Below are 72089 nucleotides of genomic sequence, written 5' to 3'. Positions count from 1 at the left end.
ACAACACCTGCACGTTCAGCGAATGGAAGTGTTTCCGATTGCGATATACAGGCTCACGTGCCCGGGGTGGAATGAGACCGATATGGGTGCCATCAATGGAACCCACTACGTGTGGTATCTGGCCCAGTGCATAGAAGTCTGCTTTGACTGCTGCCAACTCTGCCGCCCGTGGAAAATGGATGTAATCATCCTTGTAAATCATCATGGCCCTGAGAACATCCCGCAGTACCATGCTGAACATGGACTGTGACATCTCCCCGGCATGCCCAACTGTGTACTGGAAGGTGCCAGTTGCAAAGAAGTGAAGTGCCGCCATCACCTTTGCTGTGGGTGTAATGGAACCAGGATATGCCCTTCGTGGCTGCAGATGAGGAGACAATTGGTCTACAAGCTCCAGCAATCTACGTCGATCAAGCCGGAATTTCCTGATCACCTCCTCGTCAACCATGTCCTCCAGCACAGTGTATGGGCGATGCACATTAGGAGCCCTCCTGTGTGGGAGTAGATGTAGTAGATGTCAATTAACCAACAACGAATAGCTGTGCAACTCTATCACATGTAGGCCAACACAATCCAAATGAGAAAAGTCGACGACAAATATCATATGTGTGACATGTCTGCCTTTACCTACAATAGAGAGTAGCATGCAAACAATGTGCAGCCACTAACAACATTATATGTGCCAACATGTACAATGTAACATACTCACACGTCAAAAGAACTGCCAACAAGACATGCCTAATGACCCTAATGTGGACAAGCGTCATCACAGACACACATGCACGTGCACACACAATACAATAATGCTACACACACTCCATATCATCATGCACCAATTACCACTCCTACAATGGTGAGCATCCTCACATTACATGCATGGTTACACAAGAGGCAACACACATACGCATACACTGAATACATGTGTACCCCCACCATTGTTACTTGCACGCACAAACCACACACGCATAACTGATCCTGAATGTGGCCAGACAGCCTTGATGTAGTGTGTAGATGTGTATGAGTTGAAACATGTGTACGGGCATACAAGAGGTCGACACGTAGACATGCACATGTGTAGTATGTGTTGGCCTGCACCACCCCCACGGAAGGCGTGCCCCGCCATGGTGGCGCCACTGATTGAACATTGTTGCAAAACATCCAACCGTCGCGGAAGTGCGCACTTGCGGTTGCCGATGTGTGTCCGTGACGGCACGTGCACAGGCAGCCAATGGGAAGAGGTACCGCGGGGCGCGCCAACGACAATGGCGGAAACAGTGCACTGCCACACCAGGGTCTGTCATTGGCCCTTTTCGTATGAGGCATCCAGGGGGAACCAATAGCTGGCGACGAGTGCCACTGACATGGGCTCTGGGCCCTATATATGTGTGACTTTCGCAAGCACACATTCACTGCTTTGATCCAGTGCTGCCTGTGACCATCACCTCGACCTGCTGCTGCTGAGCTGACCAACGGCTGCTGCCTGTGACCATCACCTCGACCTGCTGCTGCTGAGCTGACCAATGGCTGCTGCCTGTGACCATCACCTCGACCTGCTGCTGCTGAGCTGACCAACGGCTGCTGCCTGTGACCATCACCTCGACCTGCTGCTGCTGAGCTGACCAACGGCTGCTGCTGCTGTGCTACAGTCCAGGACCTTGCCATGCAGGGAGTGCGAGAGACCCGGTCTCGTCCCTTCACCGCAGCGGAGCTGGATGTCCTTGTGGACGGTGTGCTCAGCAACTACCAACGGCTCTACGGTGCACCCGGACAGGTGGTAAAGACAGTGGTGTACATGTTGTTGGCCATGAGGTGTTCAGTGGCTCCTGTCTTCTGCAAGCCTGGCGGTGTACTGTGGGACCTTCACATGTGTAGTGCTGAGCATGGCTGCATGTAGAAACGTGTTACTACGATGTTTGTGCATGTCATACTGTCCACTTACGTTACCCTCTTTTCTCCCATCATGGTAGGTAAAGCTGCACCTTCGCAAGGCCGTGTGGAGGACCATAGCACGTGATGTACGGGCAGTGGGGGGGTGCAATAGACGACACACACACTGCCACAAGCGCTGGGGCGACATTTCCAGGCTTAGCAAGAATGTGGCGGAGATGACACTGGGGATGATTCCAAGATCTACACGTCTGGCCCGCCGCACCATGACCCCTCTTATGCACCGTATCATTGCTGTGACGCATCCTGACCTGTCCGCCCGGCTGAGTGGGGATCCACAGCAAACTAGCGGTAAGCAGAATGTATGTGTTTGTGACATGGGCCAGCAAAGCATGTATTGGTGCCCAGACACAGTAGTGGCTTCCGTGGTGTGTATGTTTAGCTGGAATACCATGCTGGTGCCATTAGCAGAGTAAGCGTTGGCATCCATGTCCGCCAGGTGGACAGCCCACTTGCTTAGTAGTTGAGGGTTCCAGGACATGCCGTTGAGGTCTGTGGTCCCATGGCATGACATGTGTGCAGATCTACAGGCACTTGCCATGTTCGGGTGATGTACATGTTTGACAGCCAACACCGGTTCTTTGATGTGAGGATGACTGGTAGGGGTGGGACGTGTGCAGGATGTGTGCTACATGTACTATGTATGTAATGGAATCCTAGATCAGTTGTCCTTAAGTACGTGAGTGTGGCACTTACTCACACATCGTTTCTCTCTTTTTCAGCTTCGGCAGAGGGCACTGACCCACAGACGACGGAGATGAGTGGTGGCAATGCTTCAGGATCAGAGGTCACACACACGCAGACTGACACTGAAGAGGGCAGCGCCGGAGAGGGGGACAGGACCGTCCCTGAGGACTCACATGTGGAAACACCATCGCCCTCATCCTCAGAAAGTGTTGGTGAGTCCGCACTGTTGGCACAGACAGGGAGTGGGCAATCGACACCTTCAGTCGGGACACAGCACACAGGGCCCACACTGCCACCCACTGCAACATGTACTGCTCGTGCTCGCCAGAGGAGGGGGAGCAGAGTTGCCTTCGGTGCAGGCACCGCGGAGCCTGCCCCTGTGACACAAAGTGCACTTTGTGCAGAGGCTGTTGATCTGCTGCGACAGCTGTGTGTAGGGCAGACCAACATGATCAATGCATTCCAAGACCACGATAGGAAGTTGGGGCAGGTGGTGGCATTCATGGAGGGGATGCATGGCGATGTTGCTGGTCTACACAGATCAGTTCAGTCATTGGCAAACACTGTGTCTTCTGCCATTGTTCAGTCGCAAAGACAGGGTGCTACTTCTGTTCCCCCATCCACACCACTTGATGTCTCAGGGGGGAGTGACTTCTCAGAGCAGGACTCTTTTACAGGTTATTGCACTAGGAGCAGCAACAGGCAGCAGGGCAGGGCACGGAGAGCACAGACCCCATCCCCTAGGACTGGTAAATCTGGCACCAAAGACGACGTGAGCTACACTGGAGTTGACACACAGGATCCTCAAGGGGTGTGGGTGGAAATGGCTTCACATGCTACACAGGCATACCCCACAGAAGGTAGTCCCAAGAGAAGGGCAACTCCCAAGTCCAGGGACACTACCAAGGACACCACGAAGGAAGGCCACCTCAAAAGAGCAGGGACACTTCCAAGGACAAGGACACTACAAAGGAAGGGGCAACTCCCAAGAGAAGAGACACTCCCAAGGACAAGGACACTACAAAGGAAGGGGCAACTCCCAAGAGAAGAGACACTCACAAGGACAAGGACACTACAAGGGAAGGGGCAACTCCCAAGAGCAGGGACACTCCCAAGGACAAGGACACTACAAGGGAAGGGGCAACTCCCAAGAGCAGGGACACTCCCAAGGACAAGGACACTACAAGGGAAGGGGCAACTCCCAAGAAAAGAGACACTCCCAGGGACAAGGTTGCTTCTAGAGACAGATACAGTACAAGGGAAAGGTCTGCACCCAGGGACAGGGCACTGCCCAGGGAACAGGGAACTTCCAGGGACAGGACACCTCCTACGGCCAAGGCACAACCAAGGGACAGGGCTTCTCCCATAGACACTAGCTCCATCAAGGACAGGCATACATCACCCCTGGCTGCACTGCGGCTGATGTTGTTGAGGGAACGTAGTAAAGATGTGTCCGTGGTGGAGTCCCCCCATACCTCCACTCCCATCCAGGGCCGTCAGAAGCAGAGGAAGGAGTAACCTGTTGTTGCTTCCCCCATTACACATGATGCAGAGGCCAGAAGGCAGGCACACAGCAAATGACAAGCAGGCTCCAGCACGTCCCCAGAGAGCAGACCCCCAGCAGCAGATGCTCCACCTTTGGTGGGTGATATTTCATATGAGTCCGCACCACTTGCCAGTCCTGTCATGTCCTGGGTGCCCTCACATATCCCTAAGAAACGTAGACACACACCATTGACACATGAACAACCCGATGTCGCTCCAGTACAGCTATCCCCAGCTCCCAGAGCCACCCTGCCTCCTGGCCCATTCAGCCCTGTGGCTCATCATTTCAGTGGTACCAGTGGCGCAGATATGTAAATGTAAATGTAAATGTACAGGAATTTATGTAAATGTACAGGAATTTATATAGCGCAAATCACCAAGCGGTTTCTAAGCGCTTGCTTAGGGAACCCGTCCTGGTATTCCCCTGTGAGATAACCCCGGCAGGGTATCCGCAAGGTGAAAGCCAGGCATCCTGCCGGGAGGGGCCGTTGTGGAGATTAAGCAAGCTATTGCCCAGAGTCGCAGAGTGTGAACCCGTGAATCGAGTAGGCACCGGAGCGAGAATTGTCGAGTCCATGGACATTTTAGGACTCAAGACCCCGCCGAGCCGGGAATTGAACCCTGGTCCCAGGCTGACCTCTGCTTCCAGGTCTGCCTCCTCTAACCAGTGAGCCACACTTCTCCACAAGATGCAGTTGACTCTCATGTGTCAGATAGTGGCACTGTGTCTGTTGTTTGCTGTCATGCATCATGTAGTAGCACTGTCTCAGTTGTGCCCTCTCCTGTTTCTGGTGCTGGCTGTGTGTCTGGGTCTGTGGCTCATGTGTCAGTCACTAGAGCTGTGGCTGTGTCTCACATTCCTGTTTCTGGTGCTGGCAGTGTGTCTGGGTCTGTGGCTCATGTGTCAGTCACTCGAGCTGTGGCTGTGTCTCACACTCCTATTTCTGGTGCTGGCAGTGTGTCTGGGTCTGTGGCTCATGTGTCAGTCACTCGAGCTGTGGCTGTGTCTCACACTTCGGTTTCTGGTGCTGGCAGTGTGTCTGGGTCTGTGGCTCATGTGTCAGTCACTCGAGCTGTGGCTGTGTCTCACACTCCTATTTCTGGTGCTGGCAGTGTGTCTGGGTCTGTGGCTCATGTGTCAGTCACTCGAGCTGTGGCTGTGTCTCACACTCCTGTTACTGGTGCTGGCAGTGTGTCCGCGGCAGGTAGTTCAAGCAGTCCACCTGATTCTGTGATGTGAGGTCCTGTTCACTTCACTCACATGTCTTTTCACATGGTGTGTACATTGTCCATTGTAACAAGCCTTGCACTGCTGTTGTCCTTGGGACGGGTGGCTTGAAACACGTACTTGTGTTGCTAGTGATGCACCTGCTCTGTTGTCCACAATGCCCTGTTGCTGTTCTGAAACTGCATTCTGCCCTCTCACGTGCTGCCAATGATGTACCTGCTCTGTTGTAAACACTGCCCTGTTGCTGTTCTGATACTGCATTCTGCCCTCTCACGTGCTGCCAATGATGTACCTGCTCTGTTGTCCACAATGCCCTGTTGCTGTTCTGATACTGCATTGTGCCCTCTCACGTGCTGCCTCTGATGTACCTGCTCTGTTGTAAACACTGCCCTGTTGCTGTTCTGATACTGCATTCTGCCCTTTCACGTGCTGCCAATGATGTACCTGCTCTGTTGTCCACAATGCCCTGTTGCTGTTCTGATACTGCAATGTGCCCTCTCACGTGCTGCCAATGATGTACCTGCTTTGTTGTCCACAATGCCCTGTTGCTGTTCTGATACTACATTCAGCCCTCTCACGTGCTGCCTCTGATGTACCTGTGCCTTGCCAAGGACTGTTGATGCACATTGCCCCTCTCATTTGCTGCCTCTGATGGACCTGTTCAGTGCAATGGACTGTTGATGCACTTAGCCCCTCCCATGTGCTGCCTCTGATGTACCTGTGCCTTGCCAAGGACTGTTGATGCACATTGCCCCTCTCATTTGCTGCCTCTGATGGACCTGTGCAGTGCAATGGACTGTTGATGCACTTAGCCCCTCTCAGGTGCTGCCTCTGATGTACCTGTGCCTTGCCAAGGACTGTTGATGCACATTGCCCCTCTCATTTGATGCCTCTGATGGACCTGTTCAGTGCAATGGACTGTTGATGCACTTAGCACCTCTCATGTGCTGCCTCTGATGTACCTGTGCCTTGCCAAGGACTGTTGATGCACATTGCCCCTCTCATTTGCTGCCTCTGATGGACCTGTTCAGTGCAATTGACTGTACATGATCTGTTGTACCCAATGCCCATGCTCTTGGATATTCTGATATTATGCACCTATTATGTTGAATAAAGCTATTAAATCATGTTTAGTGGTTAGTCGCTGTCATTCCTGGTTGTGTACTTCAATTGTGTATATTTTGGTGCGTTCGTCAATGTATTTCCTGTGACATGACACTCCCCCTCCCAACGTCACAGCCCTGCCAGATACTCCCCTTCCGACAGTAAATGGTGTGTAGCGTACCTGCGTCGTCGTCGATGATGGTCTATGACTTGCTGGTGGAGGATCGCGAAGAGTATCGGAAAATCGTGTAGTGCTGGGTCCATGTGGGCAAGCTGCTTGTGGTGGGTATCTTCGCAATGTGTGGTTTGTTGGCCGTGGGGAATCCGCCGTGTTCAGGCAGGTTGTTTTTCCGCAGCAGTTTTATGTGTGTTTTCCGCCATCGTGATTTGGGACACGGTCGGAGACGTCATTCCGTACGGCGGTGTCTCTGGATTGGTTACGTCCGCCGCGGGGTCGGGTGTGATTCCGCGGTGGTGCGGCGGTGCGTTCTCTTCCGCCGCGTACGTAGTTTTGACCGTGTTTCCCATCCTAATATGGCGGTCGGAGTGTCCGCGGCAGGCGGACTGAAAAGGCTTTTTCCGCCTACTCCAGGCCGGCAGTCGTCCTTCCGTCCGCCATCCTAGTGTGACCCATAGTGTGGATAATTAATTAGTGTTCCGCCTCCCGGCGCATTCTACGACTTCATCGGGACTACCTGTCCCATAATGCATCAGGCCAACACTAAAATAAAATGAGTTACACAGGCAAAAGACCAGGGTTAAAGTCAATATATTGAAAGCGTATAAACTGGACAGGGTATTGCAGTACAAAGCAATGCCATGTGTATAGTCACTGGAAGGGAAACAAAGTCTCAATGTCCTGATTGACAAACAGTATGTAAGATTGAATTCACACTAGGCACAAGTTCGAGATTCAGGGAGACTGATGAACAAAAGTTGGATTCGCCAAACATACCTCACCGTATCAGCATAGGCCATCGCAGTGTCCAGTCACCAGGTGGGCCGCTCTCCTGGGCAAGGCATTTCTTGCTGGAGAGATGTAGTTCCCACGCTGGCAGTCGCATAAACTGCCCCGTTATATATTTATATATTCATATATGAGGAAACACTCCAATCCATAGTTCTTCTGCAAGGAGAGGAGCACGGACCAGCAGGATACATGCAGCAAATTTCTTTGCTACTTCATTTGAAAGTCAGTTTCAGCCCGAGGCGCCTTGATCACATGATGCGCTACACAGCTTTGTTTTCCTTTTCATACCTTTTTTTTTACCCATTTCTTAAACTGATATATGCATGTTGAACACTAGTCATGGGCATAGACAAAATACCACATGTTGATGTTTACATTTTCAACAGTTCAATTGCAAAAAACGTGCCAAATTGTTTTTTTATGTATTTTGAAACAATGCAATTTGTTCTAACACCATTTGGTTTGTACGATGCATTAGTGCACAGTTTTCATTGCTGCCATTTTAACACAGTTGGTTTATATAAATGGCTAAAATCCATTACAAAATTAGTGTATGAAAACAATAACCATTCTGTATTCAAGGATTGTATAGCTGTCTTAAAACCAATTGTGCAAATTATGTGCAATACAGATTGTGCAAAAAACTGCTGAGAGTACATGTGTAAATACAATAACAAAATGTGTTCCATGTATTAGATAACTATCTAAAATCCATTGTGCAAATCATGTCAACCTAAAATTGTGCAAGAACTGCCAACAATTGAATTTTAATGCAAACAAATATTGGTACCGCTCCTGACAGATGAAAGTGCTTGTTCTGTAACATGTAAAAGTGCATATGTAAACTACACCCAAAGTGATAAATAGCTGGAAAAGTTTAAAAATTCTGTGTGTACATGCAGAGGAGTGGCCTTGTTCTGGCTAAGGGAATGTGTTTATGTGCATACGCTCTAAGTGTTTGCACTATTTTTTAGTCTGTATAACGTATTTCAATACTAAAAACTGAATAGCCCATCACAAGTTATAGTTCACAAGCATGTGTAAAGGTCTTCCATGGTATTTAAACACCCAGGAAATTTGGAGTCCAGCTCTAAAATATAACAGGTCTACAACTTGCATAGGGTTCTCTCCCTATTACCACCTCTTTTGTTGTGTTGGACAGAGTCAATCAGATAATAAAGGAGACCAGTTGGATCAGCCTTGTGCAATTCTCCAAAGTGTCTGGCTACAGGATAGGTTTGGTCCTGATTTTTAATAGCCCGGATGTACTGAAGTGCCCTTTTGTGAGCCTGGAGTTTGGCACTTCCCACATATCTTAGGACACAAGGGCACTCCAGCACATATACCACATGGTCTGTCCTACATGTAAGCGCCTTAGTTATAGCTCACTCCTGGTTACCAAATTCGATCACAAAAGATGTCTTGTTGGTGCCAAACTGGCACGCTTTGCACACCTTACATTTGTAGAATCCCTTACGCTGTGCCAGCCATGAAGACCCTGTTTGGTTCTCAGGTTTGTTTTTTTACCATTTAGTCTTTCATGGAAGGAGCTCTGCTGTACGTGATGGCCAAATTGGACGGCAGTAGGAGGCCTGTGACAGGATCATTAAGTACCAAGGGCCAATTTATTTTAATGATCTTTCTGATGGCGTTCTCCTGTCTACTGTAACTTAGGTTCATTCTAAACAAGTTTTTCTATTCCAACGCATCTTTATCTGTGTGCGCTGGATTTTTGTTCTCATTTAGAGACCCCTGCTTTGTGAGAAGATCTGCCCTGGCTGGTACCTTTCCTTTATTGATGGCTGCATTAATGCATTTCTCTGTATATCCTCTTGATAGAGTGCGCAGGTCACCAGACTATATTTTTACCATACTCACCTGGGCACATATACAATAAACATATAACTTAATCAGGTAACCTTCGCTCTACTACCAGATATTTTTCCCTACTAGGTCCTGTACCATTAACTTACCAACCCTTGTTGCCGGTACCTGTAAACCTACTGGATCAGGGAGTTAATTTTAAAATGGGCAGCGAAAATTAACATTGCACTCATATAATAACCACAAACTCGGGAAAGTTTTTTAATTCTTTATCTAAGTTTTCTTAAATGGTCATGATCCAAAGATTAAACACCAAAAGACTTTCAAATATAAAGATCAGAATCAAAATGTAACTATGCAAAAGATGTTTTAAACTAATTTCAATCAATTAGCAATAGGGAGAGTAAAGAAAAAGAACATGAAAAACAATCAAACGTTTAGGCTTTTAACAAAAGGGGAGGGTAAAAAGGGAACATATCAAACTTTAACAGTAGGAAGGATAAAGAGAAGGAACATGAAATGCAAATATGCAGCAATTAAACATGTAGCGAACAGGAAGAGTAAGAGAGAGAACAAATCAATGACGAACCCACATGGATTTTATATTTACCTAGAATGGTGGGACGAACTAACCCTGGCCACTGGTCAGTTTGAAGGACAGAACCCCGAAAGTTGCAGTCGCCAGTAGGCTAGCATGTGCGGATCAGAATCAGGACAGGTAAAGCCAAATTGGATCAGGACAGGACCACCAAAGGTTAAGACTGGCACCCTCAGTTAAGTTGCAACGCCTGCGCTACTCCCTCTCTGCAACTAACAGCTAGAACCCCGATTGGGCTATCGATTTCCCCGACAAAGTGCTTTGCCAGCACTTCAGCTCCCAGAACCCCGATTGGGTTATCGAATCTTCTGACAGAGTGCTCCGCAGCCCTCTGTTCTTGATCACCTATTGATTGCGTTGAGTCAGTGACAGGTCAGCTATTCGGACAAGTCGGACAAAATAACTAACTAAGCCTACCCTAGTTATACTATTTTCTAGGTCAGTGTACCACCCTCCAATGTTGCCAGTGTAAGGATCCCCAATTTTGATTGGACAAGGAATGAGGAGAGGTCATCACACCATACCAAAATGACACTTTTCTTTTGAATATTCTGTTTAACGTTCCCGCCCATCAAATTTATTTTTCCCATGTATGTTTTATTCCACCCAACAATGAATGTTCAATTATTTGTTACATTTTAGTTCATATTAGAATTCTGTTTCCCCTGTAGAGTTCAGGAGGTGAGGTTCCCAGGCGCATCTTGGTCAAGACTGTCCCTGGCACCCATTCAATGCCATGACTCGATGGATTTTAGACTCTGGTGCGCAGGCTCAAAGATTTCAATATGGAGTTCAGCGACAGGCGTCTGGTCCAAAATTTATTTACATGTAAGAATAGAAAAGAAACAGTTTAAGAACACAGAATAAAAGAATGCACTGTATACCACTTATCTCTACTCTATTCCCATTACTTTATATTTAACTATTGGGTTAAGGTTAAGCAAAACGAACAGCTTAGCAAAAGCAGCAGTGCAAGCTTCATGCATGCTGTAACACAGATCAGCCATTTTAATTCTAGTGCGCAGAAGCGAAAGTTTCCCTCCAAAGCAAAGAGTATGTCATGTCACGTGAGTATGACAGACGCATGAGCAGTAGAAAATCCCGCGTAGCAGCAGCCATTTTAATGCAAGCGGATTATAGTTAGTAAAAGCACATATGCAAGCTTCCCTCGGATGTTGTGTAATGCAATATTAGTAATACAAACATGTTGGTTAGTTTATTGACGTTATGTCGAGAGGACTGAATACAAGCAAGTCGCGTTACGTGCGAATCCTTGCTCCATCAATCCCCTCTTTGATGATATTTTATATCATCACCAATTAATAAAACAGATGGCAACTTTCACAATTCACCCAACTCAATTGCTTCAATCTTTCTTCTAGGATTTTTATCATTATTTAAATGAAAAGTGTTCATCTTCTAATAAAGTTTGACATTTAATTCTTCAAGTTCTATTTCATTGCAGTTTCTTTTCTTCCCTCGTTCATTTACTGTATATCTCTTTCTGTGTTTACGACATTTGCAACATATTATTATCCCTAAAATCAGTAGGCCTATTCCCACCATTGGCATCAGTATTCTACCTACAAATCTTTTCCCTACGTTAGAAATACAATTACCTATTGAAGAGAGACTATCAGTCAGTCTCTTCCATGCACTCTCAACTTCCAGTGGTTTGAGCTCTTTTTCCAAATGTGTAACATTTCTTACATACTCTTTAATTTCAACACTCTTGTCAGGTATGTAATAGCAACAATGTTGCGCTTTTAACGTTCTACAGACTCCGCCCTCTTTTGCTAATAATGTATCAAGAGCAAGTCGATTTTGCAAAACCATTGATCTGATCGCAACCAATTCGGTATTGACCATCAAGAACCCTCCAGCAGTGTCAGTTGATAACCGATCCACTACTGTTGACAATTTGCAAATTCTTTGCATATTCAGAGCCACTCCCACTGTAGGTATCAATGCACTAAATATATCACCCACTATTTCTCCAAAACTATCAGCCTGATTCATGTACGGGCCGTTTTGCGTGTCCCTAATAGCGATTAATAGCGACTCGCTATTGAGGAAACGCAAAACGGCATTCATGTACTTTTCGGGGAAAAAATAGCGACTCGCACGCGGGCGCTAAAGGCGTTAGCGACCTACAAAAAACGCAGAAAAATCGCTATTCCCGGCTACCTGCGATCGGGATTGCGAGTCGCATTCTCGCGCGATCGGGAAAACAGGAAGACGTATTCCGAGCACCGTGATGACATCACAACCAGGAAGCAGCCAGTTCCCACCCCCAAACACCACAGTGACGCTATCCTTCGAGTGTGCACGACGGAAAGCAGACGCTAAAGCACCGTTAGCGACTCCAGAAACGGCAGAAATAGCGACCGCCATGTCCGAGGAACCTGTCCCTGGCCCCAGCAATAGCGCTGGACGAAAGCGCAAGCTCAAGTTCTCCGAGCAGGAGCTGGAGAACCTGATTGAAGGGGTGGTGGCCAACCACGACAGGCTGTTTGGTACCAACTCCAGAAAGGTCCCAGAGCAGGACAAGCGGAGGATCTGGCTGGGGATAGCCTCCAGCGTAAACTCGGTGGGCGTGGCGGACAGGTCGTTGGAGGAGCTGAAGAAGCGCTGGTACGACCTCCGAGGGCGTGCCAAGGAGAGGGTGGCGGAGCGCCTTGGTGAGGCATCGGGCACTGGAGGTGGCGGACCGACTGTCCCACCCAACACACCCCTGGAGGACCAGGTTGAGAACACCTTGGAAAGGGAGGCGTGTGTTGGCGTGACCCCTCTGGACTCCTCCCGCCCCACCCAAGACACCCAAGGTAAGTGGCATGCGACTGCGACCCTGTCCCCTATGACCGTCCCTGACCAAATAGGCTCACTCATTGGCCCTTAGTCATGCCTATGTTGTGCATCAGGAAATGCCCTGAAGCATTGTGGGAGATGTAGTATGTCCACAATGTAGTAGTACCACAATGCGGCCAGAAAGGTTCCAAAGTGCGCAAATCCACAGCCATCCAGGGAATGACACCCAGCATGCATGTAACATCTGCACGTCTGACAGTCACATGCACCTAATGAGTATCCACTTACCCTCACAGGTGGCGATGATAGCAGTGACAGCGAGAGGCTGCAGATTGATGAGGAGGCCCAGGAGGAGGAATCAGTACCCGAAACCCAGCCACCAGCCCCTGCCGCTGCACCAACACCAGCAGCCAGGCCCCCCACCGTACCTGCTCCTGCATCTGCCGCTGCACCAACACCAGCAGCCAGGCCCCCCACCGTACCTGCTCCTACATCTTCCGGCCAACCGGCTGCCAAGGCCAGGCCCCCCACCGTACGTGCTCCTACATCTGCCGGCCAACCGGCTGCCAGAGCCAGGCACCCCACCAATGTGCCTCCAGTTCCTGCCGCACCAGCAACACCAGCTGCTACACCACCTGCAGCTCGTGCAACCAGATCTGGGCCAGCCACATCCGCAACACAGCGGCCGAACAGCAGGAGGGGCAATGGGCATCTCCATGCCTGCATGAGCGTGGAGCGGCGCATGCTCCGAATCCACCAGCGCCAGTCGCAGCAGCAAGGAGCCATCCAGCTCCAGCTGCATAAAATTGGCCGCAATGTGGCGGGAGTTGGAGAGCGGATGGACCGCATGACGGCGGCCATGGACCGCATGACGACGGCCATGGAGGAGAACACTGCTGCGCTCTTCAAACACCGCAGTGTTGCAAGCAGGCGCCACCACCAGCTGATGAGCCGGCTGTCGGCCTATAGTAGGTCAAATTATGTGGCAGCAAATGCCACCACCCAGCTGTCGCGGCGCTCCCTCACCCAGCAGCACCAACTGGTCCAGTGCTGCGAGGACATCACTAGGGTGCTGGAGCACCTGACCACCGCCGTGACGGCACTTCATACACCTGTGCTACCGGCCATTGTAGGGGGAGACGATGCTAGTGAGGGTGCCTCCAGCGTGAGCAGCCACTCTGCCACGCAGGTCCCGCCACCTAGGCGCAGCACCAGGGCTACGCCTGGTACAGCTGCCCAGGATGAGGATGAGCCTCAACGGCGCCTGGGCATTACGCGCCGGAGGCGCCAATGACACTGTGTGAGGGACACTGGCGCAGGCTGACGCTAAGCCTGCCATGAACCTTCACATGCAGTATGCAGGAATACTGTAATTTGTAAATAGTTGAAACCATAACCTTTTTCTTGTGAATGAAACAAATACATTTATTTTACTGCACACATTAGCCTTGTGTAATCATTACATTTTGCATGCAATTGTGATATGTGGGGTGGGGGAAGGGGGTGGGCTAGAAATTGTTAGCTGTGATGTGGTTGCGACGTCTGTGGCCTTCAGCTGGGTTCTCCCCGCGTGCATGGTGTGCATGTGCTGGTGGCCGGTCGTCCCCCTCAGATTCACTGCCTGAGATGTCAACAGGTATCTGGCGCTTGGTTGCAATGTTATGAAGCATTGCACAGACAGCCACAATGCGGCAGCACGCTGCAGGACTGTAATACATGGCCCCACCTGTCTTGTGCAGTATACGGAACCTGCTCTTGAGCAGGCCAAATGTCCTTTCTATACAGTTCCTTGTCCGGATGTGCGCAACATTGTAGCGCCGTTGCTGAGGTGTGGCAGGGTTGAGGTAAGGGGTCAGGAGGTATTCCCGTAGGGCGTAGCCACTGTCACCTGAATGAGAGGAGCAGATGTTGATTGCCTGTGCAGCGCAGTTACTTCATAGCAATGTGACATTGTCGACAAAGTGTACTTACCAAGTAGGTGTCCTTCCCCAAACTCTCCCCTGATCAGTCGTGTGTGGAGTCCGCTGTGCCTGAAGATAAAGGAGTCATGGGTACTCCCTGGGTACTGGGCCACAATGTCAGTGATGATGGTCTTGGCATTGCAGACCATCTGTATGTTGAGGGAGTGGTAGGACTTCCTGTTGCGGTACATATACTCCGTGGCACCTGGTGGGCAGATGGCGACGTGGGTACATTCTATGCAGCCGAGGACATGGGGAAAATGGGCGACATTATAAAATTGTAGTTTTGTCAGGTCCAATTCCTGTTGGCTCGTGGGAAATGTGATGTGCCGGTGGAGCTGGCTGAGCATGGCGTCAACAAAAGTGTGGAGGCAGCGTGACATGGTGGGCTGGGATATCCCACCAGCAGCGGCTACTATGCCCTGGAAACTGCCGGAGGCCAGGAGGTGCAGGCTGCACAATACCTGCACATGTGTGGGCACAGAATTGTTTCGCCTTGTTGGGTGCTGCATGATGGGGTCGAGTTCTTGTATCAGCCAGGTGATCATTTCCCCATTCAGCCTGTATTTAGCATAAATCTGTTCTCTGGTTTGGCCCAGCAAGGTGACCCGCTGCCGGTAAATCCTTGCCTGCCTCATGCGTCTCCTCCGTGCTGCTCGCTGTAGCCTTCGCCGCCTCACCACCATGTACATCCCAGGCATTGTGGAACGCCTAATGCTGCTGCTGAATGTCCTTATGTGTGATTGGTCAGGCCTGGACCTGTTGGTGATTGGCCAACAGTTTTTCAAATTTTACTTAATCATGGCTTTTATGGTTACCACCTGCTTTGAGTTGTCCTTAAATTGCGCCGCGCAAACGTGCGAATTAGCGCTTTTTCGCTAATGTATTTATTTCATGAATGCCGATTGAGACAATATTGCGTTTCGCTATTCATTTCGCAGATTCCGTGGTTGGTCGCTATTTCCATATCGCTAATGCTCGACTACCCGGAGTCTGCGACTATTATAGCGTAATCGCTATTTAAATCGCTATTATTTTTTTGCGAATTCGCTATTTCGTACTTGAATGCCGTTTCCGTGTTTTGCACCCGCAATTGCTTTTTCACAGCCATTGCGGGCGCTATTTCGCTTCATGAATCAGGCTGTATCTCTTTTGCTACATATTAATCCATTAGTTTCTTCATTGTTTCCAGTGATTTTATTTACATGATATATCTTTGGGAAGACTATTCCAAAATAACAGCTCCCATACCAATGATCTGGCAATTTGTAAAAAGCCTTGTTATCACATTTAAAATAAATTCCAGGAAACACAGGTTCAGTTCCATCTTTGAAACCCCAACCCCCGATTACCTTATAATTGTGTTCACATTCACTGGAACCAATGAATATATTGTTATAATAACTAGTTCTTTCCCTATGGAGACAGCGCTCCCCCTTCTTTGCGAAATCCAGCAACATAGCAGCATGAGTCTTGCCATTTGGGGTGAACCCTATATTCTCAGCCCATTTAGGAATTTTATGATTCTTGTCATTTGCTTTTCTTTGGAACCTCTCTCTCCTTTTCTCAACCATATTCAAAAATATTTTCCCTTTTTCACGTAATAAGCATGTTAAATTATTCTTGTGTGCTTCAGCTATATCTATTGTACCTATAGTTAGAAAATATTCACCCATATAACGTGTTACATCACTCTTAGTATGTACAGGATTCATGTTACTACGTATAGGAAGTTCAGAAAATATCACATCTGAATTAGAATAGTAATACTGCAAAGGTCCTTTCTTATAGAATAGACTAGCTAAAATACTACATGAAATACCATATGTTAGTGGTAAATGGTGGTAGGTAACACCTTCGGCTACTGAAGTTGGCATTTCATACAAACATAGCAATCTTCTATTTCCATAGCTTCTACATAGTGTACTGATACGTTTGCAAATACATTTAAGTGAGTTCTGTTACTAATCCCGGTTTAATGTAGTCCTTCTTCATCTGATGCTTCTAAATCTAACTTATTTTGTTTAATGCTAAGTGCCTTTTCTTGTGTATCTATCCTTCTAGGTGCATCTATCGTTTGTGGCTTATTACAGGGGTGGGTAATTCCTATCTCCCGACGCCCGAGACATTTAGATTTCTTACAAGGGAAAGAGGTTTTAATTTCTAACTTGTCCAAAGGACAAGTAGACAGTTTTATGCTATTCCGATACACAGCTGTTCAAGCCTTTTGGTCACAGCCAGTTATTAATGAGCTCTGAGCAGTTTATTGGCAGTGAAAGGGTCAATGCAAAAGTTGGGGCCTGCACTTTAATTTCCCCGGAGCAGAACAACAACATGATGGAGCAGAGTTCAAAGTTGCAGCGCCATATAAAACATCCACAGCACGGTCAGGTAAGTCTTTTTGCTTTCTCCCCGAGTCTCTTGTGTGGCTTCCAGGCCCTCCCCTGGTCCTTTCATTTTCTTCGAGCACAAGACACAGCTCCAGAACACAGACATCACTGGAATGTAAGAGGCTGCCTTAAGGGCCTCATGGCTCCTGCTCTGATTTTAACCTTGTGACCCCCTGCCTTTTATTCTGTTCTTCACCCTTGAGCCTCAAATCGGCCCCAAGATCCCTCTCCTCCGGGGGCCTACAGTAAAGCTCATGCTTTCCCTTCTAATGCAGCCCCTGCACAACCCTCCTTCACACTTTGCTTTGCCTGTACACCTTATGTTTCACCCAGTGCCTGTACTTGCTAACCCCACTCCACCCCACCCCCCTCTGCTGCCCCCTCTGACTGCCCTGACCCGCTCCCCTTGGCTCTCATGTTTTACCACATCCAGGGCTTACATTAAAGTTAATAAGTTTGCCCATGGTGAATTGATGCAATCCTCAGGAGCACCCTCATTTCTCTCCTTGCACTGGGCCTCTCGTATCACTTTGTGCGTGCACCAGGGGCATCTTACAAAACCGCTGTAGCAGCTACAGCAGCTGTGGAGTTCTTAATGGGCCTCTTCTTTCTGCAGGTCCAGACAAAGGTTCATAATTAAAATTAAATGGTGGATGGATATATACATGGATGAATGAGTGAAAGGATGTATGTAAGAATGGATGAGTGAAATAATGGATGGATGGATGAGTGCAAGGGTGAATTAATTGATGGATGGGGTGAAAGTGGATGGATGGATGAATGGATGGATGAGTGAAAGAATTGATGGATGAGTGAAATGGTGAGTGAATAGATGGGGTGAAAGTGGATGGATGAGTGAAATGATGGATGGTTGAATAAAAGGGTGGACTGATGGATGAGAGAGAGTGGATGAATGGCTGGAGTGGGTGGATGGCTGGGTTGACGGATGGATAGATGGGAGGAAGGATGGATAGATTGATGGATGGAAGGATGGATAGATTGATGGGTGGAATGATGGATAGATTGATGGGTGGATAGTTGAGTGAAACGGTGGATGGAGGGATGAGTGAAAGGGACAATAGATATGAGTGAAAAGATGGATGGATAGGAGTGGAAAGGAGGATGGCGGGGTGAAAGATGGAAGAGCAAAAGGATGGCTGGATGGAGGGATGAGTGAAAGAATGGATGAATATGAGTGAAAGGGTGGATGAGGGGGTAACAGTGGATGGATGGATGAGTGGATGGATGTATGAATGGAAGGAAGGAGGGATGGATGAGTTTGAATGATAGATTTGGAGCTTCAAAGGCGTTGTGAACCACTCGCTTTAGCAGCTACATAGGGGGTGGAGCTCTTGATGAGCCTCTTCTGTCTGCAGCTTGGCAGACAAAGGTCCATAATTAACGTGTAAGGGTGAGTGAGTGAGAGGATGGATGTGTGGGTGAAAGGGTAGATAGGTGAGTGAGTATGAGTGTAAGTGTGGCTTCCTAGATGGATGAATGAGCGAAAGGATGGATGATAGGGATGATGGATGGACGATGGGTGTGTTGATGAAGGAATGGGTGAAAAGATAGATGGGTTGCAGGGTGGATGGATCAGTAAGTAAAAGGATGGATGAGTGAAAGGGTAAATTGATGGATGAGCGGAAGGATGGAAGAGTCGAAGGGTAAATTGATGGATGAGTGGAAGAATGGGTGAAAGGATGGACAGAAGGCTGAGATGGATGGATATGTTTGTGGATGTATGGGTGAATTTGGATATGGATGGATGAATTGACAAACAGAATGGTGAAAAGCTGATGAAAGAATGCGTGGAAGCCAATGTAATGGTGAAATGCTAGATATCAGTGGGCGAATGAAAGGATGAATGGGTAGATCTGCAGAAAAGAGGCAAAATAAGGAAATCACTAGTATTCAAATCCTTCTATACTATGAGCCTGACATAACCAGAGAGGCTATTATCCGAGCTCTTATAAAATGAGTGCTGCCAATTTTTGACGGTGCACTACCTGATGGTACTAAAGGGACAAGTGGATTTTGTACAGGACAAGTAGATTTATGAAGCTGCCTGTCCCATGGACAAGTAGATATTTTATTAAATTCCACACCTGTTATTAGTAACATTCTTCAAGTCTCTCCTCATTATGTAAGGAATAGCTATTGTCAGTCCTAACCATACTATGAGTACTATCACAATACTACATGCGTATATTCTACAGCATGTTTTCAAGCAGTTTCTTTTCGGTCTTCCATTAACAGTTCAATCAGCCATTTCTGACTAAGGAGATTTAACCCCTCTTTGCAACTTCCACACAGTCTTTTTACCCTATGAAAACTTCAAGTGGGTCTCACTTCTCCGTCTGTCTGATCAGCAATCAATTTGTCATTACTTTTATCACTTATTTCTAGATTTTCAAAATCTTCAAGAACTATGTAAGTCCATTCAGGGCCTCTGAATTTATTATTCAGTCTTTTCAGTCGTGGACTTCTACTTCTTGGTTGTATTCCAGACTGTTCAGTTTGACTTGTTATTTCAGGTTCTTCATTTATGGTCTTTAGACGGAGTTTCAGCCTTTTTACAAACCTAGGCCATTTGTCTCCGTTTCTGAGTCTTTTAGCTGTCACTGTGCTCTGGCCGTCTTCCAATGCTCTTTTATTTTCATTCAGTTGTGGCACATCTATTTCAACGTTGTCTTCTGTATCCCTCTCTATCTGACTAGGACCAGGTCTTATTTATGTCTCTTCCGCCTGATTACTAATCTGGCCTTGTTCAGGTGCTGAATTTGACTTTGACTTTGTTTTGATTCACCTTCATCTTCCTGAACACCTTTTTCTACACCTATTTGGTCCTGCTCTTTGAAATCTTGATTTTCTTCCACCTGAGCTTCCGCCCTAGTACCTGTCTGTCCCTCCTCAGACTCTGGATTTCTTGGTGGGGTGTCAGTTATCTGAGTATTCTGATCTGTCCCTATCTGGTCCTCCTCAGAATCACTTTGACTTGTATTTCTATGATCTGATTACCTTCTTCTATTCCTCTCTCGTCCTCACTTTTACTCTGGCTGTCTCGATAAGTTTGACTCCTGGTTTTCACGTATTCTGCAGGTATCTCAACTACTGGAATACAATCATCTTGACTGGTGCTCGGTTGTTCCTCTTCAGCTACTTCAGGATTGATATCTTGATACCCCTCAGCTGCACAACCTTCAGCTTCAGGTTCATCAGGTTCAGTCACTCTTTTTGTATGACTGGCATGGATTCAGTGTGGAACTCCATCGCACTTTACAGCTGTGGTAGTAACTAAAATCACTTGGCGTAGTTTTCCCCACCTCGGTGCTAGGCAAGATTTTCGAGTGTGTTCCTTTAGCACTACCCAATCACCTGGGTTCAGGTCATGTGCTGGAGTCGCTTGTCTGGTGACAGCGTCTTCTCCAACCGGGTGAGAGATAGAACGCACTTGGTCAGCCAGTTCTTTGCAGTCCTCCAGTACCAAATCATCAGATATATTTATCAACTTGTGTCCTGGCACCCATGCTTGCCTCATTGCTCTTCCCATTAGTATTTCATGAGGACTCAAGCCTGTGTTCCGGTCTGGAATACTTCTGAGTCCCATCAGAACAAGAGGTAAGGCATCTGGCCACTCTAGACAAGTAGATTCATACATCTTTCCCAATCTTGACTTGATCGTGCCATTCAGATGTTCTACCACTCCAGAAGCCTCTGGTCGATATGCACAGTGTAGTTTTTTGTTTTGCATTGAATGCTTCACAGATTAGCCCAATTATTTCATTATTAAAATGGCAGCCTCGGTCTGATTCAATTGTTACTGGAAAACCGAAACGTGGTATGAGTTCTCGGAGTAGAAGTTTGGCTACAGTGATCATTCCTACGTGTAGGGTAAGCTTCTACCCATTTTGAAAACAGGCAGACAATGACAAGAATGTATTTTAGTCCTCGACAAGGGGGTGATTGAATGAAATCAATTTGTAATTGTATGAAAGGACCCGCTGCCTTCCCAATCTTTCCTGGTAGCACTACAGTTTTCTTTCCAGGATTCATCTGTTGACAAATTAAACATCTTTGGCAAAGTGCTTCTGCTATGTTCCTGAATCTCGCTTTGAACCAACTCTGTTTGAACAATCTAATCATGGCGTCTCTTCCCAGGTGGGAATCTCCATGGAACATCCTAGCCATAGGAGCAAGCATACAGTCTGGTAACACAGGCCTACCATCAAGGTAAACTATGACACCATCTTCAATCCTTCTCTGGCAACCTATCTTTCTCCACTCTACCTTTTCTTTTGGTTCTGCTTTATTTTGCAAGGCTCTCTCTTCTTCCCACGTTCTCACACCTTCAAGCAACATAAGTTGGCAGCTGTTTTCACCTACGTCAATCTTCTTGTTTACAGCCATTTTAAATGTGGCACAATGTTGAGCTAACTGGTCAGCATATCGGTTACCAGCTGTCACTGTGTCATTTCCAGATTTGTGAGCAGCACACTTGACTACAGCCACTTCTTTTGGCAATTGAATCACTTCAAGTAAATCTTTTACATAATGTCCATTTTTGATTGGAGTACCTGAAGAAGTTAGAAACTCCCTTTGCATCCATAATTGGCCATAGTCATGCACAACCCCATAACCATACTGGCTATCAGTGTCTTGGCTATCAGTGTCTTGAACTTACCTGCTGGGGCACCTCTAGGGAAAGCAGCCGCCACTGCCGAGAGTCACCGGGGGCCATATTATCATGGACGGACGCCGGAGGGGAGGAGGACTATACCTCCCAGCGTCCCTAGCGCCGCGCACGCCCAATCAGAGCGCCAGGAGCGCCAGGAAGCGGACATAAGGGCGCTTGGACTCCCGAGATACAGGAGCTCAGTTTAAAAAATTGCCGACCACCGCTGAGAGTCAGCTCTTGAACTTACCTGCTGGGGCACCTCTGGAGAAAGCAGCCGCCACCGCCGAGAGTCACCCGGGGCCATATTATCGCGAACGGACGCCGGAGGGGAGGAGGACTACACCTCCCAGCGTCCCTAGCGCTGCGCATGCCTAATCAGAACACCAGAAGGCGGATAAAAGGAACTTTGACCTCCCGCGGCGCGAGACACGTGCGGGCAGCGCCGGGAGAAGCCCGGGACAAGGGCGGGGCTGTCTTAGGCCATCCGAGGTCGGAGGAGGCTGGGCCGGGCCACACCTCTAAGAAACTGGACTTGGTACTTTTTTGTTATCTGTCTCGTGGTACTGTTTAAATTTATTGTCTATTCCCTGTATACTATTGCCTAAAGTATGAATAAGAACAATACCCCTAAAAGCAGGTCCATGGTAGAGACCTTAGATTCCTTTTTGTTAAGGGCAGAAACCGTTCTTAACCACGAAATTGCACGCACTGAGCGAAGACTGTCTCTTGAACCCACTCTCCCGTCCAGTAGACTCTCTCTGACACCTACGGTGCTGGCATCGAATGTAACAGTCAATGATGAGTCCCCTTCTTAAATTGCTGGTTCTCCAGGTCAGGAGGGACTAGATTCCCCTTCAAGTGCTATTTTAGTATCGTCACCAGGGCATAACAATGCAAGCTCGCACGTAATAACTAGAGGGCAAAAGGCGAAATCTAAACGCAATCATATAAATAATGAGGAACCCCACATAAATATTTCTAAAGGGAAGGTTAATCCAAATCAACGTAAAGCTGTTGCTAACCCTCCAGGTAGGAAAGGGAAAAGGGGTACAGATGCAGGCAGACCCAAGGGCCACACAGTTAGCAATCTTGATCGAAATAGTCCAGGTAAATCTGAGGAGGATGAGGATTTTTGGGGAAGTATGGAGACATTGATGTTAACTCTTTTAGAGCCCATGCACTTAAAAATCACTACCATCGAAGCCCGTGTAGCACAAATAGTGGAGGAGATGATGAATAACACCTGTCAATCTGCCCAGAGGGTTCATCCCAGCATACCAGTTCCTCCACTCCCGACAAAATGATAGATAATCCCAATGGTATGACTTTGGTTATGGCTAACCCCGGACAATCAAAAAGCAGGGAGGCTAATACCATACTAGAACACAATAACCCAGCCCGTAATAGGGGAACCGGTGAAGCAAATCCAGAAGGGCCAAACGGGGGGTGGGGCTATCACTAATGGTAACATTAATAGTGATATAGGCAGAGGCCAACTTGGCCAAAGGAAAAACCCAAACAACAATTCAATAACTTTAAATTTACCATCAGAGGCCACGACATATACAGTTGTTTTAGCTAATATTCCAGTTTTACCCCCCAATGTTTTTGAACACTGGTCAATGCTGAGGAACAAATCCCTTCATTTCCTAACTACTAGGACAGGATTTAAAAACATTTTGTTTTCAGAATTTAAAGTGGTTAGAAGGGTCAGCTGGGTAGGTACATTCTCCAAATTCTTAAATGGAGATTGTGTTGTCTTAACTTTCAGGGCCACGCATTTTGTACGTAACATCATTTAGAGGGGTTTTAATGGGGCGGTTAAGACCGATGATATTAACATCCTACCAATGGGTTTCTTTTAATTGGGATTCTGTAATGTACCCAGGCCCTCAGCGTCTAGCCGAAAACTACTTGGGTGCTAGACAAGCAAGATACCGTATTCCGACATCAAACCACTTTGAGGTCTTGAGTGGCCTGGAAACTAATGACTGACTGCAGATAGAGAACTTTGTAAAGCTACCTAGTGAAGTAGTCCAGCAAAAAAATATACTCAATCAGGGGGAATTTGCAAATGAGAGGGTGGAGGAGTCTAGGATTGCTTGGATTGAGGGTACCGATAATGGGCAGGCGGTTCTTGAAACCGCCTTTGAAATAGTGCAAATTAATGGGTCTTTACTAGAAGGTGCTAGTCCTCTTGTATCTGCTCCAATGCCTGTTGAATCCTCACTAGACCATATTGTCTCCTGGCTACAACATTGCTGGAATTAAATCAAAAATTAATAATCCACTTTGGCGGGACTTTATTCAGTCCCAAGAATTGCTCTGTTTTCAGGAAACTTGGTCTAAGGAACCGGTCCATCTAAATGGTTATAGGACGTTTCACACTCCGGCTGTTGAGGGTGTGAGTGGGAGAGCTAAGGGGGGTTGAGTGTTTATCTCTCCAATAATTTGAATTTAAAACTGGTTACAGAGCCTGTAAAAGATGTTTACTTTCAACTTCTAGTACTTGATTTGGACTCTGTTACCTCTATTGTCTTGGTTAATTTTTATAATAATATCCCCTTGAGTGAAGTATGGATTGTAATTAACAATCTGTCTAAAGAATTGTCCTGCCTGGTTAAAAGTAGAAGGAAAGATGTGATGATACTTTTGGCAGGTGATTTTACCTGTACTTCATGCAAAAAGGCTGAAGACAATCGATGCGGAGCATTATGGGAAGAGGGTATGTGTTCATCTCATTTCAGTCAAACTGCTCTGGGTGAACAACTAAAGGAAGTACTTAATAACTTTGATCTTGGTTTTGCAAATGAACTATGTGTATTACCATCTCCTTTCCCTCCAACATTTAATGGTAGGGGTTGTTGTTAAACCATTGATTATGTTCTTGCCACTAATAACCATGCTCATATGCCTGGCCATCCTATTGCCAACAAAGAATACCATAAGGATCAATAAAAGAGTTCGAGTTCGAGAGAACTTCTCTATTGGTACTACCAATGGTTACTCCTTACGATGGGCCATAGTTGATCAAACAGAAATACTTAAAACAGTAATTGATAAATGTATGTCAGAGTTTACGATCTGCTTGGGTGATGATACCTCCCCTGTAACTCTTCTTGCCTCTTTTTTAACAAATACTAAGACAATAAGGAATTCTCTTATTAGGCAGAATAAAAATAACAGAGCCCAGGGAGGATGGTTTGATTCTAAATGCACCCAAGCCTATGCACTCTTAAAGAAAGAACTACATAAAAACCCAAGAAGTACTTCTGAGGTGAGGAGACTGAGGAATTTATATAAATTAGCAGTCAGAGACAGGAAGAACAAGATAAAACAAGGGGCCTGGGATGCTTTGCATGTAGCTTCTGTAAATAACGACAGTGCAGGCTTCTGGAAGATTATTAGAACTCCCTTTTTTGCTGAAGAGATTGGCCCTAAAATTGAGATAGCTATTCCAGAAGCGGAATGGATTAGGCACTTTGCTCAGGTCTATGAGGGAGAGGAACTATCACTAACACCTGCCTCTCGTCCCACTACTCTTTATCCTAAATCAAGGAACCTGGTGTTTACCTTGAAGGAAGTTGAAAGGGCCCTCCATGCCAGCCAGGGTGGTAAGGCTCCTGGCCCAGATGGTGTCCCCATAGATATATTTAAGGCAAGTATCCCTCTGTGGGGGCCTCTTCTGGTCCAGGTGCTTAATGCAAGTTGTAATACTGGATTTTTATCTATCTGGGTGGAGTACATAATCGTCCCTATCGTCAAAAAGGGGGATAGAAACGATCCGGGATGCTATAGACCTATCTCTCTGCTGGATTCCTTTACAAAGATTGCTGGGCGGACAATCCTGGAGCGTCTCCTGGATTGGGCTGATGATAACTCCATTTTATCTGATTTACAATATGGATTCCGGGCCGGCCTAGGAACAGTAGAGCAAGGCTTGAATCTTTCAATGCTGGTGGGAAAGTACACAAGGGCTAAGAAAGGAAATTTGTTTTTAGCTTTTGTGGACCTCTCTGCCGCTTTTGACTGCGTGGTCCACTCTAAATTATGGAGTCTGCTAGGATACTTAGGGGTTGATGAAAATATTATTTATTTTCTTAAACGTTTTTATAGTGACGCGTCAGCTCGGGTCCGTTGCGGCCTGAAGGGTGAACGCATGGCCGCTATCCCGATTAGGAGTGGAGTCAGGCAGGGATGTGTCCTGGCCCCATTCCTTTTTAATCTGTATATAAATGGTCTGAAGGCGGCCCTGTGTAGAGATAGTTTAGACTCCCCGTATGTATCAGGCCGTCCAATTCCGGCTCTTTTGTATGCAGACGATGCCGTGCTGATGTCTCGTACCCAAGTGGGTCTACAGCGCGTGGTGGATAGTTTCACCCTTTTCATGAAAGACCTCGGATTAAGGGTGATCTCTTCTAAAACATTCATTATGCGCTGTGGCATGGGTTTTAAGGTTAATAGGGCTGTTTTTATTGCAGGACAGAAGCTTGAGGCAACCAAACAATTTTTTTATTTAGGCATATTGTTTGCACAGAATGAGTCCTGGGCCCAAGCGGTAGCAGCAAAGAAGTTGGTGATGTTGCGCTCTACTTCAGCACTCACCACTTTTGCCAAAAATTTGGATAAAAGACCACTTGTTGAGTTAATTAAAATCTATAAAGCAAAATGTGTATCTGCTGCTATTTATGGGAGCGGGGTATGGGGATTTGCCGACTTTACACCCGTCCAGGTAGTGGAAAACTCTTTTCTAAAATATATTTTAGCTGTTCCCAACAGTACCTCAGGGTATATCTGCCATGCAGAATTAGGCCTTCCATTCATTTCTGACTTAATTAAGCTTGGGCCCGTGCTATTATGGCACAGGCTGTGGACAAAAGAGGAAACAAAGCTGAATAGAGATATCCTGTCAGATATTTTGAAATTGGAAGGAGCAATGAGGATTACCTGGTTGAGATATGTGTATAGGTTTTGTATGGATCTTGGTAAACCAGAGTATTTTTTCAATCCTCTTACTATCTCGGCAGTAACCAGAAAAGACCTGAGGAAAGAGGGCTTGACTATGCTGGACACCCTAACAATGACAACAGAGATCTTGAAACCATCTGTCCTGCAACATCAATTGTTATTAACCACTTTTAATATTCAACCCTATTTGAATTTTGTTCCTGGCAAGTATGACAGATTTTTATTAACTCGGTTTAGGCTGGGAATCTTCCACAGATTAGTTAGCTTCCCAGCTATTAATGACTGGTCGCGGGACCTCCAGCCTTGCCCCTGTGATGATGTGTCCCCACAAACCACGATTCATGTTATTCTATTTTTGTAAATGTTATGCTACTGTTAGGCGCGGGATATTGGTGCCTTTTTTGAAACAGATGGGATTGCCCCAATGTCGTCCAGCTTTGTTATGTTTACAATATTTAGACAATGAAATAGGTATTTTAAAAATGACAATCTTCCTGAAAAAAGCGGTATATTGGAGAAAAAGCATGGTTATGTACTTGCACTTTATGTATAGTGATGATGAAACCAGTTAACATTGAAATGTTGTACATATTTTTAATATATCTTGCTTTTAAATATTGTGATTTTATATTATGTAATGAAATGTGGTAATTTCAATTGTATGCTTTTATGATTGCTATTCAACGATCGAATAAAGCTATTTTTGATTGATTGATTTGATTGTATATGGTTACTTTCCAATTTTTCCCAAATTTGCAATCTTTTGTCAATGCAATCAATTCGGTTACTTGTGCAGACTTGACTCCAGGTAAATAGGATGCTTCAATTGGACCCCCCCAAAGTACACACTGCGTAGGCAGCACTTAAACCTCCTTCCTCATGTCTCATGCATGAGCCATCTACAAATAGCTCATATTCAGAATCAATTAGTGGCTCTTCTCTTATGTCAGGACGTGGTTTTGTACTGTATTCAGTCAAGTCGATACATTCATGTTTGACTTCTTCCTTCACTTCTGCAAAGTGTGAATTGGGTAGCAATGTTGCTGGGTCCAAAATATTACATCTAGCAATGGTTACATTTCCTGCACCTACAAGAGTACGCTTGTACTTAGTCAGCCGACAAGGAGTCAGGTATTGGGTTTTTGTTCTGGTCAGTAATATCACAACTGCATGTGGAACATACACTGTTACAGGATGTCCCATAATGATTGGCTCGCTTTGCTCAACTCATGCACGTTGTGGCTACTGCTTTTAGAGAACCTGGTAATGCAGATGCTACTGGGTCTAATGTGGAAGAAAAATATGCCACAGGACGTCTCATCAGACCGTGAGTTTGGGTCAAAACTGAAAGTGCACAATTATCTTGTGTGTCACAGAATAGTGCAAAATCTTTTGAATAATCAGGCATCCCTAATGCTGGAGCTGTACACAGACATTCCCGTAATTTCAGAAAAGCAGTCATGCTTTCATCATCCCATTCTACTGGGTCTTTTGCTCTTTTATTTGTCATTTATATCAATGGCTTTGCTAGAACTGCAAATCCCGCAATCCATTGCCTGCAGTAACCTACTACTCCAAGAAACATTCTGATCTCTTTCTGGGTTTGGGATAAATTCATGTTTCTGATTATCCTGATTCTTTCTGAGGTAACCCTTCTGACACCTCTTTCCATCTGGTGCCCCAAATATTTCACTGATGTGGTGCAAAACTGTAATTTTTCTGGCGACACTTTATGCCCCCCCTTCACCTAGATGGTTCAGTAAGGCAATGGTATCAACAGCACAGTCATTTCGTGTTTTAGACGCCACCAATAGGTCGTCTATATACTGAACTAGGACTGACTGTCCTGGCAGCACTAAAGACTCAAGGCACTTTTTCAGAATCTGATTAAAAATCTATGGACTTTCTGTGTACCCCTGAGGAACGCTATTCCAGACGTACACATGACTGTCGAATTCAAAAGAAAAAAGAAATTTGCTACCTGGATGCAATGGAATCGAGAAAAATGCGTGACACAAATCGATTACGGTGAACCATCCAGCCTCCCACGGTATCTGATACAAAATCACTGCAGGATTTGGCACAACGGGACAACATGGAACAACAATTTTATTAAACTTAGGGAGGTCTTGTACAACCCTGTACTTGCCACTCGGTTTCTTTATTCCAATTATGGGCGAATTACATGGACTGCTCATTATTTCTTGTAAAATGCCTGTTTCAATCAAACGTTTTATTTCTGCTGCAACACCTGCTTTTATTTCTGGGCTCATTTTGTACTATCGAGTATTTGGGTAAACTGTACCTTCCTTCACTGTCACTTTTATTGGATCGACATTTGCCATTAATCCTACATCTTTTCCAGTAAAATCCCATACTTTAGGATCTACAGTCTGTCGTAATTCTTCTGGTAAGTCTTCTATAGTTAACTTTTTATTTTCAGTTTCCTGTTTCGCTAACATTAATGTATAAATTCCATCTTCGTCTGGGGTCAGAATTTCTACACCACTTGGTGAGCAAAAGATGGTGCAATTTATTTTACACAACAAGTCTCTGCCTAACAGGTTTACTGGGCTAGAATCACACACAACTAATCTATGCATTTCTTTAAAATTGCCTATTCTAATTTCCATTGGTTCTGTAACTGGGGTAATAATTTGTTTATTAGACACACCCACTTCTTGGATCTCTTCTCCCGAGAGTGGTAGGTTTGGAACGTCTCTCACAGTAGAACGGGTAGCACCAGTGTCCAATAGGAAGGTGACATCATTTCCTTCAACCTTTCCTTCAATGTATGGACCTGACTGATCTACCGGCAAGGAGGCACCAAGTACGCACTCCTCGTCCTCCCCTCTCAGGCACCGTCAGTAGGTGTCCTCACTGAAAAACATATCACTCAAAAGAAATTGTGATGTCGCTGTGTCTCTCCTTTCACTTCCCTCCCAATTTGTGGTGTCCACACTCTGTTGTGCTTTGCTCCTATAATTTGGCATAGGTGCTAGGGGTAACTGGTTTTGTATTACCTTCTGCTGTTGCTTCTGTGGTACCTCATTCTGCGTCTGTGGATTCAAATCATTTGTTTGCATATTACCATTCTGTATAGCCTTACACTCGTTCTTCCAGTGACCCAACTTGCCACACCCGTGACAAGGAAACTTCTTTTTTGCTTCTTCTCTATTGAATTTTCCCCTTGGCTTACCCCCATTTCCATCATTTTGATTCTGATTATTGTTTATTTGACTCAATTGAAGCTCTTGTTGCTCTGCTAATTTCACCTGTGCCCACATTAACTTTTCTTTTAACTCTTTTCGTTTATTGTCAAGTTCATCCTCACAATACTTTGCGTATTTAAGGATTTCATCAATCGTTTTGGCCTGCCAACAAATTTTATGGTCCTTTATCCATTGCGAGATTTCTGGCCTTAATCCTGACACAAACCGATAGATGAAATGCGTCATATCCTTCATATCTATATTGTCCAAACCACTGTACTGTTTAAAAACCTGTAACAAACGTTCATAATACGCATGCACAGATTCATCTTTATTCTGAGTGGTTTTATCTATTCTAGTCCAATCAGTCTCCTTAGCATGCACCTTTCCTTTGAGGTAGAGTATTACCTGGTTGTATTTCTTTATCACTTCATCAGATGGTGCCCGTGTCTTTGGGTCTCTTGGGAACTCATCACTAGGCCAATCATTAGCTATTTTGCATTCTGTCCACAGATATACAGGTACAACAATGTCAAATAATCCATCTAAATCTTTCAAGAGACATTTTGATACCTTTACAAATCTCTCAACTTGTCAATACCATTCTACAGGTTTTTCTCGAAGTTTTGGGAAATCATTTGTAAATGACAAAATATCCTGTCGGGACCATGGGATATGTACATAACCTCCACCTGGTACTTCTCTCATAGGACACAACCTTTCTACTTTTTCTATTTCTTTTAAAACATATTCAGATGCAACTTTTGATCGAGCCTCTTCTTTTTTCTTTGCCCATCTAGTTTTCCATTTTTCTATATCACCCCATTCTTCCTGACACATTCATAGTTTCCAAATCTTTGTCAGAAAATTCAGCTTGATATGGTTTCTGTAACACTTTAGACTTGCCAATGTCAATTCCCATATTAGCAGCCATATCTGTTAGTTTTTCGTGCACCACTCTGGTATTTCTAGTAATGCTTTTACATATGAATAATAATTCATCCTCACTGAATGTATTTAACCTGTCTAATCCCACATTCCCAGCCATCAATTCTTCTAATTCGACTCTTAGTTTATATATGTCTAATACTTTTGGCTGTGACTTGGGTTTTTCTATTTCTCGTGGCCATCTCTCTAATTCCTCTGGAGTTACTACTGTGGCACTTCTTGTACCAGAAGATGTCTCAATCCGTACTTCTCTAGAAGTTGTAGGAGTGATTTTCCTAACCAATTCACTCACTGGTTCTCTTATTGGTAAATCCATCAGGGAAATTACTGATTCACATTCACTTGCCTGATTATCAACTATTAAAGGTTCTTTTCTTGGCTGAATTACAGGTGTAGTCATACGGGAGTTTTAGGAATAGCTTGCTTATCTCCGTACAAAGGAACAACTGGGCCAATAGTTACCGAAATTGTCAGGACTTCAGTACTTGTATTTAATTGGGAGATTTTCTGAATCAACTCACTTCTTTGTTTATTTAATGCTTCTCTTTCCCTGTCTTGCAGTACTTTTTCTAACGAAGTCTCATGTACCACTTGCGGAATCAGAGGAGGTTTCAGAAACGGAGCACTAGGATTACTCGTGCTTGTCTCCTCATTATATGGTGGTGGATTTTTCATTAACAAATCCTCTAAATAATCATCTTCTGAATTATCACTAATCATTAGATTTTCTGCTTTGTCTGTGTTTTTACTTCCTGACGGTTTTTCTTGTGTAAATACAGGATACAACCCTTCTACCATCATAGATTGTCTCCATTGCTTCATTTGTTTATCTCTAGTTTCTCGTGAAAACTTAGGGTAGAACTTACTCAACCCGTTGTCACTTTTGGGTCTGTCTCGTTCAAAAGCTTTAATCTCCCACTCTTCTAGTGTCTCATACTGCGTTAGTCTAGGTCTGAGATTTAAGTCATTCATGCGTGTCCTCAAATTAAACAAAACTCTGCCATTAAAAGTACCATATTCGGGAAATGCCAAAACTCCATCATCTTTAGTGTATTCCACCCAATTTTCTAACCATACACAAGTGTGGTAGCACCTGTCAAACATCATGTATGATGCGGGCGTATTCGGTGGTGGAATAATAATTTCTTCTCTGGTTTTAATCGGTTTATCTTTCTTAAATTTTTTTTAACTCTCTTAACAAATGACATTTTTCTTTCACCTCCGTACATGATATAAGGTCTGCCCCTTATCATATGTTCTCTAGCAAAACCTAAGTATGTTCTATCAGGTCGATTTGCTATAACTTCTGGATCTAAATGCCACATATAATTGTAAAAATTTTAGCCTTTAACCAATAGTTGCGCGGCTTCTCTTGCGAGACTGGTTCTCACGCTCCTGTATTCACCCCTCCTTTACAATTGTTACCTCAGCTACACACCCGCTGTTTCAACCAATACCAGCGTGGCTCTGAGTGACGTCAGCGCAGCAACTGACTCCCTCCTTTGCAAGGTAATACGAAAACTTAATTCCTTTTACTTGCAAATTTTTATTATTTAACAACGTAAAAACATTTGCCACTGTACCTGAGTAACTAGTTCAAAGGAAAGATAAATTTCACTGCGAGTAAATCCCTTCCGCTTACTCTTCATATACTACGAGTAGATCCCTTCCGTCTACCCTTCACGCAAGCATTAGAGAACCTGCTACTCCTTTAGACGTATCCTTTCTGGGATGTACTAAGACCAAAGTTTCACCAGCGAACCCCTTTGCTATTAATCAAGCTCGGACGAACCTGCTACTCCTTCCGTGTGACCCTTTCTAGGTGATATCACAACAAAAGTTTTGCTAGCGAACTCTTTGCTATCATTTATTCATACATTCATACAGAAAATCCCTAAGTAGTGCTTCCGGTTTTACCTAACCATGCACTTATTTCCTACAGGTAAGTGACCTCACTGCAGTGTGGCTTCCATTTACCACCCGCTATTCTGCCGCCGGGGATCCCAGACAAAACATGTAACAGGTACTAACAATTTTGGTTAATACATAAAATCAATACAATCAATAATACATTTCGAATATGTAAAAATATTTTTCCTTAACCAACTAACTAACTACCTAATTTACTAAACCCTAACCATACTGATGCTACCAAAAGAATATACTGATAGAGCGTGCAGGTCACCCGACTATATTTTTACCATACTCACCTGGGCCCATATAAACATATAACTTAATCAGGTAACCTTCGCTCTACTACCAGATATTTTTCCCTACTAGGTCCTGTACCATTAACTTAACAACCCTTGTTGCCGGTACCTGTAAACCTACTGGATCAGGGAGTTAGTTTTAAAATAGGCAGCGAAAATTAACATTGCACTCCTATAATACCCACAAACTCGGGAAAGTTTTAATTCTTTATCTAAGTTTTCTTAAATGGTCATGATCCAAAGATTAAACACCAAAAGACTTTCAAAAATAAAGATCAGAATCAAAATGTAACTATGCAAAAGATGTATTAAACTAATTTCAATCATTTAGCAATAGGGAGGGTAAAGAAAAAGAACATGAAATACAATCAAACTTTTAGGCTTTTAACAAAAGGGGAGGGTAAAAAGGGAACATGTCAAACTTTAACAGTAGGAAGGATAAAGAGAAGGAACATGATATGCAAATATGCAGTAATTAAACATGTAGCGAATAGGAAGGGTATGAGAGAGAACAAATCAATGACGAACCCACATGGATTTTATATTTACCTAGAATGGTGTGAAGAACTAACCCTGGCCACAGGTCAGTTTGAAGGACAGAACCCCGAAAGTTGCAGTCGCCAGTAGGCTAGCAGGTGCAGATCAGAATCAGGACAGGTAAAGCCAAATTGGATCAGGACAGGACCACCAAAGGTTAAGACTGGCACTCGCAGTGAAGTTGCAACGCCTGCGCTACTCCCTCTCTGCAGCTAACAGCCAGAACCCCGATTGGGTTATCGATTTTCCCCAACAAAGTGCTTCGCCAGCACTTCAGCTCCCAGAACCGCAATTGGGTTATCAAATCTTCTGACAGAGTGCTCCGCAGTCCTCTGTTCTTGATCACCTATTGAGTGCGTTGGGTCAGTGACAGGTCAGCTATTCGGACAACTCGGACAAAATAACTAACTAAGCCTACCCTAGTTATACTATTTTCTAGGTCAGTGTACCACCCCCCAATGTTGCAAGTGTAAGGATCCCCAATTTTGATTGGACTAGGAATGAGGAGAGATCATCACACCATACCAAAATGACACTTTTCTTTTGAATATTCTGTTTAACGTTCCCGCCATCAAATTTATTTTTCCCATGTATGTTTTATTCCACCCAACAATGAATGTTCTATTATTTGTTACATTTTAGTTCATATTAGAATTCTGTTTCCCCTGTAGAGTTCAGGAGGTGAGGTTCCCAGGCGCATCTTGGTCAAGACTGTCCCTGGCACTCATTCAATGCCATGACTTGATGGATTTTAGACTCTGGTGCGCAGGCTCAAAGATTTCAATATGGAGTTCAGCGACAGGCGTCAGGCCCAAAATTTATTTACATGTAAGAATAGAAAAGAAACAGTTTAAGAACACAGAATAAAAGAATGCACTGTGTACCACTTATCTCTACTTTATTCCCATTACTTTATATTTAACTATTGCGTTAAGGTTAAGCAGAACAAACAGCTTAGCAAAAGCAGCAATGCAAGCTTCATGCATGCTGTAACACAGATCAGCCATTTTAATTCTAGTGCGCAGAAGCGAAAGTTTCCCTCCAAAGCAAATAGTAAGTCATGTCACGTGAGTATGACAGACGCATGCGCAGTAGAAAATCCCGCATAGCAGCAGCCATTTTAATGCAAGCGGATTATAGTTAGTAAAAGCACATATGAAAGCTTCCCTCGGATATTGTGTAACGCAATATTAGTAATACAAACATGTTGGTTAGTTTATTAACGTTATGTCGAGAGGACTGAATACTAGCAAGTTGCGTTACGTGCGAATCCTTGCTCCATCACTCTTTCCAAGAATCTGATTTTACTGGCAAGCTGCGCTGCCATCAGATCTTCCTCATTATTGCAGATCCTGCCGAGTCTGAGCATTTCCCCACAGGAAATGCTTTGTATCAGATGTTGTGAGTGGGAACTGGTTGCATGTAGCAATGAATTGCTGGCAGTCTCTTGTCTATATGATCTGGTCTTGACCTTTCCCCTGTTGATGTAAACCTAGACATCAAGAAAATTAACTGACTCAGAACTGATGGTGGCTGTGAATTTGAGGTTGAGGTTGTTGCTGTTGATGCTTTCTACAAGCTCAAGTGCTTTGGCTAGGGTCCTCAACCAAATTATAAACAGGTTGTCGATATAGGGCAACCATAATTTGATGTTGTTCTTGCATGTTCCCTCATAAGTCTTAGGTAGGACCAGCTCCTCCCACCAGCCCTTGTGGAGACAGGCGTAGCTAGGGGAAAAACTGGCCACCATCGCCACCCCTCGAAGTTGTTGATACAATGTGCTTTGAAACATAAAGATGTTGTTTAAACAAAATTCGACCATGTTCATTAACATCTTACTGTGTTGTACCAACTGGGCCGGTATTTTGTTTAAGTAATGTTGTAAGGCCCTTACACAGTCAAGATGGTTGATACTGGTGTAGAGTGCCGTATGGAGCCACTTACACATTCACACACTCACTTTAGGACCCCCTTTTCTTGACCCCCATTTAACAGAACACCCCAAAATGTTCTATGCACAAACTAGGCGATAAGAGCACTTCCTATGGACATAGTTATAACTACCCAGTGGCGACTGCCACTCGATATATACATATATATATTCACTGAAAAAACCCATAGGTTTCAGGGACTTTATAGTTATAAATTAGCATTTAAAAACCCTTAGAAATTCACTGATAAAACCACAGGTTTCAGGGACTTTTTAGTTAATTGGACATTTCACTCATACAAAACCAGAAAATTCAGCAGTTATAGTTAGTAGACCTAACTATAACTCGCACCCCCGCAATGCACTACTGATGACGTCATATATTACATCACTCATGACATGGTCAGTGACATCACTGATGACATCTCAAATGATTTCTTAATTACAGAGTGAACTGTACTCTGTGTCCTCGGGTTTTGTCAAGAGGAAGTGACATAAAGCATTTCCCGATGTCTGTGCTGACTACTGCCTTCGATCTACACTACGGACAGCAGGGCTCACAATTCAGATCGAGTCGCAATTGCAGATGACGCAGTTCAGTAGGCAACAGACATTGCTCCCAGTGTGGCCTGCCCGGACCACGCATTGCGGGCGCGCGAGTTATAGATAGTTATAGTTAGCTGAACTAACTGAAACCTATGGTTTGGTGAATGAGTGGATGTGTATGTAGATGTTAGAATTACTGAATAGGTGGTATTGGTATCTCCATTTTTTTGAAAATTTTAGTTTCTATTTTTGAATGTGTCTATCAAAGGTTATATTAGGGTGAGAGGAGGTCTGCCATTCTTTCACAGGGATGATGTCATCAGTGATGCAATTTGAGATGTCATCAGTGATGTCATGAGTGATGCCACTGACCATGTCATGAGTGATGTAATATGTGACGCCATCAACAGTGCATTGCGGGCGCGCGAGTTATAGTTAGCTGAACTAACTATAACGGGGGAATTTCAATGGTTTTGTATGAGTGAAATCTCCAGCTAACTATAACATGTGTGAAACCTATGATTTTTTCAGTGAATTTGCAAGGTTTTTTAAATGCTAATTCCTAACTATAATGGGTCTGAAACTTATGTTTTTTTTGTGAATTTGAAAGGTTTAGTAAATGATAATTTTTAAATGTATACATTATTATATTTCTTTCTTTTTATACTAATTTCTTACATTTTTATGAAAAATATTTACATTAATTTTATTTTTTAAATTATATTTCATATTCTTAATGTAAAATAGTAACAAAACTAAATCCCACATTTGTTTTCTCCATTTTTTACAATTAGAATCTCTATAATTCCTTTTTCATATTTTTTGGGGTAAATGGCCCGTACGCGTACAGTGATCACACCACACTTTGTACGGCAAATGGTCCTCTGCGCATAGCCATGCACTCGTTACAGATACACTTTGACCTTGCGCATCAGCGCTTCTGCGTGACGTCATATACGGCGCCCCGTAAGCATATGGCGCAAAAGTTTCTAATTGTTCAAAAACATATATTTATGTATTTAATATACATATTAAGGGAAGACAGTACTAGGACAAACATGAAAATACTTTTTTTTAACTTTTAATAAGCAATTATTACTTTTAAAAGCAATTACGCAAATCGCAAAGGTACGTCGTACATACTCGCATCTTAAGGCCACTGTAAGAGCACTGTAAGCGTACGCAAAGTCATCTGACCATAAAAGGAGAGTTTTGATAAGTTCATAATACTTCCTATTCCAACTGTTAAAAGACCCCTCTCATTTTGATTACCCTACTTCGACTTTCGAAGGAAAAACATCTATTCTGTGGAGCTGTAGTCTTTTACAACCAAACTCTACAATGGCTGCTCTTTTTGAGACTTCATCAGTACATTCCTCTTAGAAACATTTTGTTACTAAGCCGCCTCAGAAAAAGAGAAAAGAAGCTTTCATTTGGAAGTTTTCTTCATTTCCAGAGGGACTGAAAAAGGTGAATGTACCGAAAGTAACATGCAAGATCTGTGTGGTTACACTTTCCATGGCTGACCCCACTAAAAAGTACTCTTTTGGGATAGCCTCAATGGTTCACCATGTCAAAAGTTTGCATCCAAATAATTATGGAAGGATGACAATACAAAGGTTCCAGGAAAACCCTCAACCTGCAGTTCCTTCTACCTCAAAAGGACCACCACCTCCTTCGAACATTCCGCATCCTATTATTGTGCCTCAGTTTGCAAATATTACAATTCATTGTAAATTTTGCAGAGAACTCCTTTGTTACGGTGAGCAGTCTATTCACCTTATTGTGAAGAGCAAAGAAGAGCACTGTTGCCCAAAACAATAATATTTTTTTTCTTTTTTCTTCCTGTTCCACAGTTTTTTTGTTTCCAGTTTCAATTTTTTGGTTTGAAAAAAAAACCAACTAAAAACTTCCTGAAAAAATACAAAAAAAATAGAAAACTAAAAAGAAAACCCTACTTCTTTTCAGAACTACCTCCACTGGCTTAAAAAAGAACTATATTTCTATATTAGTGTGTAAAACTTTGTCAGAATGAATGTGTAGTGCATAAATGAACGAATGAATTAGTAGTGTATGGTGAATGTGAAAGTGCAAAAAGTATAAGAGAGTGCTACAGCATAAATGTATAAGGTGTTTACCTATACTATACTGTAGTTCCTCCAAAGCACTTCAATGTAACGCATCCATATAAATATGTTAGAAATCTATACTTCAATTTGCACTGCTAGTGAAACTCCCTGGGGGGAGGGAGTGCAAGTATTCTAGCATAGGAACACCTCCTAAAAGTGACTGAGTGAAATCTATAATATTTCATTCAGTCACTTTTAGTGCTATGATACATCAAAACCCTGCTCCTGCTTGAAACAGGTGTAAGGATTGACAGCTTTGTGAGCATAGAACCCCAAGAGCATTGCTGGAACGCAAGTCAAGCAATGCACCACCTTCGCAACACAAATACATCACATATCTGTGCCGTTTTTGCTCCATAATACACTGCATTGTAAATACGGTGCATCCATTGTGCTGATATCACAGTGCACAATAACTGCCATATCTCTGGGAATGTACCACTTATTGTACATCTCCTGATTACTGTTTCAATGTAGAGAATGGATTACTACACACTGATCAATGAGTCACTACAAAACTATGAGGAATGACAGAGTGTTTGCTGGAAGTGTAAGGATAGAGACTGGGGAATTCAAAATATAAAAGGTAAATTTGCAGGTGCATAGAACAGTACATGCATAGTAAATAGGAGTTTGAAGCAGTCCATATACTAAGGCCTACTTTGCTCCATAATTACTTGGGTACTGACTGCATGATTACAGTTCTGCAAAGAGAGGGCATGACTGAATTTATAAGAGCTTCAGTTTTACCACAGTACATATATAACGAAATACTGCTGAATGGCTCACTACAATATTGAAACAGTAGAGTGAGATTGATTGTGAAAGTCTAATGATACAGACTGGACAATTGAATGTATAAAAAACAAATGTACACCTGCATAGAAGAGTGCAAGCATACTCTATACAGGTTTAAAGCAGTACATGGCATAAGGCCTACTTTGCACCATAATTACTTGAGTACTGACTGGATAATTACAGTTCTGCAACGAGAGTGTCTATCTGAATTTGGAAGAGCTTCATTTTTAGCACAGTGCCTACATAAGGGCATTCTGCCGAATACTTCACGACAATTCCGAATCAGCAATCACAAAGAGTAAGAACATAGACTGGATAATAAAAAGCTATAAAAGACAAGTTTGCCCGTGCATAGAAGAATACATGCATAGTGTATAGGACTTTGTAGCAGTCCATGCCCTAAGGCCCACTTTACACCATGACTACTTGGGTACTGGCTGAATTATTACAATTCTGCAAGGAGAGTGTCTGGCAAAATGTACAGCAGCTTCACTTTTAGAACAGTGTATACATAAACACATACTGCTGAATGGCTCACTGCAATACTAAAACAGCAGTACCAAAATGTTTGGAGGACGTGTAAATATACAGACTAGGGAATTGAAAATTTAAAAGCCAAGTCTACAGGTGCATAGAAAAGGGCATTTATTATATAATAACCTTACCAAAGCCCCAAGCGCCAGCACACCTTTCCGAGGGTAGGATTACGATCTACAAATGCTAGCATTTTTTAAATTAAGAACCATAAAAATAACAAATATTAAACCTTTTATTTTCTTCTAGTGATAACGATATTTTTTTATACGTCTTCTATTTAGATGCTTTTAATCATGAAAATGCAAAGAACACAGTTTACCGAGTAACACTTTTTAAACTCTCCAACGTATGTAGATGATAATACCTTATAAGTGTTCCTATCAAAATCGAAACCTTTACAGCTTCACAGTTTGAAACTTTTCCGAACACGTGCAGATGAAAAACACTTAAAACGTAAGCACGTGTAAACTGCAAACGTGCCATATACATAGGCGGAGCCACATCTTCCTTCCATAGACTACTAAACAACAAAAAACTATATAAACCACACCTACTGTGCAATTAGTTTAGTTTTCCCGAGTTATTGCTGAATCACCAATCTCTGGTGCAGGTTCCGTCCTCCAGCATCGGATTCTCTTTTTGCGTCAACAAACATATTTCGGAGTTGTAAGTTGTTTCAAGATGGCATAGGCATAGTACTTAGTTATAAATTGTGACTATTTGTCAATATTTAAACATTTATATGTAGAAAAAAATGTTATTGCATGTTTTTCCCTTTTTCTCTGTAATGTCAGCAGCTTGTTCTTAGAAATAGATATATTATAACAAATATTACTCCTTTTCTGGCACCTTTTACCTTATCTATAGTGACTTTTTTATATTATAATATTGATACTGTACTTCGCTCGAGAGGTGTTGCTAACCCGTCAACGCAAACCCTAAACATTTACAATCAACGTGACAATGATACACTTGTTATTATGTTTTCCCGTAGAGATCACATACTGTTAATATGTATATTAAAACATTAACAGTCTTAGTGATCCTAGCGGAATTCACAATCCGTCGTCACAAACAGTAACGATAAGTAAGCAACATTACCGGCTTGCGTCTTTCAGTCTATTTTCCCCTTGTGATCATATGCTGTGAGAATATATCCATATTATTATTCTCACCGTCATGATCTCAGAGGAGTTTATGACCCGTCGCCACGAAGATCTAATTTTTCACCTCCCGGAGAAAAGAAGTTCAGTAAATAATTACCGCTCGAAACTATTTCATTATGGATATTCTGTTAAATACATAACTTTATTTTCCTTTTCTTTTTACTGTAACAATGGTATCAATCGTTATATTATAATAGATTGTCCTATTGCTACAGAAGAGAAATATTTATAAAAACATGATTAGATATTTTTATATATATTAAAATGTAGCTATCATGCATACTTTGTTACTTTAAATATTTAATAAATCCTACATTTCTGAATGTTATTTTCTAATTTCTATTCTTATTTGCAATTCCTATTCACCTTCTCCCTAAAGAATATATAGGACCTGTACTATATATTATAAGAGTAACATTCTATATATTTATTTGGTGAGTATGTGATTTATTAGCGGAACAGTCTGCAACTTCTAAACACTACGACAGCATGTTTCTGAATTGTACAGAATACACATGTTGAAAATAATAATGCATGCATTTCTATGTAATATGAAACAATTTAGATTTTACTGTTTTACTTGTTCTCTTGATCTGAGATAATGTAGTGCGGGAGTGTTTTTTTGTAGCACTTCTATTCTACTTTATCTAAAAGTAACTGATGCCCTCTTACATCAACAAGAATGTGGGGCAACACTTTTACAAACTGTAGCACAAAAATGAACTATATAGCCACGCTTAACTGATATTTAATGAAATTCCATTTTTAATTGTCACCCCTTTCATATAAACTGCAACAGTTTCTGAAGAAAGTTTATTTGTATTTGCTTAATAAAAACTGTTTCAAACCTAGACTGAATTTTTTGCTGCGCAACCACACCTCCCCATCATGAAAGTAAACACCACATTATAAGTAAATAGTAGTACTAAGAAGTATGTCACATACAAACTTGATAAAAGAATCGAGTGGAGGAGAAAGCGGTCCCCGGATCTCCCGGGGGCCATGAGTCCCCCCGCATACATATAGTTAAACATCCGGGTGTAGTGATCCCCGTGCAGGGGAGACCCTCTAGGCCCCCCATTATGAAAAACAAATAGCCCCAGAGATTTGACCCCCCCGGAGGCTAATTAACAATAAAGCGGGCTTCACCCAAAATGCGTACCCTGCGTTTTTTTTAATAATAAAAAAAAATCCTGTGTGACGTCATATACGGCGCCCCGTACACATACTCCATGTAGGATTCTAATTATTCAAAAACATATATCTATGTATTTAATGTACATATCAAGAGAAAACATTATCATAAAAATAGTTTTTTAAAACTGTAAAAAAGCGTATATTACTTTAAAAATCAATTACGGAAATATTGCACATACATCGTAAGAGTAAAGATAGTTTGAAGACTTATACATTTTATAAAACAATATAGCACTGCACACTAAAGAAGAAAAGTCAACACAATTATTGACCCCTCTCCCAACATTTAAAAGCCCCTGGGGGAGGTGGTAAATTAATCGAGACTGAATACGTTAGTACAGCCTACTGTGCTTACGCTACCAGAAAAACACAACAACCGTACAAATCCCATATTTCCATTGTAGTGATTTCTTAGTTGCAGGTCTAGTTGTCAGATTGACACACACTCTCTCATGGCTGGTATACACCCACACCACACCTATCCAGCACATCTGTCACTACACACGTGACCCTATGTATAAAAAAGAAGGGGCGCACGTTCCCAAAGCACCGAACAAGGGGCCCACTACCACATGCGTGGCCTCTTTGGTCACTGAGTTAGTGGTTCCCGAAGCACTGAGCGGGTGAAGAACCTGCGATGATGATGATGGGAGCACGAATATATTGTTAGCCATAGAGATAAGAAGACTCGGCACCATATATGAGACTTCTTTGCTGGAGATCAGAACTACCTCATAAAGAAGGTGTCTTTTCCACGAAAAGGTGAGCAGTGAGACTTGAGTATGCATCGCAAGAAGTCAAAGGGTTGTAGCTGACTACATACAAAAATGCAACTTAGTATTTTAGACGAACGCACTGCTACATAATGTGTTAATTTACATGTTTAATTTTTTCCCCCAATAGCAGTAACGTTTTTATAATCGCTGAAATGTCCGGAATATATTCACAATACAAACAGTTCGTAGAAATCTGACAATCAAAAGTCTATAAAAGCGCGATATTATCTAACTCCAAATTAATATAGCAAGAATTACCAATCATAACATCTTTCTTTTAATATCTTTTAGATGTTAAGCTTCAGGATGGATTATGTAACACGGACAACGGCAAAATCACAAGGTGAGCAAACAAGCTTGTTACTGAAACAACGACAAGTTATCTGTCAAAGGAGAGAATATGTAGTATGCAGCAGTCGCAAAAAAACATTGGTCTAATGGGGCTTCAGCAAGGATGAGATAACTTCCTAAGCCCACACAGACTCGCACCCGAGTACGTGACAGGTCTTAATGGATCCATTACGGAGCGGCATCTACAAGCGGATCCCCGTCCTCACCTACACATAAATCAAGCTGCTGCTCGTGTGCTACTCTAAGGTGGACAACCTTGGAGCGATAATATATATATATATATTCACTGAAAAAACCATAGGTTATAGACCATATATAGTTAGGAATTAGCATTTAAAAAACCTTATTTTACTCACACAAAACCATTGAAATTCCATATATAGTTAGTTGCACTAACTATATATCGCGCACCTGCAATCCACTGCTGATCATGTCACATATTACATCATTCATGACATGGTCAGTGACATCACTGATGACATCACTGATGACATCTCAAATGACATCACTGATGACATCACTGATGACAACATCCAGTGACTGTATGTTTCTGTAAAGTTAAAATATGTCTTACATATTGAAGAATGAGTGGATGTATAAGTGTCTGGATGAAGGATTTAGTAGGTGCGTGACTGACTGTATGAGTGAGTGATTAAATGTGTCTCACTGAATGCATGGGTTAGTGACTAAACTGTCTTAATTTGTGCATCATTATGTCTGTTGTTCTGTAAACTGCTGCATGTGTTGATCATTAGCTATACGAGAGGCTATATGTGTTATTAATTGGTTGCCCAAGTATTTCTATGGGAGATTGAGTTTGTGTGGGGGTGGCTGGAAGGTGTGTGACTCTATGCATAGATGTGTGAACAGTTTATTCACTAGGTGTATGAGTTCAAGAGTGCATGTGGAAACAGCTACATGGGCAGTTGACTGTGTGCATGAGTGTATTGATGAGTGAATGGATATCTCAATGCTACATGTCATAGTAAGTACATATGTAAAACACAGTACATGTGAGAGTTGGCATATATAAATAACTGTGCATGAGAGCCACCGAATGAGTGAGTGGTTGTATCGATCATTGTGAACTTGTATCAGGGATTGTATAAGAGAGTAAATATGTGTTAGTATATGTTTCAATAAGTAAGGTGTGTTTAACTGTATAGTTGAAGAAATGGAGATGAGATTGTTTCTTTGCATGACTGACTGGGTGTGTGAGTAACTCCATGGATGAGTGGCAGTGTGTGAGTGTCTGTATACACTGAGTGTATCTAAGGTTATATTAGAGTCTGAAGAGGTTTATCGTATTAGCACAAGAATGATGTCAAATGAGATGTCATCAGTGATGTCATCAGTGATGTCATTTGAGATGTCATCAGTGATGTCATCAGTGATGTCACTGACCATGTCATGAATGATGTAATATGTGACATGATCAGCAGTGGATTGCAGGTGCGCGATATATAGTTAGTGCAACTAACTATATATGGAATTTCAATGGTTTTGTGTGAGTAAAATAAGGTTTTTTAAATGCTAATTCCTAACTATATATGGTCTATAACCTATGGTTTTTTCAGTGAATTTTCAAGGTTTTGTAAATGCTAATTCCTAACTATATATGGTCTATAACCTATGGTTTTTTCAGTGAATTTCAATGGTTTTTTAATAGCAAATATCATAAGCTGTCGAATGTCAAGTACGTGGTAAGTGAAAACATTTTCGTGTTTATGCACACTGATCTGCTTTGAATGGTGCCCCCCCCCCTCATTTCTATTAGGAGTACTCTCTCTTTGCAGATAGTGAAAGGTAGTTAACGCAGGTCTTTGCCCCCATTGTAATCCGTCGTGCCTGCTTCTCTCTCCATTTGATTGATTGTTATCCAAGTATTTACTGTTTTAGAATTAGTTCTCTTTGGTTCATTCTCTATTTACAAACAAACACAGAGTCGCAATACTCTGTTTAGTCTTTGCAGATAACGAAAAATCGTGTAAAAAAAAAAAGAAAAGGAATCGAGCAAAATCAGTAGGCCACTAATGGGATCTCTTTTTGACCTCGCTAAAATAGAAACATTAGGAACAACCCCTCATGACAAATACAAAACTAGTGAGATGAACTGAACTCCACACAATGATGGCTGCAAAACAGCTCGGCTCCGCCACCCACCCCGCCCAAAATAACGATAAAGAACGGCTGCCATGATTGGTTGCGGAATGACCACGACGGAGCTACGAAATGGTGCTGCTCTCATGCTAACCCCAGCTTCAGTCTGAAACATCCAGAAACACTGTAGACTACCAATTCGATCAGTTCCGGTAGCGCCCCAATGTAACCCGGTAGAGAAGAACTAGCTCTCCCCTCTTTGACTGATGGTTCTTGTTGCCTGTCCCTTCTGTTGTCATTTAACAGAACTATTTAGCCTGCTGAAAGGGGTTGTGTTCCGACCGCTGGTTGGTGGAGACATTTTGACTATATTCTGTACCTGCGTTGTCGCGTAATGCGTCATATGACGCGCCGCGTTAGCGCATCCGGAAGTCATCCGGGGCGCGCAGCGCGTAACGTAAGCATAACAAGTCATGTGACTTGTTAATAAAACTTTTCATTGGTTCATTTTACTTTTCTTATTGTAATGATGAAAGGCTTGGTCATATGACCTAAAAATTACGCTTTTCATTACTTCCGAACATTATTTTTTCTTAAATATATGTTATAATGTTCCAGGCTAATGTACTTTCCCGGAAATTTTACAACTGTCCTGCAAGTAAAATATATTCTTTTTTCGAGAAAAAGAGCGTTTCTTCGTCCCATGACGGAGCCGTTGAGCAAAAGAGGGTCGACCTGCTGTCTTAGTCGCCGATACGCCTGAATATGAGATTCTTATCGATCACTTTATGTTGCAGGAATAGAAAACACAACAGCCCTTGACCATTTATCTTTACTGCGTTCCTTCGTATTATACCTTTTACCCTTCATGTAATTGGTCTGCTTTATTTCACTTGCCTTTTAATGATTCTAAAACAGTCACTATTATTAAAAACTTTACCAATGTATATACTACTACCATGTTTTCTTTTAAAAACCTTTATTGTGAAAATTTCATTATACAAATACGAGCCTATAACCACGTGGGCCTGCCACAGAGCAAACTGTAATCGTATATGATGAATAGACATTTACACTGTAGAGGAACGTAACGGGCGGGCCATTAGGTTGCAAGAACTAAGGTGTCTAACAGTTACGGAATCGGTGGACGTACATTTTATAATTAAAATACGACAGGGCCAGTTACAATAAAATTATCTAGATATACATTTGCGGGCAAGTACCAATGGTGACGTTAATTCGAACTTTCAACAGTACAGTAATCAATAACACATCAGAACTTAATATCAATAGGGATGTCGAAATATTCAATCAATTCTCGTCCCCGCCCGCCATGTGCTTCAAAACTGCATACGTATCTCGTGATTTCAAGGTTCTGCAACCAGTACACAACAAGGAGTTACGAGTCCCATTTATTCCGGCGCCATTTTGGGCGAGGACGGGCAGGTCCAGGATATAGTCAAAATGTCTCTACCAACCATCGACTATGATGATGTTCATATGCTGTATTTATTAGAGTAACACTCATCTGTCCACATGAAATTAATTTGCCACAATCTAAACATGTCATTTTAATCTTTCCAAAGTTCTTCTAAATATTTGGGACCGTTTCCCTTGCCTCTGAAGCTCTCAGTGCCACTTCTTTGATGAATGTACTAGCAGGTCAGGGGTTCTCCTCCAAATCTCTCTTTTATGCAGCACTATAATTAATTGGTGCCACCTCTCCATATGACGATGCATGGTATAGTTACCACAACTATATTTTTTTTCGGTTCCTCTGGAGAGTTCATCGTGGCAGATGAAGCGTGTAACGTACCGGGCATTTACCTTTTTTTGCATGTACAGGAAAGGAAAAAAAAATCGAGCGTCCGAGTTCTAAGGTGTCCCAGGGCCATTTTGGTGGACCAGGCCCAAATCCAAAGAACAGCCATCTCACAGGCTAATGGGGCGACCCACGCCGAGTTTCAGCATTGTAGGATGACCAAACAAGTACAGCAACTTGCTAGACATCACCTCAGTGCCATCCGGATCTCGGCGCCCCACTGCAGATGAAGTGCCTCTCAACTATGAAACCACCACGGTGACATCCGGATCTTGGCGCGTTGTGCTGCCTTCGGCCTATTCGCACATCGGTCCGCTACTGACGCCATCTCACAGGCTAATGGGGCGACCCACGCCGAGTTTCAGCATTGTAGGATGACCACACCAGTACAGCAACTTGCTAGACATCACCTCGGTGCCATCCGGATCTCGGCGCCCCACTGCAGATGAAGTGCCTCTCAACTATGAAACCACCACGGTGACATCCGGATCTTGGCGCTTTGTGCTGCCTTCGGCCTATTCGCACATCGGTCCGCTACTGACGCCATCTCACAGGCTAATGGGGCGACCCACGCCGAGTTTCAGCATTGTAGGATGACCACACCAACTTGCTAGACATCACCTCAGTGCCATCCGAATCTTGGCATCTCAACGCCTAGTGGTATCTTCCATACAAAAAATATTGTTACGCTGCCTTTGGCCCCATTCGCACATCAGTCCGCAACTTAGACATCACCTCGGTGCCATCCGGATCTTGGCATCTCAGCGCCTTGTGGTGTCAGTCAGAAAATATTGTTGCGCTGCCTTTGGCCCCATTCGCACATCGGTCCGCTACTGACGCCATCTCACAGGCCAACGGGGCGCCCCACGCCGACTTTCAACATTGTAGGATGGCCACAGAAGTGCGACAACTTACTAGACACCACCTCGGTGCCATCCGGATCTTGGCGCGTTGTGCTGCCTTCGGCCTATTCGCACATCGGTCCGCTACTGACGCAAACTCACAGGCCAACGGGGCGCCCCACGCCGACTTTCAGCAGTGTAGGATGGCCACACCAGTGCTGCAACTTGCTGGACACCACCTCGGTGCCATCCGGATCTTGGCGCGTTGTATTGCCTTCGGCCTATTCGCACATCGGTCCGCTACTGACGCCGCCTCACGTGCCAACGTATTTTCTCCGCATTTTATACCCTATGCCGCATAACAGGTCATGTGACTTGTTTATAAAACTTTTCATTGGTTCATTTTACTTTTGGTTTCCGAATGATGGAAGGCTTGATCATATGACCTAAAAACAACACTTTTCATTGGATGAAAACTTTTTTTTTCCCCCAAACGATGAAAGCCCCACCTTGTTTCTGGATGTTTCAGACTAAACTGGCGTCAGCATGAGAGCACCACCATCTCGTAGCTCCGTCGTGGTCATTCCGCGAGCAATCATGGCAGCCGCTCCCCACCAGAAGCCTGCAGGAGTCGGGGCCCCCAAAACTTTTGATGAATTCTCAAGGCGGAGGGGACGCTTTCGAGAATGGGGTCCAAGACCTAGCAGACAAGCGTCCGATTTCCAAGGTGTCCCAGGGCCATTTCAGTGGACCACGCCCAAAAAGGAAAGAGCCTGCCGCCATTTTGAGAGTCCTGTGGCAGCCGCCTATCGCTGCACCGCAAGAGTGGGCGCAACTCAGCTGAATGGCGGATTTTGACACAGTGGACCAAAAGCGGACGGAATGGCAACTGAAACGGTAAAGGGGCGCCCCACTAAAACAGATGAGACTCCACCTGGAGAGGCCCGTTCACGCCGCCTCCCCCGGGGCGCTCCACGCCGTTATTCGGAGCAGCATTGTAGGATACCAAAACCAGTGCGGCAACTTACTGGACATCACCTTGGTGCCATCGTTCTGCTGCCTTGGAACTATTCGCACAACAGTTTGCTACTGATGACCCACCCCCCGCGACGCCCCACGCCGTTATTTGCTGGGTGGCAACTTACTAGACATCACTTTCGTGTCATCTAGATTTCGGCGCGTTCTGCTGCCTTGGAACTATTCGCACAACAGTTTGCTACTGATGACCCACCCCCCGCGACGCCCCACGCCGGAAATCTGGACGTTGTGCTGCGTTGGGACTATTCGCACAGCCGACCGCTACTTCGTTGTTTTTCCCTAAAAATGTTTATATGTTATTACTATTTTTGTTTTCTTGTATATATTTATAAATTATTAAAGTTTTATAATCTTACTACTTTGTCGGAGTGCTATATATTTTTAATGTGACACATAATTGTAAAAACTTTGATGTACAAAGAGTCATCCCTGGAATCTTCGCTTCACGCTCGGTCCCCTCCCCAATCACAATACAGGATGGTTTTCAGATAATAGCAACGCTTCTGCTGTGACGGATCTCATCGAGTGTGGGCCTTGATCTACTATAACTCCTTTGAAGAGGGGTGATTCTTTACAGCTGTGGCCATAAACTACATCTGCAGGGCTAGCTGATAGCCTAGGACCGGCCTGGACAATCGGACACAGAGGAAAAGGAGTGTCAGAGGGTGCGGTAGTGAATAGGGCAAAAGGGAGGTGTCGGGCGGGCACAGGGTGTGATTCTCAGGGAAGAGCAGCGCAGATGGGGGGAGGTTTATTACCCATGCATAAGACAGAGAGCGGGGGTGACCACTGCCTGGGTGAGATGCTTGCGAGGGTGGGGAGCCATGCTAAGGATCGACAGCGTGCACAGAGTGGGTCTGGTCAAGGCATCTAAAATGGCTGCCGTGCACGACAAAAGTGTGGCATTTGAAAAAAGACAAGATGGCGCACACAATGTTTTTCAACAATTCCTGATTTCCTTCGAATCGAACGTTAACAGACGTTGGGGCATATTACCAAAGTTAAGCGATATTTATCCCTAACGATGCATTGCAAAGATTTTTTTACCGTCAGAAATTATCGCAGATAAACCTTGCTATTATCAAGGTTTATCGCAAATACGATAAAAAACGAGCGCAATGCATTAATATCGCTGAAAACTCCGCGATATTCATGCATTACCGAGCTAATGCTCTTAGCCATGTTATCCACCTCCCATTGGATAACATGGCTAAGAACTGCTCAGGGCAGCTGTTACTTTTTGGAGATATTCGCGCTTATCTCGAATATTTCCAAAAGTTGATAATAGGAGATAGCGATGTTAGCGACTGTTTCCAGTCGCTAACATCTTGGCATGCCCACTTTGCATGTCATTAGTGATAAATATCACTCACATGCAAAGTGGGACCCAAGATGGTCGCTATCTCCTACTAGCCGTCGCTAACTGGTGTTAGCAACAGCTAGGTAATACAGATATAATTTTATCTCCGCGAAGCGGAGCGCTGTTACAGATATATATCTTGTTTTTGAACGTTAATTTCTCAAAATGCACTGAAGCACATATATTGAGACATAGCAAAGGCACATCGGGCTACCAGTCCCTAATATTTTACCAAGTTTCGTGCAAATCCATTCAGCCGTTCGATTATTATTATTATTTTTTTTTTTTTGCCCCGCGGGGCCCTTTTAAAACCTCCACATCAAACCTAGGGGGTCAGCGAGGATCTACTATGCCCCCTTATGGTCATTTGCCCCTTCGCTTTGGCCTCCTCTTGTCTCTCGATCCTACCGAGAGACAAGATGGCGGCCGCTACGTACTGTTTGGAATGTTTACAGACACCGGAGAGCCAATCAGCTTCGCTTCGCAAAGCTCCGTAACGCGAAAAGTACGCGAAGCGGTGCGCTGTTACAAATATATATCTTTTTTTGAACGTTAATTTCTCAAAATCCACTGAAGCACATATATTGAGACCTAGCAAAGGCACATCGGGCTACCAGTCCCTACAATTTTGCCAAGTTTCGTGCAAATCCATTCAGCCGTTCGATTATTATTATTATTTTTTTTTTTGCCCCGCGGGGCCCTTTTAAAACCTCCACATCAAACCTAGGGGGTCAGCGAGGATCTACTATGCCCCCTTATAGTTATTTCCCCCTTTGTTTTGACCTCCTCTTGTCTCTCGATCCTACCGAGAGACAAGATGGCGGCCGCTACGGACTGTTTGGAATGTTGACAGACGCCGGAGAACCAATCAGCTTCGCTTCACAAAGCTCCGTTGCGCGAAAAGTCCGCGAACCAGAGCGCTGCCCGGTCCGCTGTTACAGATATATATCTTTTTTTAAACGTTAATTTCTCAAAATCCACTGGAGCACATATATTGAGACCTACAAAAGGCACATCGGGCTACCAGTCCCTACAATTTTGCCAAGTTTCGTGCAAATCCATTCAGCCGTTCGGGCTAAAAGTGAGGCCAACCGCCCTATGGAAAACTCAATGTTAAAAACACGTTTTGGGACCCCCCTTTTTTCTCGGCCCCCACTGGACGAACCCCCCCCAAATTTTTAAGGGCTGCTCAGAAACAAAATGTGCCATTTTCCTGAAAATTTCAGCCAATTCCGTCCACAAACGCCAAAGTTATTAGACATAGAATTTTCAAAAAACCCATAGAGAAAAAATCCTAACTATATATACCTACTGGCGACCGCCAGTATGTAATAGGTATATATATATATATATATATATATATATATATCAAAACAATACCCTTGCAGGCATATCTCAGCGTGGATAGCACTGTGCTAATCCTATGCTTAAAAACTTTGATAGAAAAGCAGACATTTGAAGTGAGCAAATTTAGAGTGTCGCTGCTGTTGTGAGTGCTCTAACAGGAGCTGCTTTCCACGTAAACTTGAGAACTACCCAGAGTTCTCTCCTTCTTTTTTGCATAATTTATGCGTCACTCTATGCCTGAAAGGGTTTTGTTTTGACTTATACTGGGTGCTCCCTTGTGTCTGGACAAAGCTATACCTCTCTGAAGAGCTCTAATTAGAGCAAAACACTGTGTCAGGGGTTGCTTTTACTCATTTCAGGTTGGCTTGAGTTGGTATTTTACCAATTCAAAGCTGTAATACTGTGCCTGGAGTGATAAATGGCTTTTGTCATTTTACAGCTCAGCAAGGGCAGCACTGTGCTAGTCCTATGCTTAAAGATGTTGCTGTAGAAATGGCAAAATACTTTGGGATATATTACCGAGGCAGGCGATATGAAATTATCGCCGCTTTTGCTGCCATTTTCGGCCGCAAAGCGGAGATAATTTCATTGCCCTATTGGCAAGCTGTCGCTAATATTAGTTAGCGACAGCTTATAGGTGATAGCGACTGGTTTGGGGCCCACTTTCCATGTCAGCGATATTTATCGCTAATGACATGCAAAGTGGGTGTACCCAACCTGTTAGCGACTGAAAGCAGTCGCTAACATCGCTATCGCCTATTATCAACGCAGGCGTAGCCATGAACAAAATTCGCGCTAAGCGCGAATATCGCTGAAAACTAACGCCTGCTCAGACCACTTCTTAACTTGTATATCCAATGGAGTTGGATATTCAGGTGAAGACCCTATTGGCGTTAATGCCTGAATTTCCCGCGATATTCACGCATTAACCCACTATCGCCGGATATTTTATCGCATTTGAGATAATCGTTGCTAATAGTACGTTATCTCTGCGATAAAATCCGGCGATGCATGGTGATAGAAAAATTGTTGCTAGGCTTACTTAGAGATAAATATCGCTAGTTGTTGATAATATGCCCCTTTGTCCTTTTCTGTCTCGGCGTGGATAGCACTGTGCTAATCCTATGCTTAAAGACTTTGATAGAAAAACAGACATTTGAGGTGAGCAGATCCAGAGTGTCACTGGTGTTGAGAGTGCTCTAACAGGAGCTGCTTTCCACCTAAACTTGAGAACTAGCCAGAGTTCTCGCCTTCTTTTTTGCATAATTTATGCGTCACTCTATGCCTGAAAGGGTTTTGTTTTGACTCATACCGGGTGCTCCCTTGTGTCTGGACAAAGCTATACCTCTCTGAAGAGCTCTAATTAGAGCGAAACACTGTGTCAGGGGTTGCTTTTTCTCATTTCAGGTTGGCTTGAGTTGGTATTTTACCAATTCAAAGCTGTAATATTGTGCCTGGAGTGATAAATGGCTTTTGTCATTTTACAGTTCGGCAAGGGCAGCACTGTGCTAGTCCTATGCTTAAAGACTTTGCTGTAGAAATGGCAAAAGACTTTGTCCATTTCTATCTCGCCGTGGATAGCACTGTGCTAATCCTATGCTTAAAGACTTTGAAAGAAAAACAGACATTTGAGGTGAGCAGATCTAGAGTGTCGCTGGTGTTGAGAGTGCTCTAACAGGAGCTGCTTTCCACCTAAACTTGAGAACTACCCAGAGTTCTCTCCTTTTTTGCATAATTTATGCGTCACTCTATGCCTGAAAGGGTTTTGTTTTGACTTATACTGGGTGCTCCCTTGTGTCTGGACAAAGCAATACCTCTCTGAAGAGCTCTAATTAGAGCAAAACACTGTGTCAGGAGTTGCTTTTACTCATTTCAGGTTGGCTTGAGTTGGTATTTTACCAATTCAAAGCTGTAATACTGTGCCTGGAGTGATAAATGGCTTTTGTCAGTAGGTAATATATATCCATAAACTAGAGTTAATACATATGTATATATCCTCTTAAGCAATGGCGCAGCAGGCTGAACATTCAAACATGCAAAGTTTTATCCGGGAGCCCACTGGAGGGCTACTAATTTATCCCGGACTTACATGCAGACATTGAACCCACTGGAGGGTATGACATGCATAATTTTTACTACATTTCCCAGCATGCATTGTTGGAAAGCGATAATGGGGGCACACTTGAGGCCAATCAAAATTGAAATAAGAAGCGAGGGAAATGTAGTGGCAATGAACTGTTTTCCTGACATGTGACCTCTGATGAGAAGCGAGAATGCTTCGAAACGCGCCAGGCCAAGGGATTAAACATCGGGATGAGAAGCTGCATGTTTTTAAATAAAGGTTTTGGAAACTTTCCTGCAAGTGAAGTGCGGCCTCTCATCTGAGCATCTTTGGGGAAATATATATATATATATATATATATATATATATATATATATATATATATATATATATATATATATATGTATATCTTCGTTCCGAATTCCTTCAACAGACAGACTCCTGCTGAACTCCTGGCGGGTGCCTTATAGTGAGGAAGGGACTCACTTTAAAATGAAAGCTCCGGTGCATGGGAGGTACAGCACGCAAAGGCACTCGGGGAATGATTGTAAAACACCTTTATTCGCAGACGCGTTTCTCTTACCACACACAAGCTGTGCATCTGTTTTTCCTTTTCGGGAAAAACAGATGCACAGCTTGTGTATGGTAAGAGACATTTCATCGGACTAAATAACCATAAAAATACGCTACTGGCAGCAAGAGTAATATCATTCAACTGCGTAGGTAATGGAGAACAACACTTAAAATATAAAACATTATCTTTCAAGTATGGCGGTGATATGGATTGTATATCGTGAGTCCTGTTTCAATGGCCACACAGCGAGAACACCAATCAGGAAAGACATTTTGCCCATTTAAAAATGCAATGCTGTGCACGAGATGCTAACACCTGAGAGCACTGATGAAAGCTTACTGCTGAAACGCGTCTGCAAATAAAGGTGTTTTACAATCATTCCCAGAGTCCCTTTGCGTGCTGTACCTTGCATGCACCGGAGCTTTCATATATATATATATATTAACCCTGGGCGTAGTGTGCGGTGTGGGGCTCCGCGGAGCTACGCAAAGTGGGCACACAACTACGCCCACCCGCGCACTCCGCGTAGCCCCACTCCGCGCCGCCCACCCGCCTCCCTCCCGCCCTCCCTAAATACATAAATAAAAGTATAAAAAGCTTTTAAAAACACTTACCTTGTCTGCCGCGTCCCCGGGGCTCCGTCTCGCCGTCCCGCAATTCGCGCCGCCACCGATTCGGATCCTAATGCGCATGCGCGGGCGGCCACGCATGCACATTCCTCATGAGAAATGCGCATGCGCGGCCGCCCGCGCATGCGCATTAGGATCCGAAATGGCGGCGCGAATCGCGGGACGGCGAGAGGGAGCCCCGGGGACGCGGCAGACAAGGTAAGTGTTTTTAAAAGCTTTTTATACTGTTTATTTATGTATTTAGGGAGGGCGGGAGGGAGGCGGGTGGCGGCCGGCTACGCACCGTCTGCGGAGCGCGCGTAGTGCTGCCTGGCTACGCCCACTACGCAAAATGCGTAGGAGACGGCACTCCGTGCACTCCGTGCACGGAGCGTAGCTGGCCGCCCAGGGTTAATATATATATATATATATATATATATATATACATATATATATATTTATATATATATATATTACCTACTGGCGGTTGCCAGTAGGTAGTTATAGTTAGGATCGTTTTCCATAGGAAATCCGCAACATTCTATTGGAAATAACTTTGGCGCCGAATGAGGGATCTGCCTGTAATTTTCTTTAACTTTGCCTCACTGCGCTCCGCTCCTTCCCTGAAAGTTTCAGGGGGATCCGTCAAGTGGGGGCCGAGATAAAAGGGGGGTCCCAAAACGTGTTTTCCCCATGTTAATTTCCATAGGGCGGTTGGACTCACTTTTAGCCCGAACGGCTGAATGGATTTCCACCAAACTTGGCAAAATTGTAGGGACTGGTACCCCGATGTGCCTTTGCTATGTCTCAAGATATATGCTCCAGTGGTTTTTACGAAAATTAACTTTGAAAAAATATATATTGGGCTACATTGGGCTATATATATGTTAGAGCCCAAATGTAGCCCAATGAAGCCCAATGTAGCCCAATGTAGCCCAATGTAGCCCAAAGATGGCCACCAGAGACAAAAAAAACAAATGTAGCCCAAATATCAGCCAGATGTAGCCCAACTATAGCCCAATGACAGAATGTCCCAGAGTGTTCTAAAGAACAACTAGAGCGCTAACAGTATTACTTATGACAAAAGTATGGCACACCTGAAGTCATCTTGATTGGAATAAAGTGGTAACACTTAATACATTTAATTTGCAAAGGAACAAAATGAGGGGTTTCATTTTGCCATAGAAATTTTATATATATATATATATATATATATATATATATATATATATATATATATATATATATATATATATATATATATATATATATATATACATATATATATCACGCTCCTGGGTTGTTGCCACACAGTAAGAGAGCACACAGACAGCCAAGAAGGTTTAACCCAAAACCTTTAATCATCGGTATAGACGGCATGCAAAAGATGGGACAATTGCAAGCAGTTCCTTCACATCGCCTTACGCGTTTCGAAATCCATTCTTCATCAGAGGCTTTTGAAATGAAGGTTGCGCGCTACTTCCAAAAGCTGCTTTCATAACCATGACACGCCCTGGATGGGCCGTCCTAATGGAACAGTGCCCTGCAGCTTTCTGGGAGTTAAAGTTTCAGTCCATAGATGGAAGCACTCTTAGCTGCATCAAAGGCTCTGTATGGGCCCCCCCACCTTTGCTTCCGTCCTCATCCACCTTGGATGCCCCACAGGAGGTAGGTATATGACGTTCCTCGTGGCCCCCAAAGTTCGTAGGGTGGCGCTCATCTCGCGGCTGGCCTGCCGCTAAATATCACTCTCCTGGGTTGTTGCCACACAGTAAGAGAGCACACGGACAGCCAAGAAGGTTTAACCCAAAACCTTTAATCATCGGTATAGACGGCATGCAAAAGATGGGACAAATGCAAGCAGTTCCTTCACATCGCCTTACGCGTTTCGAAATCCATTCTTCATCAGAGGCTTTTGAAATGAAGGTTGCGCGCTACTCCCAAAAGCTGCTTTCATAACCATGACACGCCCTGGATGGGCCGTCCTAATGGAACAGTGCCCTGCAGCTTTCTGGGAGTTGAAGTTTCAGTCCATAGATGGAAGCACTCTTAGCTGCATCAAAGGCTCTGTATGGGCCCCCCCACCTTTGCTTCCGTCCTCATCCACCTTGGATGCCCCACAGGAGGTAGGTATATGACGTTCCTTGTGGCCCCCAAAGTTTGTAGGGTGGTGCTCATCTCGCGGCTGGCCTGCAGCTAAATATCACGCTCCTGGGTTGTTGCCACACAGTAAGAGAGCACACGGACAGCCAAGAAGGTTTAACCCAAAACCTTTAATCATCGGTATAGACGGCATGCAAAAGATGGGACAAATGCAAGCAGTTCCTTCACATCGCCTTACGCGTTTCGAAATCCATTCTTCATCAGAGGCTTTTGAAATGAAGGTTGCGCGCTACTCCCAAAAGCTGCTTTCATAACCATGACACGCCCTGGATGGGCCGTCCTAATGGAACAGTGCCCTGCAGCTTTCTGGGAGTTGAAGTTTCAGTCCATAGATGGAAGCACTCTTAGCTGCATCAAAGGCTCTGTATGGGCCCCCCACCTTTGCTTCCGTCCTCATCCACCTTGGATGCCCCACAGGAGGTAGGTATATGACGTTCCTCGTGGCCCCCAAAGTTCGTAGGGTGGTGCTCATCTCGCGGCTGGCCTGCCGCTAAATATCACGCTCCTGGGTTGTTGCCACACAGTAAGAGAGCACACGGACAGCCAAGAAGGTTTAACCCAAAACCTTTAATCATCGGTATAGACGGCATGCAAAAGATGGGACAAATGCAAGCAGTTCCTTCACATCGCCTTACGCGTTTCGAAATCCATTCTTCATCAGAGGCTTTTGAAATGAAGGTTGCGCGCTACTCCCAAAAGCTGCTTTCATAACCATGACACGCCCTGGATGGGCCGTCCTAATGGAACAGTGCCCTGCAGCTTTCTGGGAGTTGAAGTTTCAGTCCATAGATGGAAGCACTCTTAGCTGCATCAAAGGCTCTGTATGGGCCCCCCCACCTTTGCTTCCGTCCTCATCCACCTTGGATGCCCCACAGGAGGTAGGTATATGATGTTCCTCGTGGCCCCCAAAGTTCGTAGGGTGGTGCTCATCTCGCGGCTGGCCTGCCGCTAAATATCACGCTCCTGGGTTGTTGCCACACAGTAAGAGAGCACACGGACAGCCAAGAAGGTTTAACCCAAAACCTTTAATCATCGGTATAGACGGCATGCAAAAGATGGGACAAATGCAAGCAGTTCCTTCACATCGCCTTACGCGTTTCGAAATCCATTCTTCATCAGAGGCTTTTGAAATGAAGGTTGCGCGCTACTCCCAAAAGCTGCTTTCATAACCATGACACGCCCTGGATGGGCCGTCCTAATGGAACAGTGCCCTGCAGCTTTCTGGGAGTTGAAGTTTCAGTCCATAGATGGAAGCACTCTTAGCTGCATCAAAGGCTCTGTATGGGCCCCCCCACCTTTGCTTCCGTCCTCATCCACCTTGGATGCCCCACAGGAGGTAGGTATATGACGTTCCTCGTGGCCCCCAAAGTTCGTAGGGTGGTGCTCATCTCGCGGCTGGCCTGCCGCTAAATATCACGCTCCTGGGTTGTTGCCACACAGTAAGAGAGCACACGGACAGCCAAGAAGGTTTAACCCAAAACCTTTAATCATCGGTATAGACGGCATGCAAAAGATGGGACAAATGCAAGCAGTTCCTTCACATCGCCTTACGCGTTTCGAAATCCATTCTTCATCAGAGGCTTTTGAAATGAAGGTTGCGCGCTACTCCCAAAAGCTGCTTTCATAACCATGACACGCCCTGGATGGGCCGTCCTAATGGAACAGTGCCCTGCAGCTTTCTGGGAGTTGAAGTTTCAGTCCATAGATGGAAGCACTCTTAGCTGCATCAAAGGCTCTGTATGGGCCCCCCCACCTTTGCTTCCCTCCTCATCCACCTTGGATGCCCCACAGGAGGTAGGTATATGATGTTCCTCGTGGCCCCCAAAGTTCGTAGGGTGGTGCTCATCTCGCGGCTGGCCTGCCGCTAAATATCACGCTCCTGGGTTGTTGCCACACAGTAAGAGAGCACACGGACAGCCAAGAAGGTTTAACCCAAAACCTTTAATCATCGGTATAGACGGCATGCAAAAAATGGGACAAATGCAAGCAGTTCCTTCACATCGCCTTACGCGTTTCGAAATCCATTCTTCATCAGAGGCTTTTGAAATGAAGGTTGCGCGCTACTCCCAAAAGCTGCTTTCATAACCATGACACGCCCTGGATGGGCCGTCCTAATGGAACAGTGCCCTGCAGCTTTCTGGGAGTTGAAGTTTCAGTCCATAGATGGAAGCACTCTTAGCTGCATCAAAGGCTCTGTATGGGCCCCCCCACCTTTGCTTCCGTCCTCATCCACCTTGGATGCCCCACAGGAGGTAGGTATATGACGTTCCTCGTGGCCCCCAAAGTTCGTAGGGTGGTGCTCATCTCGCGGCTGGCCTGCCGCTAAATATCACGCTCCTGGGTTGTTGCCACACAGTAAGAGAGCACACGGACAGCCAAGAAGGTTTAACCCAAAACCTTTAATCATCGGTATAGACGGCATGCAAAAGATGGGACAAATGCAAGCAGTTCCTTCACATCGCCTTACGCGTTTCGAAATCCATTCTTCATCAGAGGCTTTTGAAATGAAGGTTGCGCGCTACTCCCAAAAGCTGCTTTCATAACCATGACACGCCCTGGATGGGCCGTCCTAATGGAACAGTGCCCTGCAGCTTTCTGGGAGTTGAAGTTTCAGTCCATAGATGGAAGCACTCTTAGCTGCATCAAAGGCTCTGTATGGGCCCCCCCACCTTTGCTTCCATCCTCATCCACCTTGGATGCCCCACAGGAGGTAGGTATATGACGTTCCTCGTGGCCCCCAAAGTTCGTAGGGTGGTGCTCATCTCGCGGCTGGCCTGCCGCTAAATATCACGCTCCTGGGTTGTTGCCACACAGTAAGAGAGCACACGGACAGCCAAGAAGGTTTAACCCAAAACCTTTAATCATCGGTATAGACGGCATGCAAAAGATGGGACAAATGCAAGCAGTTCCTTCACATCGCCTTACGCGTTTCGAAATCCATTCTTCATCAGAGGCTTTTGAAATGAAGGTTGCGCGCTACTCCCAAAAGCTGCTTTCATAACCATGATACGCCCTGGATGGGCCGTCCTAATGGAACAGTGCCCTGCAGCTTTCTGGGAGTTGAAGTTTCAGTCCATAGATGGAAGCACTCTTAGCTGCATCAAAGGCTCTGTATGGGCTCCCCCACCTTTGCTTCTGTCCTCATCCACCTTGGATGCCCCACAGGAGGTAGGTATATGACGTTCCTCGTGGCCCCCAAAGTTCGTAGGGTGGTGCTCATCTCGCGGCTGGCCTGCCGCTAAATATCACGCTCCTGGGTTGTTGCCACACAGTAAGAGAGCACACGGACAGCCAAGAAGGTTTAACCCGAAACCTTTAATCATCGGTATAGACGGCATGCAAAAGATGGGACAAATGCAAGCAGTTCCTTCACATCGCCTTACGCGTTTCGAAATCCATTCTTCATCAGAGGCTTTTGAAATGAAGGTTGCGCGCTACTCCCAAAAGCTGCTTTCATAACCATGACACGCCCTGGGCGATGTGAAGGAACTGCTTGCATTTGTCCCATCTTTTGCATGCCGTCTATACCGATGATTAAAGGTTTTGGGTTAAACCTTCTTGGCTGTCCGTGTGCTCTCTTACTGTGTGGCAACAACCCAGGAGCATGATATTTAGCGGCAGGCCAGCCGCGAGATGAGCACCACCCTACGAACTTTGGGGGCCACGAGGAACGTCATATACCTACCTCCTGTGGGGCATCCAAGGTGGATGAAGACGGAAGCAAAGGTGGGGGGGCCCATACAGAGCCTTTGATGCAGCTAAGAGTGCTTCCATCTATGGACTGAAACTTTAACTCCCAGAAAGCTGCAGGGCACTGTTCCATTAGGACGGCCCATCCAGGGCGTGTCATGGTTATGAAAGTAGCTTTTGGGAGTAGCGCGCAACCTTCATTTCAAAAGCCTCTGATGAAGAATGGATTTCGAAACGCGTAAGGCGATGTGAAGGAACTGCTTGCATTTGTCCCATCTTTTGCATGCCGTCTATACCGATGATTAAAGGTTTTGGGTTAAACCTTCTTGGCTGTCCGTGTGCTCTCTTACTGTGTGGCAACAACCCAGGAGCGTGATATTTAGCGGCAGGCCAGCCGCGAGATGAGCACCACCCTACGAACTTTGGGGGCCACGAGGAACGTCATATACCTACCTCCTGTGGGGCATCCAAGGTGGATGAGGACGGAAGCAAAGGTGGGGGGGCCCATACAGAGCCTTTGATGCAGCTAAGAGTGCTTCCATCTATGGACTGAAACTTTAACTCCCAGAGAGCTGCAGGGCACTGTTCCATTAGGACAGCCCATCCAGGGCGTGTCATGGTTATGAAAGCAGCTTTTGGGAGTAGCGCGCAACCTTCATTTCAAAAGCCTCTGATGAAGAATGGATTTCGAAACGCGTAAGGCGATGTGAAGGAACTGCTTGCATTTGTCCCATCTTTTGCATGCCGTCTATACCGATGATTAAAGGTTTTGGGTTAAACCTTCTTGGCTGTCCGTGTGCTCTCTTACTGTGTGGCAACAACCCAGGAGTGTGATATTTAGCGGCAGGCCAGCCGCGAGATGAGCACCACCCTACGAACTTTGGGGGCCACGAGGAACGTCATATACCTACCTCCTGTGGGGCATCCAAGGTGGATGAGGACGGAAGCAAAGGTGGGGGGGCCCATACAGAGCCTTTGATGCAGCTAAGAGTGCTTCCATCTATGGACTGAAACTTTAACTCCCAGAAAGCTGCAGGGCACTGTTCAATTAGGACGGCCCATCCAGGGCGTGTCATGGTTATGAAAGCAGCTTTTGGGAGTAGTGCGCAACCTTCATTTCAAAAGCCTCTGATGAAGAATGGATTTCGAAATGCGTAAGGCGATGTGAAGGAACTGCTTGCATTTGTCCCATCTTTTGCATGCCGTCTATACCGATGATTAAAGGTTTTGGGTTAAACCTTCTTGGCTGTCCGTGTGCTCTCTTACTGTGTGGCAACAACCCAGGAGCGTGATATTTAGCGGCAGGCCAGCTGCGAGATGAGCACCACCCTACGAACTTTGGGGGCCACGAGGAACGTCATATACCTACCTCCTGTGGGGCATCCAAGGTGGATGAGGACGGAAGCAAAGGTGGGGGGGGCCATACAGAGCCTTTGATGCAGCTAAGAGTGCTTCCATCTATGGACTGAAACTTTAACTCCCAGAAAGCTGCAGGGCACTGTTCCATTAGGACGGCCCATCCAGGGCGTGTCATGGTTATGAAAGCAGCTTTTGGGAGTAGCGCACAACCTTCATTTCAAAAGCCTCTGATGAAGAATGGATTTCGAAACGCGTAAGGCGATGTGAAGGAACTGCTTGCATTTGTCCCATCTTTTGCATGCCGTGTATACCGATGATTAAAGGTTTTGGGTTAAACCTTCTTGGCTGTCCGTGTGCTCTCTTACTGTGTGGCAACAACCCAGGAGCGTGATATTTAGCGGCAGGCCAGCCGCGAGATGAGCACCACCCTACGAACTTTGGGGGCCACGAGGAACGTCATATACCTACCTCCTGTGGGGCATCCAAGGTGAATGAGGACGGAAGCAAAGGTGGGGGGGCCCATACAGAGCCTTTGATGCAGCTAAGAGTGCTTCCATCTATGGACTGAAACTTTAACTCCCAGAAAGCTGCAGGGCACTGTTCCATTAGGACGACCCATCCAGGGCGTGTCATGGTTATGAAAGCAGCTTTTGGGAGTAGCGCGCAACCTTCATTTGTCCCATCTTTTGCATGCCGTCTATACCGATGATTAAAGGTTTTGAGTTAAACCTTCTTGGCTGTCCGTGTGCTCTCTTACTGTGTGGCAACAACCCAGGAGCGTGATACATATATATATACATATACATATATCCTCTTTTCCAGGACGGGAGGGAGTTTACGTGCTTCTATATATATATATATATATATATATATATATTACCTACTGGCGGTCGCCAGTAGGTATATATAGTTAGGATTTTTTCTCTATGGGTTTTTTGAAAATTCTATGTCTAATAACTTTGGCGTTTGTGGACGGAATTGGCTGAAATTTTCAGGAAAATGGCACATTTTGTTTCTGAGCAGCCCTTAAAAATTTGGGGGGGGTTCGTCCAGTGGGGGCCGAGAAAAAAGGGGGGTCCCAAAACGTGTTTTTAACATTGAGTTTTCCATAGGGCGGTTGGCCTCACTTTTACCCCGAACGGCTGAATGGATTTGCACGAAACTTGGCAAAATTGTAGGGACTGGTAGCCCGATGTGCCTTTTGTAGGTCTCAATATATGTGCTCCAGTGGATTTTGAGAAATTAACGTTTAAAAAAAGATATATATCTGTAACAGCGGACCGGGCAGCGCTCTGGTTCGCGGACTTTTCGCGCAACGGAGCTTTGTGAAGCGAAGCTGATTGGTTCTCCGGCGTCTGTCAACATTCCAAACAGTCCGTAGCGGCCGCCATCTTGTCTCTCGGTAGGATCGAGAGACAAGAGGAGGCCGAAGCGAAGGGGCAAATGACCATAAGGGGGCATAGTACATTGTCGCTCACCCCCTAGGTTTGATGTGGAGGTTTTAAAAGGGCCCCGCGGGGCAAAAAAAAATAAAAATAATAATAATCGAACAGCTGAATGGATTTGCACGAAACTTGGCAAAATTGTAGGGACTGGTAGCCCGATGTGCCTTTGCTAGATCTCAATATATGTGCTCCAGTGGATTTTGAGAAATTAACGTTCAAAAAAAGGTATATATCTGTAACAGCGCACCGCTTCGCGTACTTTTCGCGTTACGGAGCTTTGCGAAGCGAAGCTGATTGGCTCTCCGGTGTCTGTAAACATTCCAAACAGTCCGTAGCGGCCGCCATCTTGTCTCTCGGTAGGATCGAACAGCTGAATGGATTTGCACGAAACTTGGCAAAATTGTAGGGACTGGTAGCCCGATGTGCCTTTGCTAGGTCTCAATATATGTGCTTCAGTGCATTTTGAGAAATTAACGTTCAGAAACAAGATATATATCTGTAACAGCGCTCCGCTTCGCGGAGATAAAATTATATGTGTATTACCTAGCTGTTGCTAACACCAGTTAGCGACGGCTAGTAGAAGATAGCGACCATCTTGGGCCCCACTTTGCATGTGAGTGATATTTATCACTAATGACATGCAAAGTGGGCATGCCAAGATGTTAGCGACTGGAAACAGTCGCTAACATCGCTATCTCCTATTATCAACTTTTGGAAATATTCGAGATAAGGGCGAATATCTCTAAAAGCTACCACCTGCCCTGAGCAGTTCTTAGCCATGTTATCCAATGGGAGGTGGATAACATGGCTAAGAGCATTAGCTCGGTAATGCATGAATATCGCTGAGTTTTCAGCGATATTAATGCATTGCGGTCGTTTTTTATCGTATTTCCGATAAACCTTGATAATAGCAAGGTTTATCTGCGATAATTTCTGACGGTAAAAAAATCGTTGCTAAGCATCGTTAGGGATAAATATCGCTTAACTTTGGTAATATGCCCCAACGTCTGTTAACGTTCGATTCGAAGGAAATCAGGAAGTGTTGAAAAACATTGTCTGCGCCATCTTGTCTTTTTTCAAATGCCACACTTTTGTCGTGCACGGCAGCCATTTTAGATGCCTTGACCAGACCCACTCTGTGCACGCTGTCGATCCTTAGCATGGCTCCCCACCCTCGCAAACATCTCCCCCAGGCAGTGGTCACCCCAGCTCTCTGTCTTATGCATGGGTAATAAACCTCCCCCATCTGCGCTGCTGTTCCCTGAGAATCACACCCTGTGCCCGCCCGACACCTCCCTTTCGCCCTATTCACTACCGCACCCTCTGACACTCCTTTTCCTCTGTGTCCGATTGTCCAGGCTGGTCCTAGGGTATCAGCTAGCCCTGCAGATGTAGTTTATGGCCACAGCTGTAAAGAATCACCCCTCTTCAAAGGAGTTATAGTAGATCAAGGCCCACACTCGATGAGATTCGTCACAGCAGAAGCGTTGCTATTATCTGAAAACCATCCTGTATTGTGATTGGGGAGGGGACCGAGCCTGAAGCGGAAGATTCCAGGGATGACTGTTTGTACATCAAAGTTTTTACAATTATGTGTCACATTAAAAATATATAGCACTCCGACAAAGTAGTAAGATTATAAAACTTTAATAATTTATAAATATATACAATAAAACAAAAATAGTAATAACATATAAACATTTTTAGGGAAAAACAACGAAGTAGCGGTCGGCTGTGCGAATAGTCCCAACGCAGCACAACGTCCAGATTTCCGGCGTGGGGCGTCGCGGGGGGTGGGTCATCAGTAGCAAACTGTTGTGCGAATAGTTCCAAGGCAGCAGAACGCGTTGAAATCTAGATGACACGAAAGTGATGTCTAGTAAGTTGCCACCCAGCAAATAACGGCATGGGGCGTCGCGGGGGGTGGGTCATCAGTAGCAAACTGTTGCGCGAATAGTTCCAAGGCAGCAGAACGATGGCACCAAGGTGATGTCCAGTAAGTTGCCGCACTGGTTTTGGTATCCTACAATGCTGCTCCGAATAACGGCGTGGAGCGCCCCGGGGGAGGCGGCGTGAACGGGCCTCTCCAGGTGGAGTGTCATCTGTTGTAGTGGGGCGCCCCTTTACCGTTTCAGTTGCCATTCCGTCCGTTTCTGGTCCACTGTGTCAAAAGCCGCAATTCAGCTGAGTTGCGCCCACTCTTGCGGTGCAGCGATAGGCGGCTGTCACAGGACTCTCAAAATGGCGGCAGGCTGTTTCCTTTTTGGGCCTGGTCCACTGAAATGGCCCTGGGACACCTTGGAAATCGGACGCTTGTCTGCTAGGTCTTGGACCTCATTCTCGAAAGCGTCCCCTCCGCCTTGAGAATTCATCAAAAGTTTTGGGGGCTCCGACTCCTGCAGGCTTCTGGTGGGGAGCGGCTGCCATGATTGCTCGCGGAATGACCACGACGGAGCTACGAGATGGTGGTGCTTTCATGCTGACGCCAGCTTCAGTCTGAAACATCCAGAAACAAGGTGGGGCTTTCATCGTTTGGGGAAAAAAAAAAGTTTTCATCCTATGAAAAGTGTTGTTTTTAGGTCACATGATCAAGCCTTCCATCATTAGGAAACCAAAAGTAAAATGAACCAATGAAAAGTTTTATAAACAAGTCACATGACCTGTTATGCGGCATAGGGTGTAAAATTAGGAGAAAATACGTTGGCACGTGAGGCGGCGTCAGTAGCGGACCGATGTGCGAATAGGCCGAAGGCAACACAACGCGCCAAGATCTGGATGGCACCGAGGTGGTGTCCAGCAAGTTGCAGCACTGGTGTGGCCATCCTACAATGCTGAAAGTCGGCGTGGGGCGCCCCGTTGGCCTGTGAGTTTGCGTCAGTAGCGGACCGATGTGCGAATAGGCCGAAGGCAGCACAACGCGCCAAGATCCGGATGGCACCGAGGTGGTGTCTAGTAAGTTGTCGCACTGGTGTGGCCATCCTACAATGCTGAAAGTCGGCGTGGGGCGCCCCGTTGGCCTGTGAGTTTGCGTCAGTAGCGGACCGATGTGCGAATAGGTCGAAGGCAGCACAACGCGCCAAGATCCGGATGGCACCGAGGTGGTGTCTAGTAAGTTGTCGCACTTCTGTGGCCATCCTACAATGTTGAAAGTCGGCGTGGGGCGCCCCGTTGGCCTGTGAGATGGCGTCAGTAGCGGACCGATGTGCGAATGGGGCCAAAGGCAGCGCAACAATATTTTCTGATTTGAAGACACCACAAGGCGCTGAGATGCCAAGATCCGGATGGCACCGAGGTGGTGTCTAGCAAGTTGTGGCACTGGTGTGGCCATCGTACAATGGTAAAAGTCGGCGTGGGGCGCCCTGTTGGCCTGTGAGATGGTGTCAGTAGCGGACTGATGTGTGAATGGGGCCAAAGGCAGCGCAACAATATTTTCTACTATATTTTCGGAGTAGAAGACACCACAAGGCGCTGAGATGCCAAGATCCGGATGGCACCGAGGTGATGTGTAAGTTGCGGACGGATGTGCGAATGGGGCCAAAGGCAGCTCAACAATATTTTCTGAAGAGAATACACCACAAGGCGCTGAGATGCCAAGATCCGGATGGCACCGAGGTGATGTCTAAGTTGCGGACCGATGTGCGAATGGGGCCAAAGGTAGCGTAACAAGATTTTCTGTATGGAAGATACCACTAGGCGTTGAGATGCCAAGATTCGGATGGCACCGAGGTGATGTCTAGGAAGTTGTGCCACTGGTGTGGCCATCGTACAATGGTAAAAGTCGGCGTGGGGCGCCCTATTGGCCTGTGAGATGGTGTCAGTAGCGGACTGATGTGCGAATGGGGCCAAAGGCAGCGCAACAATATTTTCTGACTGACACCACAAGGCGCTGAGATGCCAAGATCCGGATGGCATCGAGGTGATGTCTAAGTTGCGGACTGATGTGCGAATGGGGCCAAAGGCAGCGTAACAATATTTTCTGTATGGAAGATACCACTAGGCGTTGAGATGCCAAGATTCGGATGGCACCGAGGTGATGTCTAGCAAGTTGGTGTGGTCATCCTACAATGCTGAAACTCGGCGTGGGTCACCCCATTAGCCTGTGAGATGGCGTCAGTAGCGGACCGATGTGCGAATAGGCCGAAGGCAGCACAACGCGCCAAGATCCGGATGTCACCGTGGTGGTTTCATAGTTGAGAGGCACTTCATCTGCAGTGGGGCGCCGAGATCCGGATGGCACCGAGGTGATGTCTAGCAAGTTGCTGTACTTGTGTGGTCATCCTACAATGCTGAAACTCGGCGTGGGTCGCCCCATTAGCCTGTGAGATAGCTGTTCTTTGGATTTGGGCCTGGTCCACTAAAATGGCCCTGGGACACCTAAGAACTTGAACGCTCGTTTTTTTTTTCCTTTCCTGTACATGCAAAAAAAGGTAAATGCCCGGTATGTTACACGCTTCATCTGCCACGATGAACTCTCCAGAGGAACCGAAAAAATATATAGTTGTGGTAACTATACCATGCATCGTCATATGGAGAGGTGGCACCAATTAATTATAGTGCTGCATAAAAGAGAGATTTGGAGGAGAACCCCTGACCTGCTAGTACATTCATCAAAGAAGTGGCACTGAGAGCTTCAGAGGCAAGGGAAACGGTCCCAAATATTTAGAAGAACTTTGGAAAGATTAAAATGACATGTTTAGATTGTGGTAAATTAATTTCATGTGGGCAGATGAGTGTTACTCTAATAAATACAGCATATGAACATCATCATAGTCGATGGTTGGTAGAGACATTTTGACTATATCCTGGACCTGCCCGTCCTTGCCCAAAATGGCGCCGGAATAAATGGGACTCGTAACTCCTTGTTGTGTACTGGTTGCAGAACCTTGAAATCACGAGATACGTATGCAGTTTTGAAGCACATGGCGGGCGGGGACGAGAATTGATTGAATATTTCGACATCCCTATTGATATTAAGTTCTGATGTGTTATTGATTACTGTACTGTTGAAAATTCGAATTAACGTCACCCATGGTACTTGCCCGCAAATGTATATCTAGATAATTTTATTGTAACTGGCCCTGTCGTATTTTAATTATAAAATGTACGTCCACCGATTCCGTAACTGTTAGACACCTTAGTTTTTGCAACCTAATGGCCCGCCCGTTACGTTCCTCTACAGTGTAAATGTCTATTCATCATATACGATTACAGTTTGCTCCGTGGCAGGCCCACGTGGTTATAGGCTCGTATTTGTATAATGAAATTTTCACAATAAAGGTTTTTAAAAGAAAACATGGTAGTAGTGTATACATTGGTAAAGTTTTTAATAATAGTCACTGTTTTAGAATCATTAAAAGGCAAGTGAAATAAAGCAGACCAATTACATGAAGGGTAAAAGGTATAATACGAAGGAACGCAGTAAAGATAAATGGTCAAGGGCTGTTGTGTTTTCTATTCCTGCAACATAAAGTGATCGATAAGAATCTCATATTCAGGCGTATCGGCGACTAAGACAGCAGGTCGACCCTCTTTTGCTCAACGGCTCCGTCATGGGACGAAGAAACGCTCTTTTTCTCGAAAAAAGAATATATTTTACTTGCAGGACAGTTGTAAAATTTCCGGGAAAGTACATTAGCCTGGAACATTATAACATATATTTAAGAGAAAATAATGTTCGGAAGTAATTAAAAGCGTAATTTTTAGGTGATATGACCAAGGCTTTCATCATTAGAATAAGAAAAGTAAAATGAACCAATGAAAAGTTTTATTAACAAGTCACATGACTTGTTATGCTTACGTTACGCGCTGCGCGCCCCGGATGACTTCCGGATGCGCTAACGCGGCGCGTCATATGACGCATTACGCGACAACGCAGGTCCAGAATATAGTCAAAATGTCTCCACCAACCAGCGGTCGAAACACAACCCCTTTCAGCAGGCTAAATAGTTCTGTTAAATGACAACAGAAAGGACAGGCAACAAGAACCATCAGTCAAAGAGGGGAGGGCTAGTTCTTCTCTACCGGGTTACATTGGGGCGCTACCGGAACTGATCGAATTGGTAGTCTACAGTGTTTCTGGATGTTTCAGACCGAAGCTGGGGTTAGCATGAGAGCAACACCATTTCGTAGCTCCGTTGTGGCCATTCCGCAACCAATCATGGCAGCCGCTCTTTATCGTTATTTTGGGCGGGGTGGGTGGCGGAGCCGAGCTGTTTTGCAGCCATCATTGTGTGGAGTTCAGTTCATCTCACTAGTTTTGTATTTGTCATGAGGGGTTGTTCCTAATGTTTCTATTTTAGCGAGGTCAAAAAGAGATCCCATTAGTGGCCTACTGATTTTGCTCGATTCCTTTTCTTTTTTTTTACACGATTTTTCGTTATCTGCAAAGACTAAACAGAGTATTGCGACTCTGTGTTTGTTTGTAAATAGAGAATGAACCAAAGAGAACTAATTCTAAAACAGTAAATACTTGGATAACAATCAATCAAATGGAGAGAGAAGCAGGCACGACGGATTACAACGGGGGCAAAGGCCTGCGTTAACTACCTTTCACTATCTGCAAAGAGAGAGTACTCCTAATAGAAATGAGGGGGGGGGGCACCATTCAAAGCAGATCAGTGTGCATAAACACGAAAATGTTTTCACTTACCACGTACTTGACATTCGACAGCTTATGATATTTGCTATTAAAAAACCATTGAAATTCACTGAAAAAACCATAGGTTATAGACCATATATAGTTAGGAATTAGCATTTACAAAACCTTGAAAATTCACTGAAAAAACCATAGGTTATACACCATATATAGTTAGGAATTAGCATTTAAAAAACCTTATTTTACTCACACAAAACCATTGAAATTCCATATATAGTTAGTTGCACTAACTATATATCGCGCACCCGCAATCCACTGCTGATCATGTCACATATTACATCATTCATGACATGGTCAGTGACATCACTGATGACATCACTGATGACATCTCAAATGACATCACTGATGAGATCACTGATGACATCTCATTTGACATCAATGACCACATCACTGATGATATCATTCATGTGACAATACAATGCATCTCCTCACGTTTTAATATAACCTCTGTTTCACCCAGTGTTAAATACAGAGTATAATTTTTGAAACCATTGACACACCAATACTAGTTACTACATACGTACTCACTGATTCCTACGTCTACACACACATTCACTCATTCACCCATACAATCATTCATACATACAATCACTCATCTTTACAACACTATCATATGCACTCATACACCTATACAGACACTCACACTCTGCCACTCATCCATGGAGTTACTCACACACCTAGTCAGTCCTGTAAAGAATCAATCACACTTCCATTTTCTTGTCTATACAGTTAAACATAGAGCACCTTACATTTTCAAACATATACTAACACATACTTACTTTCTTATACAATCATTGATACAAGTACACATTGATCTGCACAGAGTCACACACCTCCCAGCCAGCCACACACACACTCAGTCTCCCATACAAATACTTGGACAATCAATCAATAACCCATATAGTTAATCATATAGCTACTGATCAACACATGCAGCAGTTTACAGAACAACAGACATAATGATGCACAAATTAAGACAGTTTAGTCACTAACCCATGCACTCAGTGAGACACATTTAATCACTCACTCATACATTCAGTCATGCACCTACTAAATCCTTCGTCCAGACACTTATACATCTACTCATTCTTCAATATGTAAAACATATTTAAACTTTACAGAAACACACAGTCACTGGATGATGTCATCAGTGATCTCATCAGTGATGTCATTTGAGATGTCATCAGTGATGTCATCAGTGATGTCACTGACCATGTCATGAATGATGTAATATGTGACATGATCAGCAGTGGATTGCGGGTGCGCGATATATAGTTAGTGCAACTAACTATATATGGAATTTCAATGGTTTTGTGTGAGTAAAATAAGGTTTTTTAAATGCTAATTCCTAACTATATATGGTGTATAACCTATGGTTTTTTCAGTGAATATATATATATATATATATATATATTCACTGAAAAAACCATAGGTTTATGTAGTAATTAGGTCCACGCTTGAAGGTAGTTTTCATGTAGTTTTATTGAGCAGATAAGTTAAGTCAGGTACAAGCTCAATAGGAGACTTAAGGGACCTAGGGGAGACCTAAGGGAGACCCCACCAGGAGCATCTAACCAGGTGCTCAGCCCATCCAACTGTCACTATCTAGGCAGAGTACCAACATTCTGACTGCTGCACTTATGAACATTCCATAGATGGTAGAAAGGTATCACATTGGGAATAACAGGATATTACATATCCCCTTTTCTTATACAAAAAATAAAAAGTAGAAACAGCATATAAGAAACAGAGAAATGAAAACAAGAAAAGTGAGCATAAGAAGGAAAGAACTAGTGAAAGAGGAACACCTGTCAGAAGTAAAACATCAAGAAGAAAGCAATAAGAGAAATAAAGAAATACGCAAGAAATAGGAATTAAACAAAGGAACTAAAGAGAAATTTAGAAGTAAAACATCAAGAAGAAAGCAACAAGAGAAATAAAGAAACAGGAATAGAAGAATGGAACTAACCATACAAACCATC

Source organism: Lissotriton helveticus, chromosome 2_1 (genome assembly GCF_964261635.1).
Source record: "Lissotriton helveticus chromosome 2_1, aLisHel1.1, whole genome shotgun sequence".
NCBI classification, from domain to species: domain Eukaryota; kingdom Metazoa; phylum Chordata; class Amphibia; order Caudata; family Salamandridae; genus Lissotriton; species Lissotriton helveticus.
Note: the sequence above shows the minus strand (reverse complement) of the source record.